The sequence below is a fragment of the Oryza sativa genome, chromosome 5, assembly GCF_034140825.1.
Source record: "Oryza sativa Japonica Group chromosome 5, ASM3414082v1".
Taxonomy (NCBI): domain Eukaryota; kingdom Viridiplantae; phylum Streptophyta; class Magnoliopsida; order Poales; family Poaceae; genus Oryza; species Oryza sativa.
In genome coordinates this window covers 21,527,803-21,579,272 of record NC_089039.1, presented here as the reverse complement: position 1 = coordinate 21,579,272, position 51,470 = coordinate 21,527,803, and the positions used below count along the sequence as shown (strand labels likewise).

The 51,470-nt window shown below is 47.2% G+C and overlaps 3 protein-coding genes and 2 long non-coding RNA genes across 5 annotated transcripts; 4 read left to right on the top strand and 1 right to left on the bottom strand.

Moving 5' to 3' along the window:
- Nucleotides 1-9,228: 9,228 nt before the first annotated feature.
- Nucleotides 9,229-12,313, top strand: LOC4338909 (tubby-like F-box protein 8). Its single transcript, NM_001402561.1, has 5 exons — nt 9,229-9,392; nt 9,801-10,357; nt 10,509-10,596; nt 10,845-10,977; nt 11,068-12,313. The coding sequence occupies exons 2-5, from the start codon at nt 9,992-9,994 to the stop codon at nt 11,816-11,818; spliced, it is 1,338 nt and encodes a 445-aa protein (NP_001389490.1). The 5' UTR covers nt 9,229-9,392; nt 9,801-9,991; the 3' UTR covers nt 11,819-12,313.
- Nucleotides 12,314-15,657: 3,344 nt separating this feature from the next.
- On the top strand, nt 15,658-16,614 carry LOC136356745 (uncharacterized). Its single transcript, XR_010741682.1, has 2 exons — nt 15,658-16,126; nt 16,209-16,614. It is a non-coding gene; the product is annotated as an uncharacterized lncRNA (long non-coding RNA).
- Nucleotides 16,615-18,581: 1,967 nt separating this feature from the next.
- LOC107281146 (uncharacterized) lies at nt 18,582-20,969 on the top strand. The gene is made up of 4 exons (XR_010741681.1): nt 18,582-19,450; nt 19,541-19,726; nt 20,323-20,451; nt 20,571-20,969. It is a non-coding gene; the product is annotated as an uncharacterized lncRNA (long non-coding RNA).
- Nucleotides 20,970-36,869: 15,900 nt separating this feature from the next.
- On the bottom strand, nt 36,870-39,986 carry LOC4338907 (bZIP transcription factor 12-like). The gene is made up of 4 exons (XM_015783909.2): nt 39,176-39,986; nt 38,982-39,053; nt 38,064-38,093; nt 36,870-37,226 (listed from the first exon to the last, which is right to left on the bottom strand). The coding sequence occupies exons 1-4, from the start codon at nt 39,797-39,799 to the stop codon at nt 37,149-37,151; spliced, it is 804 nt and encodes a 267-aa protein (XP_015639395.1). The 5' UTR covers nt 39,800-39,986; the 3' UTR covers nt 36,870-37,148.
- Nucleotides 39,987-40,887: 901 nt separating this feature from the next.
- On the top strand, nt 40,888-44,815 carry LOC4338906 (protein YIP4b). The gene is made up of 3 exons (XM_015783908.3): nt 40,888-41,487; nt 44,113-44,187; nt 44,291-44,815. The coding sequence occupies exons 1-3, from the start codon at nt 40,984-40,986 to the stop codon at nt 44,549-44,551; spliced, it is 840 nt and encodes a 279-aa protein (XP_015639394.1). The 5' UTR covers nt 40,888-40,983; the 3' UTR covers nt 44,552-44,815.
- Nucleotides 44,816-51,470: the final 6,655 nt, after the last annotated feature.

Here is a 51,470-nt window from a genome sequence, read left to right as displayed (position 1 = left end):
TGAAACACGCCCTAATCATGGATACGTCACACCGGTTCAGAAGAGTCCCGGACTCCGGAGAGGGCAAGACGACGCCACGCCCCAGAGAAAATTCCCCCGTTTTCCCGTCTGTTTTGCCGGCCTCGCGACACGTACGCCCGAGAAAAATAAACGGGAGCCACGCCTTTAGCCCGCATCGCGTCCCTGGCCGCGCACGCAACACACGCGGCGGCGTCGCGGGCTCTGCCGACCGGACCCCGGCCTGGGCGCGAGGGCGACAAGCTTTCGTTTTTTTTTATTTATACTCGCCACATCGGACTCGAGCCGAAGCTACTCCAGCCGTGGCTGGCCACGTACGAACTCACGTGTTCTCACTTCTCACACGCGGCGCGTTCGCTCGGTGCACCGTCGCCTCAGGCCGGCTTCGGTAGGTGGACGTAGGCTGTGTTTAGATTAGTCCAAAAGACTGAAAAGTTGTGCGTATAAAAGGTTTAATATGATGAAAATTTAAAAGTTTAGAAAAAAAACTTTAAAACTAAACACACCAGGACATCACAAACGAATTGGCAAACTCCGTAGTCACCGGCTTGGGTAGCGGCTAGCTCCGACCCCGTGACCACCGAGAACTCGCTGGTTTGGTGCTTTCCGGCGAAGACCTCATCGGTAGTCAGTCCGGTACTCCGGCGCGAGTATTCAGGGCCTCGAAGAAAACGAAAACGGCCACGGGCCATTCATCAGAAACGCACGTGTTACTGCTACAGTGCTACTGCTACTAGCGCTTGAAAACCGAACACTGACAGTGCCAGGTTAATTAATTAAAAGGAAGTGTGAACGGTGAGTGGTCACTGTCTCTGTAACCATCCGTTAATGGCGGCTCTTAATTAAGGATAAGAAGCTTTTGGACACAACGCACACGGCGTGGACACGGCGCCGGCGACGCGCGCGCGCGCCTTTCCACCGCCCCTCATCACAAGTCCACGCCGACCTCGGCTGCACAAATTCTGCACCGCGCGCTTTATTTTACTGGCGGCAAAACGGGCATCGATCGATGATGACTCAAAAGCAGCAGGGAACTTTTTGTCGAGAATATTGGCATATAATGATTTAATATATTTCATAAATAAATCATGACGTTATAGTTGTATAATAGCATTAACGCATCATTAGATCTACACATGTAAACTAAACAGTAAAATATGAACAGATCAAATATGCGTAACATGTCGAACACGTACCGAGGTGGCGGAAAGACCGGTTGCTCGGCAGGAACTACTCGCGGTTGCGAGCGTCGACGAAGGCGCGCAGCACGCGAGCGGAGAGGAAGGCGAGCCGTCGTGGACGAACAGGGAGCAGTCGCGCGAAGCGCTTCCCAAAAACCTTATTGCCGCCTTCTCCCGGTGCAGGAACTTATCCGTGTAACTTATCCAGACTCCACGCCGTTTTCACGCACCGGATTTTTCGGAATGTTTCCAACAACAAAACAAATCCGAATTTTCCTGCAGCAACACAAAACTGCAAAAGGAGGCTGCATCTGCGCAAGGGTGAGGAGCCAATTTTTCGGACCATTCGACGCGTACGTCGTGCACGCGCGCCGCCTGCCCTGCCAGGCCAGGCGAGCGCGCGCGTGTGTTCCCCCTCTTCTCTCCACCACACATGCTTCAAGTGGCTAGGAGGGCATCCCCCTTTTAAGGAGGTCCCCCTCTCATAGAATAAGCAAGGTGTTACTAAACTCCCCATGCATGCCATCCCATGAGATGGGCTTTTGTGATTTTCCAAAGAATTAATCTTCGAATGGGCCTTAGCCCATCTATTAATTCCAACAATCCCCCACCAAATCTCAAAATCCTACTGAGATTTGCCTTTTCCAATGTACTGTTTATATACCAGCGGTTCGATGGAGACCGATTAAGGTTGAACATCCACCTAGAACTCCAAGCTACACGTACTCACAACTTGAACAATAGACTACGCCTTGAATTGCAAGTCTTGTGCAAGCAAGTTTCACTCAAAGTCTTATCTGGTAATAGACCGTTTGTAGACTACCCCTCGGGTGGAGCGTATAAGTCATACTCCTAGGTCTTTAGTAAACTTTCTAGAAGATTCACCCAAAATCTTCATAGACTACGACCAACAATCAAGCTTACAAAGGTGAGTTCTTTCAAGAATGCTCTGCAGGACAGTATATTCGCTAATTAAAGCCAACAGAACTCATTAAGGCATAGCCAACCTGCCTTACAGCTCACGAGAGTACATGCATCTTCACTTAGAAAGGGTATAGATTGGTACTCTCCTCTAGTTTACTAATGGTTTGTTCTTCCCAGGTTCTAATTCACGGGATCTCCGATCACATAGACTGAGTTACCACCATAGTATAACTCACATGGGTCTCAAACCCATCTCCTTCGATGCATTATCTATCACATTTCGTGATAGTCCCTTCGTGAAGGGATCTGCCAGGTTTCTAACTGTTTGGATGTAATCCAACGTTATAACTCTGGAGTTTCTCAATTTCCTGACAAACTTCAATCGTCTTTTCACATATCTAGATGATTTCATATTATCCTTAGAACTATTCACTTTGACAATTACTGTTTGATTGTCATGGTTCATAAGGATAGCCGGCACCGGTTTTTCAACAATAGCCAGATACATTAATAGATCACGCAGCCATTCTGCCTCAACAGTAGCAGTATCCAGTGCCGTCAGTTCTGCTTCCATGGTGACCTCGTCAAAATAGTCTCTTTGCAAGACCTCCACGAAACAGCACCACCACCCAGTGTGAAGACATATCCACTAGTGGCTTTGATCTCATCCACATCACAGATCCAATTAGAATCACTATATCCCTCCAGTACCACAGGATACCCAGAATAGTGAAGCCCCAATTCCATAGTACCTTTCAGATAGCACATTACTCGCTCAAGCGCACGCCAGTGATCATCTCCCGGATTAGAGGTAAACCGGCTCAACTTGCTCACAGCAAAGGAGATATCAGGCCTAGTTGCACTAGTCAGGTACATCAGCTAGCCAATGATTTGGGAGTATTCCAGTTAATTCCTAGCAATTCTCTTGTTCTTGCGAAGCAACAAGCTAGGATCATAAGGTGTTGGAGAAGGCTTACTATCAATGTAGCCAAAGCGATTCAAGATCTTCTCCACATAATGGAACTGCAAGAGTGTAATCCCATTCTCACCTCTAATTAACTTAATGTTTAAGATAACATTAGCTACTCCAAAATCCTTCATATCAAAATTTTGAGACAAGAATGATTTAACCTCATTTATCACCTCAAGGTTTGTCCCAAATATCAGTATGTCATCAACATACAAGCACAGAATAACTTCCTCACCCCCACCATAGCGATAGTACACACATTTATCTGCTTCATTGACTGCAAAGCCTGCAGATGTCAATGTTTTGTCAAATTTCTCATGCCATTGCTTAGGAGCTTGTTTCAGACCATACAAAGACTTCAACAATTTGCACACTTTGCCTTCTTAACTTTCAACTACAAACCCATCAGGTTGATCCATATAGATCTCATCATCCAGCTCTCCATTAAGAAAAGTTGTCTTAACGTCCATTTGATTAACGAGAAGACCATGTGAGGCTGCTAGGGAAAGTAGCACACGAATTGTGGTCAATCTAGAAACAGGTGAGTAAGTGTCAAAGAAATCTTCGCCTTCTTTCTGAGTATAGCCCTTAGCAACAAGCCGAGCCTTGTACTTTTCAATAGTACCGTCAGGTCTGAGCTTCTTCTTGAACACCCACTTGCACCCCACAGGTTTACACCCATAGGGTCGCTCTGTCACCTCCCAAGTCCCGTTAGCGATAATGGAATCCATTTCACTACGGACAGCCTCCTTCCAGTAGTCTGCATCAGGAGATGCGTATGCTTATGAAATTGACTTAGGAGTGTCATCCACGAGGTACACAGTGAAATCATCACCAAAAGACTTAGCCGTCCTTTGTCTTTTGCTCCTTCGAGGAGCTTCACTGTCATTCTCCTCAGTGACATGTTCATGTGTATGTTCAGTTTGTTCTGGTGGTGTGATTGAACTGGGAATTATTTCAGAGAGTTGGCTAGAACTACTATGTGTATCCTTCATTGGGAAAAAGCTCTCAAAAAAGGTAGCATCACGAGACTCCATAATTGTACCAACATGCATGTCAAGTACCTCAGATTTAACTATTAAAAATCTATAGGCAATGCTGTGGTGAGCATATCCCAGAAAGACACAGTCCATAGTCTTAGGTCCAAGTTTGCACTTCTTCGTTATTGGTACATTGACTTTCACCAAGCACCCCCATGTGCGCAAGTAAGAAAGTGATGATTTTCTCCCAATCCATATCTCATATGGTGTTTTGTCCTTATTTCTGTTAGGAACTCTGTTTAACACATGATTCGAGGTCAACAATGCCTGCCCCCACCATGCCTTAGGTAGTCCCGCGGTGTCCAACATGGCATTCACCAAGTCGGTCAGTGTGCGGTTCTTCCTTTCAGCAATCCCATTAGACTCGGGAGAATAGGGAGGCGTCCTCTCATGTATAATGCCATGTTCCTCACAGAATAAGTCAAACTCGTTTCAGAAAAACTCTCCATCACGATCAGACCTAAGTCTTTTTATCTTTCTGTCAAGTTGATTTTCAACTTCTGCTTTATAAATTTTAAAATAGTCTAGAGCCTCGTCTTTCGTTTTCAACAAGTACACATAGCAAAATCTAGTAGCATCATCAATCAACGTCATGAAATATCGTTTTCCACCCTTCGTCAACACCCCATTCATTTCACAGACATCTGAGTGTAGGAGTTCTAGAGGTGCCAAGTTTCTCTCCTCGGCAGCCTTGTGAGGCTTGCGAGGTTGCTTTGATTGCACACAACTATGGCACTTAGAACCTTTGACAATGGAAAACTTAGGAATTAAACACATGCTGGAAAGCCGAGACATCAAGCCAAAATTAATATGACATAAACGTGAGTGCCATACATTAGCCTCATCATCCACACTGCCACAAATATGGTTCACAGACTTATTGCAGAAATCAGAAAGGGAAAAGCGGAACATGCCTCCGCACTCATAACCTTTACCAATAAAATATCCATGTTTAGACACAACTACTTTATTAGACTCAAAAACCAACTTAAATCCGTCTCTAGTCAGACGGGAGCCACTAACAAGATTCCTGTCGATAGAAGGGACATGCTGTACGTTCTTCAGCTGCACGATCTTTCCCGAAGTAAACTTCAGATCTACCGTGCCAACACCATGAACAGAAGCATGTGACCCATTCCCCATTAGGACAGTGGAACCCCGTGCAACCTGATAAGAAGAAAACAATGAGATGTCAGCACAAACATGTACATTGGCCCCTGTATCAACCTACCAATTAGTAGACTGATTAACTGAAAAAACAGTAGGTCAATTACCATACCCGCTTCCATCTCTAGTGTTGCCAATGGTCACGTTAGCAGACTTAGAGGTCTGCCCTGCAGGTGCCTTCATCCCCTTGCGTTGTGGACACTTCCTGGCCAGATGGCTAGGTTGATCACACACAAAACAAGTCATCTCATCCTGATTAGGATTGTTGTTGTTCTTCTTCTTCTTCTTCTTGAAGTTGGTGGTCTGCTGAGCTTTGTATTTCCCCTTGCTCTTATTCTGGGCCTTGTGCACAACATTGGCAGTGGACTGCCCACCATCGCTCTTAGACGCGACATCTTTTTCCCAAGCTTTCTCCTCAACATCAAGAGACGCTATCAACCCCTCAACGGAGTATTCCTATCTCTTGTGTTTGAGTGCAGTACCGAAACCTCTCCAAGATGGAGGTAATTTCACAATAATGCACCTAGCCACAAATTTGTTGGGTAAGACACACTTAAGGAGTTCGAGTTCCTCAGCCATGGTTTGTATCTCATGAGCCTGTTCGACTACAGAATGGTTGTCAGCCATCTTGTAGTCATGAAACTGCTCCATGATATACAGATCATTGCTAGCATCAGTAGCACCGAATTTAGTATTCAGTGCATCCCACAACTCTTTAGCGTCGGTCATATGCATATACACCTCCACCAGACGATCGCCAAGCACGCTAAGAATGCATCCCACAAAGAGAGTAGTGGCCTCATCGAATTCTTTCTGCTGATCAGCATTAAGAACGCCTATAGGCTTGCCAGTACTCACCCAGAAGCATTTCATAGCTGTCAGCCACAGAGTGGCCCTGATCTGCCATTTCTTAAAGTGCACACCGGTAAATTTATCCGGCCTCAGTGCATCGGCAAAACCAGCCATAGTAAAATCACAGCGCTTATAATAAGGTTTTTGGATTGTTGAGAATATAGGCATATAATGATTTAATATATTCCATAAATAAATCATGACATTACAAATGTATAATATCATTAACGCATCATTAGATCTACACATGTAAACTAAGCAGTAAAACATGAACAGATCAAATATGTGCAACATGTCAAACACGTACCGAGGTGGCGGAAAGACCGGTTGCTCGGCAGGAACTACTCGCGGTTGCGAGCGTCGACGAAGGCGCGCAACACGCGAATGGAGAGGAAGGCGAGCCGTCGCGGACGAACAGGGAGCAGTCGCGCGAAGCGCTTCCCAAAAACCTTATTGCCGCCTTCTCCCGGTGCAGGAACTTATCCGTGTAACTTATCCGGACTCCACGCCGTTTTCACGCACCGGATTTTTCGGAATGTTTCCAACAACAAAACAAATCCGAATTTTCCTGCAGCAAAACAAAACTGCAAAAGGAGGCTGCATCTGCGCAAGGGTGAGGAGCCAATTTTTCGGACCATTCAACGCGTACGTCATGCACGCGCGCCGCCTGCCCTGCCAGGCGAGGCAAGCGCGTGCGTGTTCCCCCCTTCTCTCCACCACACATGCTTCAAGTGGCTAGAAGGGCATCCTCCCTTTTAAGGAGGTCCCCCTCTCCTAGAATAAGTAAGGTGGTACTAAACTCCATATGCATACCATCCCATGAGGTGGGCTTTTGTGATTTTTCAAAGAATTAATCTTCGAATGGGCCTTAGCCCATCTATTAATTCCAACACCTTTTTCCCCTTCTCGGATAACGGAGAGCATGCCTGCACAGGCACAGGCTGCACTGCACGGAAAAGGACAGATGTGAGAGAAAGTTAACATGTGTTGCTTTGTGCCTAAAGTTGCTGCTGTAAAACTGTTAAGGCTGTGTTTAGATCCAAAGATCCAAACATCAGTCCTTTTCCATCACACATCAACATGTCATACACACACAACTTTTCAGTCACATCATCTCCAATTTCAACCAAAATCCAAACTTTGCGCTGAAATAAACACAACCTAAAAGGGGTAATCTGTGTGGTCCCGTTTTACGTGCCGTTGCAGGCACGGTGAACATGTAAATTACTGCACTATTCATATTTTGTACTCCATCCGTAAAAAAAAAGACAAACCCTGGGTTTCCGTGTCCAACGTTTGACCGTCCGTTTTATTTGAAAAATTTATGAAAAAAAATTAAAAAGACAAGTCACGTATAAAATATTAATCATATTTTATCATCTAACAACTATGAAAATACTAATTATAAAAAAATTCATACAAGACGGACAGTTAAACGTTGATCACGGAAACCCAGGTTTTTTTTGAGACGGAGGGAGTAGGAGAAATATAAAAAAAATACTCTATCTATTCCGTACTACTCCCTCCATCCACAAAACTTACACATATTACTTTTGACACCAAGACCAAGGAGAAATTAAATCACATTGGATACTACAAAATCAAGGAGTGAATGAAAGCATGTAACCAATGAGTATTTAGATGCCTCCTTGGGTTCTAATAAAACATTTAATTTATCTCTTCATTTAAGTCTTGAATACATGAAGAGTACAAATAGAAACAACTTATTTGGAAAAACTCAAATGTGAAATAGGTGTAACTTTTGTTGATGGAGGGAGTATCTATTTAATTAGTATCCATTTAATTATGAGAAAAATATTAGACCACATTAACATATATGTAAAAAATAATATACATATTGATAAGATATAGTCATCCCATATCATGCATGAGAAGAGGAGACCACAATCGAATGCTTTATATCAAGCAAAATTAAGGTTATTATTTTTTTCTTTTATAGCCAAATCTATCTAACCATAGTTAATCAACCTGTGTTAGCAATAGTGGCGTATCCAGACATATTCTATGAGGTCGGCTAACTCTACAGCTTTTTAAAAAACACCCCATAAACCTTGATTTCCATGTATAAATTCAAAATTGTTGAGAAATGGTCCTACTTAAATACAAACTACTAGTAATTGACCCCCACAAGATTAAATTTCTGACTCTGCGCATTGGTTAGCAGAAGTTCATATCGTCGTGTATCAACATATCATGAGATTATTATTAGTAGTTAAGTAGACCGGTCTAGCCATACTATACAGAGACGATAAAGCTATAATGTGCTTAGTATAGCACGAGACTATCAGCTAATAGACAACTCATCAATTGTGCTATAGAAAAAAAATTAAGTGCTATGTGTTCTTTAAAGTTTTCATATTATAGTATTCTTTAACCATTCTTTCCATTTAATAACAACTAACTTTATATTTTTATATTTTTGTTCTAATTTAAACCACCCTATTCTATCCATTTCCAAATCCGATAACTCCACCGCCGCTCCACCTCCAAGTCCAGTTAGTCTACAACTACTTCGCACACTAATTCTCTCTCTCCTTTTCCCCCTCTTCGATAATTGGGGAACCGCTAGATCCAGCAAAGAGGGGTCGGCTCATGCTTTTCACACACTAATTCTCTCGCTCTCTCCTTTTTTTTCCCTCCGACAATTAGGGAATCGCTAGATCCAGCAAGGAGGGGTCGGCTCCTGCTTTCCCGAGTCCCTGCAAACCCGACACCATCGGCCTTTAGGACAACCGTGACAATAGCGTGCATGACGACCGAGGAGGAGAAGATACATGTCGATGTCTAGAGGGTACGGTTGCGCATGCGAAGGTGGAGAGGGGGAATGATGGTGGCTCATGGAGAAAAAACGATGGTAGTGGTGTGTGGAGTGATAACCAGTGGTTGTCGGTAGTTTAAGGAGTTTGCTGTCTGACATAATTCCTAACTAAGTTTGTTGTATTTTTTTTTTTCAAGTACTATCGACATGTGAGCTACAAAATCATCCTAAAGATTGAATAACATAGCTAGTGGTAATGTGAAAAAAATGAGATAAAAGGTGGACTGGTGTCTGGTGGAGTACTCGAGTATCTTCCCCGTTCCTTCCCTTGGCGTAAGAGAACGAGAAATCTCCCATCTCTCAGTCGTCTCCCCCGCTTCCTTGCGCCAAGACGAGTCGCGGCTGAGCAGGAGAGGGGCGCCGATCTCCATCCGGCGAGCAGAGCAGGGGAGGGGATCCTGGTGAGCATCCACATCCTCTTTCTGATGCATCTCTCTCCCACCGGGAGTTCTTTTGTGTGGAATTTCCTTGCGTTTGTTAACCCTAGCTTCTCTTCTAGATCTGGGAAGAAGCTCTTCTCTTAATTTCAGAGCCTTAACCTTAATACAAGTAACAGTTTGTTTTTTGTTCCCCCCCCCCCCCCCCCCCAAATTTGGGGGTTCAACTGAAACCCCATATCCCTAGTTGGATCCGCCCCTGAAAAAGTATAGGCTGTTTACTCTCTCCACAACTCCCTTGTTTGCTAGTATGATATGTTTTTCACAAACTCTGATTTAGTCGTTGCGAGCTATACTTGGAATTGGCCTATTATTCGCTGTTCTTAGCATATATTCGCACGCTTTCTCACCAAGATTCTTTTCTTCTCGCAGGTATAGATTGTTGATTGCTTGTGCGTGAACACAACTAAAGCAGTAATTCTTACCGTGTCAGCGTGATCTGGGACTGTGGCCAATTGTACCATAAGTGGAAACACAGCTGCGAAGATTGTCGGTGGTCTTCGCTGATAATATATTGGGCAGGCTAAGTTTCAAGTTCAGTTTGCTGAATTCAGCGAGCCTAGATGTCGTTTCGCAGCATTGTTCGTGATGTTAGGGATAGTTTTGGTAGCCTGTCGAGGCGAAGCTTTGAGGTCACCCTGGCTGGTCTATCGGGGCTTACCGGCCACCATAGAGGCAAGTCTCAGAGTACGGTTCACGAGCTCTGTGATGCAGATCTCATAATCCAGGAGAGTCGTTGGGCTAGCCTCCCTCCTGAGCTCCTCCGCGATGTGATCCGGAGGCTGGAGGCTAGTGAGAGCACCTGGCCGTCACGCAAGGATGTCGTGTCCTGTGCTGCCGTCTGTAAGGCATGGAGGGAGATGTGTAAAGAGATTGTGCTGAGCCCGGAGTTTTGCGGGAAGCTTACCTTCCCGCTCTCTCTAAAGCAGGTAAAATTTCACATCCTGTAATGAAAGCAGAACTTAAACTGACTGTTGTTAAGAATTATATTTTCGTACCTTAGTGATAGCAACCTGCAAGTGTGGTTGTTGCTTATTCATTTGTTCCTCTCAAATTCATAATCCTTGTTTTGACTTTCAGCCTGGCCCTCGAGATGGAATGATTCAATGTTTCATAAAGCGGGATAAATCTAAATCAACTTATCATCTCTACTTGTGCCTGAGTACTGGTATGTCTTGTGCTTCTTTCACTCATACGACCAGATTTTTTTTCTTAATTTGGTTAACAGTATTGCAAGGCTTTATCTTTTGGTTAAACATCTACTACCATCTAGCACCATTTTTATCCCTCATTTATGTGTGCACATACATGGTTTTTTTTCTCCAAATATTTTTGTTATGGAATGTTTAAACAACTGGCAAATTTGATTTCACCTGAATTGAATAAGTTGGCTCACTACTGATTTTTGTTAATCAGCTGTACTTGCGGATAGTGGCAAGTTCCTCTTGTCCGCTAAAAGGCACCGCAAAACAACCTGCACAGAATATGTTATCTCAATGGATGCAGACAACATTTCAAGATCAAGCAGCACCTATATTGGAAAACTAAGGTAACTGTTTTGTGTGCAGATGGTACACCTTTCCTTTCGCTCCATTTATTTGATGATACAAACCAACCTTGTTGTGTCTTTCATTTTTAGGTCAAACTTCCTTGGCACAAAATTTATAATCTATGACACACAGCCCTCTTATAATGGGGCTGTAATCCCTCCTGTTGGACGGAGCAGCCGAAGATTCAACTCCAAGAAAGTGTCTCCTAAGATGCCGTCTGGTAGTTATAACATAGCTCAGGTGACATATGAGCTTAATGTTCTTGGCACCAGGGGCCCTAGGCGGATGCACTGTGTCATGCACTCCATACCTGCCTCCTCAGTCGAGCCTGGTGGCATTGTCCCTGGCCAGCCCGAGCAGATTGTTCCCCGAGCTTTCGAGGAGTCATTTCGCAGCACCACCTCCTTTTCTAAGTCATCCATCATGGATCGGTCCATGGATTTCAGTAGTTCCCGTGATTTCAGCAGTGCTCGCTTTTCAGACATTGCTGGAGGCACCATAAATGGTGATGAAGAGGGGCAAAATAAGGAGAGGCCACTAGTGCTTCGCAACAAGGCCCCTAGGTGGCATGAGCAGCTCCAATGCTGGTGCCTTAATTTCCGTGGGCGTGTAACCATTGCGTCGGTAAAGAATTTCCAGTTGATTGCTGCACCAGCACAGCCTCCCGCAGGGGCTCCAACTCCGTCACAACCTGCTCCACCAGAGCAGGACAAGATTATTCTACAGTTTGGTAAGGTAGCAAAAGATATGTTCACAATGGATTACCGCTATCCGCTCTCAGCTTTCCAGGCATTTGCAATATGTTTAAGTAGCTTCGACACAAAACTGGCCTGCGAATGAGGGAAACAGTGAGCTCTAATGGAGGCAGAACTGGAAATGCAACAGAGAGCAACTTGAGAAATGTAATGCCCAAGGGCTCTAGATCATGTTTGCATTTTGTTGTGTCGTCTTGGCTGTATTTCTGCTTGTAGCCTGGAACTGGATTTCTCAGCCTGTATGTTTCACCTGGTAGCACCATGATAGGTTTCCTTTGGGACAGCGGTTCATGCATTGCATTTTTCCATTTGTGTGGTGTACATGCGGTTCCGGATTTAAGCTGAAAGGATCCGTTCATGTCTTTGTTAAGCTTTGCATGGATGCCGTGTTCTGGTAAAGAAAAGGGAAAGATTCAGTGCTTCACTTATTTTGTGCCCGGGTGGGTTCAAGGCTGTTCTTTTACAACTATTTGTGCTGTTGTGCATGTGTGCTTGCATTATTCTATAAGATCAGAATCATGCTTGCATCCGGTTGTTCTGGACTTGTCTCACATGATGGAGCCTTCCTAGTTCTTTTTCAGATTACTCTTCCTACTACTTTGTACTACTACTGCTACTACCATTTTAATAAGGTTTGCCACAACCACAATGTATCATCATGGCATCATTTACAAATGTCCCCTTGCTTGCCGCGCGAAATACAGTGTTTGTGACTAATGGGAGAATCATTGCACATGTACCTGTGCTTTCTTCTTTCTTTTTTATCTCCTGAATAAAGCTGGGTGTCTTAGCTCTCTTTAAGCTGAGCTCTTTCCATTGGAGAGGAAGAAGATACATTTCTGTGGTGACAACAATGAGTAGTACAGCTAGGAGGAGCAATTAAAATAGTAAAAGGATGAGTACTTATGGACGGACCCATGATGAGTGTGACTGGATGAGAAGAATGAGTATTTTTCTTGGTGATGGGAGAATGTGATTGAGCTGGAATGCACATCATACTGGAAACCGAAATGAAATCCTCCTTCTTTCTTCCATGGAACATGTTGTTGTGGCATGCTTGGAGAGCACGAGTGAAGGAAAATAATTGAATATATGTGGTGCATGGTGGAGTAATTCTTTGTGCAAATCAGTAGTGCCCCGTTCTCATTGTTCCCATAATGGTGACAGTGTGCATATCTATCTGATGATGATGGTGATGCACTGATGCCTATACTTTGCCTTGTGCAGGGCGAGTGGTCTCGTGATCTCGTCGCTGGGTGGCACGTAATTGGAGAGGCCATCAAATCAGGTGTTTTTAAGGGAGCATTACTCGTAGTCCTATTACTTCTTGATGAAGTTTCTTCAGTACTACTATGTGTTTGCGAGTTAATTTTCCACCAGTTTATTCGACATGAGAAATGATATTGAGCCTGTGTTTAGTTCACACTAAAATTAAAAGTTTGGTTGAAATTGAAACGATATGACGGAAAAGTTGGAAGTTTGTATGTAGAAAAGTTTTGATATGATGGAAAAGTTGGAAGTTTAAAGAATTATTTAAAAACTAAACATGGTGTGACTGCATATTCAGATAGGGAAGCAAAGAATAAAATCTCATCTCTCTGTCTATTCAGTTGAGTGGAGACTGGAGAGTGGCTTGTAGATGCGAGCATAGTAAAGAGCATTACTTCCCTATAATTCAGGTGGAACAATTTCGTTCTTTGTCCCTTCGCTTTTCTTTGCCGGATCGAATCGTTGGACAGCATGATGGGACGACGCGGCGGAATCCCACTATGAGGAGGAGAAGCGTAATGGATTCCCCCATAGTACGAGTAATGATGGTGTAATCCGATCCCTTCTTCTTTCGCATTGTGGCTGCAGTCACGCGCCGTAAGAAGTGTCGCTTGCACAGATCGAATCTGGAATGGAGATATACCGGCGGATTGTGGAAGAGAATAGGATTTCTCCTCCAATGGCTTTACCGAGTCTGGTTTTCAGCGGGTAGAACCTGGGCTCGGTAGCTATATGGATTCTTTTTTCTTTTTTCTTTTGAGATAAATAGCTGATATGGATTCGTGATGACTGATGAGTGAGTGAAGCAGCAATGGACCTGCAAATATTTTAAAAAGAGTAAATTGCACTCCAGGTATAATAATTTGGCAAGTGGATACAATTTAGTACAATAACTTCAAAATTGAGCGTCCAAGTGTAAGGGCAACAACAATGTATATGGCAAAAGTAGTCCATAGAGATGGGACCCACATATATGAACTTTAACTATTGTAACCTTCATAATGTATATGGATAGCAAATAGTATTAGTAGGAGAGAAGAGATAGAGACAAATAATATATTTTATTCTCTATGGGCAGCCCATATACTTATGGGTAGCTTTTGTTATTTCTTTTCTATGGACTAGTTTCACAATGTTGCTAGGTGGCTGAATCAAATATTATATTGCTTATGGACTACTTTTGGAGTACATTGTGGATGCCCTAATAACTTAGCAAGTGAGTGCGTCTGGTACACGAACTTGAGAACTTACTATTTTGGTGCAGTAACTCGGCTATCTATATGTTATTTTGGTCAATAAATGCTAGATGAGTGTACCAACTTGAGAACTTACTATTTTGGTGCAGTAACTCGGCTATCTATATGTTATTTTGGTCAATAAATGCTAGATGAGTTTTTTTTATGATATCAATATGAAAATATGCCATCACATAGCAATACTGTGGATATTCCATTATAATTTTGAATTTAATCTATAATTCAAGAATTATGTTTCTCATCCGATTTACACCATCATCTTGGATTTTTTTTCTTCACCTTTTAAAATCTCAACCGGAATACATATTATTTAGATATTAAAATTTAATTGATTGTTAGTTACTAGAGCGACTAAATTGAAGTATGCTTCTACAAATTCCATGAGTATATTAAAAAATTAATACCTAAAATTTGAATATTTATGGTAAAAAATGATCAAAATAATTAAATGTTGTTACATATATTTTTAAAGTTATTGTACTATAATCACACGCACCTTGCAAGTTGTAGCACCCGTATGCAATTTAGTACAATTTGTTAAGTTTTTACACTAAATCGCACCTATCTATTAATTAGTTGTTGCACTACAACGCTCACTTCTCAAGTTCTTGTACTAAATTGCATCTATCTACCAAATTGATATACCATGGATATAATTTACTCTTTTAGAAGCACTGGAGCTAAAAAAATATGAAGTAAATATCTTCATTTTCACAGACTTTGTTCACTACTCCCTATAGATTGTTTTTTCAAGTACAAGTTTAAACAAAAATCATCAAACTCTACCCACGGATCCAAATACGAGTTTAGTGACACTACCCCTACCCGGTTTTAAATTTGAAGGAAATAGGATATAGAAGTGCCATGATCACACGCTGTAAGCCTGTAATCGCTGGTAGGGGAGCTCTTGGAGACAATATGGGCCGAGCACACGATGACCCAGGTGATTTTACGGCCCATATAGAAACACAGATGGGCTAAAACTTCCGCCCACGTCGAACCAGGCCCGGCCCACATGACCACACCGCGCCGATGCGGCTGCCGCGTGGCCTTGCCTTCTTTGGGAGTCGCGCCATTGGTAGCCTCGAAAGGCAGCAACCGGGAAGAGGGAAGAGAGATGGGAGAGAACGCGAGAGCACGGGCAAAACTAGGGTTTCGGGTTGTCTCGCGGAGGCGGAGAGGCCGCAATCCCTCGTGCTCTCCGATCCTCCGGAGCCCCCGCCGGCCACGGGGAGCTCGCCGATCCGATCAACCGGGGTTCCGGCCTCCGGCCCCGCTTCGGCGGGAGGTTTACTCGTATCCGCTTCCCCTACCGTCTCGTCTTTGCATTTCCGCTCGCTTCGATTTCGCCGTGGCTTGATGCCTCTGATCTCTCTCGTTTTGCTTGGATTTTGCCGTTGGCCCGATGATGATTGCGATTTAGACCCTCGCGAATCGATCGATTGGTTGGTTGGTTGATGGATGGATAGATAGATCGGCTCGGATTTGAGGCTCGCCCTTTGCATCTGCAAGCGGGTTGAGGTCCCGAGAATGGCTAGTACGGCGTTGGCTCCTCGATGATCTGGGCGCTGAAACATGCTGGGGGGGTCGGAGAGGCACTGACATGTGGGCCCGCCCACGCGGCAGGAACATGGTTTACTGCTGCTTCTGCTATACTATAAAACCTGCTCTTTTTCTTTCTTTTTTCTCCTCTTCCTCCTCCTCCTCCTCCTCTCTTGCCACCGCTGCGGCGGGTCGTCGTCGTCGTCGTGCATCATCATCATCGTCCTCTTCTGCCGTACCCTTGAGACATGCTCCAGTGCCAGCGTCGAGGGCCGCCGCATTAGCCTAAGATGGAAAACGAAGTTGTGAAATCTGAGGGCCAATTGGTAATACAGACCTTTCTGTCTTCTCGTTTGGATCTTTCGGTTTTGTTGCTTGCCTCTCTGACTCTCTGTGTCTACTTAATAGCCTGATGTAATGCACGAAATTGGTCCATTGCCGTGTAAACAGCACGCACGTAATGTATCATGGTTGGAGATGTCTGAGTGATTGATCTTCAGAACGGTTCACATCTCTCCACTTGTCTATTGCTAGCAATTGCAAAAATATCTCAACTTATGCTACTACATTGTTTCTGTTTTTTGTGTTAACATGCCTCGTCGAGTTCTAATTTTGATTTACAAATTGGATGCCCGTCTCTTGTGTCATCTTGAAATGCAGAGGTGCATTTATGTCTTAAGCCAGAGGGCATTAGGATCATACTGTTACATACGTTCTGGTTCATCCTTGTCTCATTTTGTATTCCTTATTATTTTTTATCATCTCCCGTATAATGTGATGAATCAAGAGCCTGCAATAGGCATGATCTTGACTACCATCTGGTTCATATTATTTTTTTTCTTACCATGTTGCTTTGGTTGGTAGTAGCATGATGATGCATTGCCCAATGATGAAAACTTACTATGCAGAGATGGCACATGGTTTCCTCCTCCTCCTCGGCTCCTCCTCCCCCCTCTATCTCCCCCCTCATGTGACAGCAGCAGCAGCAGCAGTTGGGAATTGCCATCAAAAGGATTTGTCTGGAATACAGGTACCGCTAAGTTTTAGCGGGAAAATCAGATACCATATATGTTGCCATAAATGAAATGCATAAGTGAGTCTTGAGGGCATAACATTCCTTGCAAATGCACAAGCTGTATGTTTTTTCGATATTTTTAGTCTACTATTGCCCATTTTACCACCTCAACTTCCTGGTCAACCCCAAACTACATGTTCAAGAACTATCAAAGTTATTGCAACTCATCCCATTGCTGAAACCAATCCGGTGAAATGCGTACAAATGGACGTAGTGGACCCGGTGAAATGCTCAATTAGCACAATAAAAATTTGCATGGCTCCTCACATCATACTCAAAACACACCTAGGCAGCAAAGAAACTATTTACGTGGGTACAAATATTGAATGGTCACTGTTTTTTAACTTGCGGACTTGAGCAAGAGTTGAGGGGGTTAATCAAAATGGACTTAGTACTTTCAAAATTTTGTTCCCTGCAAGTTTGAATATGTTGGCTTGATGAGAGGCTTTTCATTTGCACTTCCTTCAGTACATTTTTGCTGTGGTTTGTGTAGGTTTGTTCTGTTAAACTGTTTATTGTGTTTCTACTCTAACCTTTCTGTTTGTTGCTCGGCCAGTATTTTCGTCTCATTTTTAACTGATAGACACCCAGCAGAGCTGACTCTTTAACTCTTCCCAGATGACGGTTCCTAGATACTCTTATTGACTTATTCTAAGTCAGCTTGTGTTTGTGCTCCAAGTGATAAGTTCGACACCTTTTCTAGGCTAGAGCTTCTGAGGGTTTTCATTCTGCAGATTGACTAGTTTATTACTTTATTTACACTGTGATAAGTTCATTTGTTATTTTTTTCATTGCCATGTTATTTATTTTGTTCAAGAAACCAGAGTGTATTGAAGTGGTACCTTTTGGACTTCATGACAGTCGTCCATATCATAAAACCAAATCACTATCCACTTATGAGCCATGATATTTTGAGAAATAACTCATTTGCTTCCTTTCTTAATCCCCTTCATACAATCAATCAAGAACGTGACTTCCCCTCTTTTTTATGACTTTCCTTTTTAAAAAAGGAAAATTCTCACTTGCACGATTTCCCCTCCTTTTCTCTTGGTTGAAGTTTTCCTTGTTCAAGACCACGTAGTCATATATGTTTCCCCACCTTTGCAGAGCATCTGGATTTGATTCTGAATTGGACCAATGTTTTATTTGATTCAGACTAGCAATTTCACCTAAATTTAGTACCTTCTGCAGTAGAATAACAGGTACCATGCTTTGATTTAGTTGATTTAAATGCCCAGTGATGAAACATGATTTACAGAGATGGTGTTTTGCTTCCTGGAAGTGCTGTATGATCTGTATCCATCCATCCGTCCTCTCTCTCTCTCTCTCTCTCTCTCTCTCTCTCTCTCTCCTCTCTCTCTCTCTCTCTCTCTCTCGTACATGTCATCATTTGGAATGGTTCATTCCAATGATTGTGCATGTGTAGCTAGCTAGCTTAACCTTCCATCATCATTCCAGGAATTCATTCAGCCTCACATTTCCTTGCTCACAATTTGAGGCTGTCTCCTGCACCATCAATGGATACTGTGTATGTGAGTTCTGAGGGCATTATTTTTCTTATGGCACGTTTGCCAGTTCGTTTGAGATGAGTCCATCCATGGATGGTCCTTTTTCTGGTGCACCTGTCTCTTATGCATTTCGCTTGTTTCGTTTTCACTGTGGCATGGTGCCTCTGATCTCTCTCGTTTTTGCCTGGATTCGCCATTGGCCCAATGATGATTGTGACTAAGACCCTCGTGAATCGATAAATCGATTGGTTGATGGATGGATGGATAGATAGATCGGCTCGGACTTGAGCTCTAATGGGGTTGCCCTTTGCATCTGCAATGGGTTGAGCTGAAAATGGCTAGTGTGGCGTTGGCTCCTCAATGATCTGGGCGCTGAAGCATGCTCAGGGGTTGGAGAAACACTGACATGTCGGTCCGCGCAATTGGCAGGACCATGGTTTCTGCTGCTGCTTCTGCTTTGGAAAAGTAGCTCTCTTTCTTTCTTTTTCTCTTCTTCTTCTTCGTCCTCCTCCGCTCCTGCCACTGCTGTGGCAGTTGTCGTCGTTGTCGTCGTCATCGATCATCATCATCCAGTTCTGCCGTTCCCTTGAGACATGCTTCAGTGCCAGCATTGAGGGCTGCCGCATTAGCCAGCCTAAGATGAAAAACAAAGTTGTGAAATCAGAGGGCCATTTGGTAATATCGACCTTTCAATCTTTTTGTTTGGATCTTTTAGTTTTGTTGCTTGCCTCTCAGACTCTGTGTCTCCTTAATAGCCTGATGTAACTCCCAGAAATTTACTATCTGACGGAGTTGGTCCATTGCCGTGCAAACAAGTACACACTTAATGTATCATGGCTGCAGATGTAGTGATTGATGTTCAGAACAATTCAAATATCTCCACCTTGTCTATTCCTCGTAGATTCAAAATACCTCAACTTATGCCACTACATTGTTTATCTCTTTTTTGTGTTAACATATCTTGTCGATATTCCTTCTCTCATCTAGTTTACCACCTTTTTTTATTACCTCCTGTATAATACGATGAATCAAGAGCCTGCGATAGCCATGGTCTTGATTACCAGCAGGTTCATATTTCCATATTTTTACAATGTTGCTTTGCTTGGTAGTAGCATATCTAAATGCATTGCCTAATAATAAAAACTTAATATGCATAGATGGCACTTGGTCTTCTCTCCTCCCTCAAAATCCATGCACGAGTAGGGAATTTGTCATCGAAGGATCTGTTTGGAATGCAGGTACTGCATAAGTTTTAGCGGGCAAATCACTGACCATATATGCCATCAATGAAATGCATCAGAGAGACTTGCCATCAATAAAGTTTCCCTGCACATGCACAAGTTGTAAGTTTTTTTGTCAATGTTCTTTTTATTGTACTATTGGCCATTTTACCTGAACATTCGCGGCAACCCAAAACTACAAATATCGCATGTTTAACATCTTTGATCTATCAAAATCATTACAAACTCCCCATTGCCCAAAACCATGCTGGTGAAATGTGTACAAGTGAACATGTTGATGAGTCAGCACTGCTTAGCACATAATTATAAGTTTTGGTATGGCCCCTCCACCTAGGCAGCAAAGAAACTATTTATGTGGGTAATGTTGAATGGCCACGGTTTGTTGAGTTAGCGATTCCTGGACTTGGACAAGTGTTAAGGGGTTAATCAAAATGGACACTTTCTATTTTTTGTTTCCAGCAGGTTTGGGTATGTTGGCTTGACGAGAGACTCATCATTTGCATTCTTTTCTGTTATAATATCACATAATGAGTGCTTCATTTCTTTTAGTACATTTTTGTTGTCGCTTGTGTAGGTTTGTTTTTATTAACTGTTCAATATCATATTGTGTTTCTACTCTCTAGTACCTTTGTGTTGTTGCTTGGCCAGTATTTGCGATTCTGAATTGGATCATTGTTTTATTTGATTGATATTGGCAGTTTCACCAAGGTTTAGCACTACGTAGGTGCCATGCTTTGATTTGAAGCCCAATGATGAAACTTGATATACAGAGATGGTGTTTGGCTTTCTGGGAAGTGCTGTACCCATCTCTCTCTCTCTCTCGCTCTGTGCGTCTCTCTCTCTCTCTCTCTCTCAAATATGGTAACGGAAATGGTTTGAGCATTTTTCCGACCGTTTTCATCCCCAACTCGCACACATCATCATTCCCATGCCTGCATATTTGCAGCTACCAACCTGTGCCCTCAAATATAAGGCTGTGTACTTTACCATCATCCCAGGAAGTGGTTTAGCATCACAGATCCTTCACACAATTTGAGGCTGTCTCCCGCACCATCGATGGATATTTGTATGAGCTCTGAGGGCATTCTTGTTACCATTTTCATGTTTGCTTGAGATGAGTCCATCTGTGGATCGTCCTCCCTGGTATTTATGTAAAAATTCGTAATATGTGATGCTCTCTTTATCTCGTTTATATTTGAGAAGCTTTTGCCGATGATCATGTGGCCATGGTTTAGAGAGATTAGAACTGGCCTACCGTTAATGTGATTTTTATTTTTCGTCAAATGTATAATCTCGCAGAGGACTCCTGAGGAAACTATATATCAAGTCTGTGCGTTCCTTTTCACATTGTTGTGTTTTTACCGTGTTTTTTACCCTGTTTGTACAGCATACTCTGATCACAGCGTTGTGATCAGTTTGAAAAGTAAGATATTTTTTCTTCGGATTATCCATGTATACGGTCCATTGAAAAACATTGAAATTTCTAGTTCATACTTCTCTTTGTCCACCTATTTTTTTTCAACGAAAACAAGCACAGATGGAATGGAGACTATCGATGTGTTTCATAATAGCAACTCAGACAACAGCCTCTCGTTTTAAAAGTCCATAACCCTAAAATGAAAAGGTCAGGCTGAATTGGGAATGGGGGCTGGTCCAATTTCCTGAGGACCTAAAAATATTTTCCAACTCTAGCAACTTTATTTATTTTTCTCTTATATTTTAATGTGTACTCTATGTTGTGTATAGTTTAACTATTTCTCATGCATAGAATAATCATATTCAAACTAACAATACTTAAAACACCACAATTCCAAAGAAAAATAATGGCTTGCTAAGGGTATCGAGCCAGTGGTAATAATGGCTTGCTAAGGAGCCTAAGGAGGCAGTGGAGGATGGGGAGTGGGGAAGTATCAAGCCAGTGGTCGGAAATGGCTGGAAGAGGGCTGGCGGTGCGGTGGTGCTTGTGCTGAAGGGAGGACGTGGAGGGGGCGAGTGGTGGATCCAGAAATCTTTACGAGCCTGGAGAAAATTTAACAATAAATAAAGTACTTCCTCCGTATCATAATGTAAAACTTTTTGGCATTATTTACATTTATATAGATATTAATGAATGTAGACAACATATATATGTTAATGAATCTAGACATATACTCCCTCTATTTTTTAATAAATGACACCGTTGACTTTTTCTCACATGTTTGACCATTCGTCTTATTCAAAAAATTTATGTAATTATAATTTATTTTGTTATGGGTTGTTTTATCACTCATAGTACTTTAAGTGCGATTTATATTTTATACATTTGCATAAAATTTTTAGATTCATTAATATCTATATGAATATGGGCAATGCTAGAAATTCTTATATTATGAAATTGGGCATGATTGCATGTAGTTGTGGAGCCCGGGCAATTTGCCTGGGTCGCTGGGCCTTGGCTTCGCCGCTGGAGGGGGTTGTAGTGGGAATGTCCTCTCGCCACCCAAAAAATAGAAAACGGTGCATAGGGTCTGGCCTAGATCTCATAGGATTGGAGGCCTTCACTCTCGGATAACTCTTGGTATGGGTAAGGCTATATCTTTTCTTAAAAAAACTCTTAACTCTAAATAATTTTTTTTAGAATTACACAATACAACGTTGACATTCATAACGCGCGCACACTCACCCTTATGAACGCACGCTGACAGAGCGTGGGGCTCCTCACCGGGAGACCGCGCAGGCCTCCCTTTGCCGGTTCGGCCGGGGGCCCTGGGTGAGGTTCTAAGCTCTTGGTCTGTGGAAAGTTCGCGAGAGTGAAATCACACAAGACACGGGCGATGTATACAGGTTCGGGCCGCTGAGAAGCGTAATACCCTACTCTTGTGTTTTGGTGGATCTGTGTATGAAGAAGCTACAAAGTGCGAGCCAGCCCCCAATCGTTCTGGGATCCTTTTTTCTCCCCTTTCTCTAAGTGGGCAAGGTCCTCCTTTTATATCTCAAGGGGATACCACATGCACCATCTCTCCCTCTCTTTCTTACTTCACTTCTCTTCATTAATGGACGGAGATTTGTATGGCTGCCGTCCGAATGACCTTCTGATGGGACGGCCCATACCTACCTCCACTTCCGCCGGAAGCAGGCGCGACGTGGGAACATGGCTGTCTGCTGACGACATGACCATTGTCAGACCGGTCACAAATCGGTCATTCTTGTCCACCACGTGTCAGTTTAACAATCTGCATGTTCGCCCTTCTTCATACAATATCTTGCCTGTAATGGTTAGGATGAAGCCTGGCATATATCTGACCGGAACCAACGTGCCATCTCCAGGAGCTAACACGCCGGCTCCGGCTAGGGACGAGTGCTTGGAGGCTCTCGTCCTGACGGGATGGGGCGAGGCGTGCGTCAGACCGCCTGTCGCCACCTAACCCATGATCTGACCGGTCTGTGACTGATCACAGACCGGATAAACGAGCGCGCTGCACTGCGTTACATGCGGCGTGACGCGCTCGTCCAAACCGCAATAAATGTGGTTAGGTGAGCCCTGCTACGCTCACCTACCTCATATACGCGGCGCAAAACCCACAAGGGGTCGGGGCGCCTCGGCCCTCGGGGCCGAGACGGGAGTGGTCCGACCCCTCGGGGAGACAAAGAGAAGGGCGGCCGTATCACCCTCGGGCCCGACCCCCCCCCCCCCCCCGAGGGGGTTAGGCCACGTGGGTGATCGTGTCTGCCTCAAGTCTCTAAGTCATGATACTCCCGGTCCCATGTCACCGACAGTAGCCCCCGGCGTTATGCCAGGGCGATCGCCCTCCTCGAGGGAAGCGGTCGGGCGTGACGCCACTTCCTAAGGCCTGGTGACAGGTGGGGCCGGTCTAAAAATCGGGACAAGCCGGTTCGTTTTTCCTGGAGATATGATGATGGCGCTTCGGTCGGCGAGCGTAATTAACGCGCGCACGAGATGTTCCATCTCGACTGCCACAGCCGCATATCCACCTCATGCACCGCAAACGGGCGAATGGGATTAGTGGAAGCGTGGGCGCGAGAAACGAGGGGGCAAGATAGTGGGCGCGAGAAACGAGGAGCCGGGCACAGCGTTGGCAAGGGTATAAAGTCGCCGAGGAAGAGATTTGCTTCCTTCCTCTCGCTATTATTCCCCTTGTCTTCGCCGCTTGCGCCCTAACCCCTTGTTTCCTGTGCCCTACCTTCGCCACACGCGCTCGCTCTCAAACATCTCTTCTTCCGGCGTCATGGCACGGGGCTCCGCTCCGCTTGACGGTAGCGTGCTGCCGCCTTCCCGCATCGTGAGCGAGAGACAGGCCGGGCTGCCGCGCCGCTTCATGCCGGAATCTGCCACCGGCCGGGAGATAGTCTCGCTGGGCGAGGGATGCCCGGCGCCACGCTACCCGGGGCGGTCCGTCTTCTTCCTCCCTTTTGCTATGGCAGGGCTGGTTCCGCCATTTTCTTCTTTCTTCATGGATGTTCTAGAGTTTTACGATCTCCAGATGGCGCACCTCACCCCCAACGCGGTAATGACATTGGCCATCTTCGCGCACCTGTGCGAGATGTTCATCGGGGTGCGCCCATCCCTTCGGCTGTTCCGGTGGTTCTTCACCGTACAGCCGGTGTCGCCGCCGTCGGTGGTTGGTGGTTGCTACTTCCAGCCGCGGGGGCCGGTGCTGAACCGCTACATTCCCTGCGTCCTCCGCAAGAAGTGGGATGATTGGAAGAGCGACTGGTTCTACACCCCCCTCGCCGACGAAGCGCGCCTCCGACTTCCGAGCCAGCCTCCAGCGCAGGCCTCCAACTGGCGGGCGCCGGTAGATCTGGGAGATGGCTACGACGCCGTCCTCGACCGCCTGGCGGGCCTGCGATCCCAGGGGCTCACAGGGGCCATGGTGTTCGGCGACTATCTTCGTCGCCGGATCGCGCCACTCCAGCGGCGCGCCCGGGGCGCCTGGGAGTACACCGGGTCCGAGGACTGTATGAGGACCCACCAGGGGGTCAGATGGGACTGGGCTCCTGAGGACTTCAAGATAGTGGTCCAACGGGTGCTGAATCTCAGCTCCGTGGAGGCATCCCTCATTCCTCAAGGAGTCCTCCCCCTCTGCAGCGATCCAGACCGCGCCTCCATCCTGACCATCATGCAGGCGGTCGGGGCGTCGGAGGAGCGGGCTCCTCGAGGCCACGATGGCGCGGGCGGGAGCCGCAGAGGGGAACAATCTACCCCGGGAGGGGGTCGTGCTTCTGGGCCCCGCGACGGGGGCCCGGGGAGCGGCCGCCCTGCCGACGCCCGGGGGAAGAGGAAGCAGGAAGGAACCCCTCCCCCATCTCCTCCCTGAGGGGGCGGGGCGGCGCGTGCCAGCAGCAGGCGCCCGGAGGGGGCCACGCCGACGTCGCAGCCCGAGGGGGAGCGGAAGAAGAAACGGCTCCGCAAGACGGGGGGGACAGAACCATCCCGGGGAAACCTTATTTCCCCTCCAAGGTGGTCGTTTAACCGACCCCCTCACAGGTTCGTCCCACGCCCATCGTGGCCGTATTCATTCCCTCAACGCGAGTTTTCACTCATCCATCTTGTTTGTCTTCTGGTCTTTCTTCTGTTTCAGCGAGATCCCGTCGCGTCCCTCCCGCCATTCCAAGTCCGGCCAGTCTGAGGCCGAGGACCCAGCGACCACAGAGGCTCGGAGGCAGGAATCTGACCGGCGAGAAGCCGCGGATCGCCTACGGGAAGCCGAGGAGGCCGCCCAGGTGGCCGTCCGAGCTCGCCAAGCTAAAGAAGCCGCTCGGGAGGAGGCCAGACTTCGCCAGGTCGAGGCGGCGACGACTTCCGAGGCAGCTCGCGACGAGGCCGCGGGCGCATCGCTTGGGCCCACTCCCTCGGGCGACGCTCAGGACAAGCCAGGTCCGGGGGACATCCCTGAGTCCGGCACGTCCATCGGCGGGCCGAGCCGCGCGGCATCCTCACCGAGGCGGCTCTTCCCCACGCCTTCCGTTGCTCCACTGAGCGCAGAACCCCTTCTGCAGGCCTTGGCCGTCGCAAACACCACGGTGTTGGACGGGTTAAGTGCCCAGGTGGAGGCCCTGCAAGCAGAGCGGGCGGAGCTTGACGCCGCATGGGCGCGTGTCGAAGAGGGGCGACGCTCGGTGGAGGCCATGGTGGAGGTGGGCCGCAAGGCACACCGCCGGCACGTGTCAGAGCTCGAAGCCCGTCGGAAGGTGCTGGGGGAGATCGCCAAGGAGGTGGAGGAGGAGCGGGAGGCTGCCCTCATCGCCACCACCATGATGAACGAGGCGCAGGACACCCTCCGCCTTCAATACGGGAGCTGGGAGGCGGAGCTAGGGAAAAAGCTCGACGCCGCCCGGGGGGTCCTTGACGCTGCCGCTGCCCGAGAACGGCGGGCGGCGGAGACCGAGGTGGCATCCCGGCGGCGTGAAGAAGCCCTTGAGGCCCGTGCCATGGCGCTGGAAGAGCGCGCCGGCGTCGTGGAGAGGGACCTGGCGGACCGCGAGGCCGCCGTTGCCATCCGGGAGGTAACGCTGGCGGCGCACGAGGCCGCCTGCGCCGAGGAGGAGTGCGCACTCCGCCTCCGCGAGGACGCGCTCACCGAGCGGGAGCGAGCTCTTGAGGAGGCCGAGGCCGCGGCGCAACGGCTGGCGGAGAGCGCGTCCCTCCGTGAGGCTGTGCTAGAGGAACAAGCGCGCCGCAATTTGGAAGGTGCCCGCGCCGAGAAGGCCGCACTGAACCAGCGGGCCGCTGAACTCGAGGCGCAGGCTAAGGAGCTGGACGCGAGGGCGCGCAGCGGCGGGGCGGCCACGGGCGAAAGCGACTTAGCCTCCCGCCTCGCAGCTGCCGAACACACCATCGCCGATCTGCAGGGCGCGCTAGACTCGTCCGCCGGGGAGGTCGAGGCCCTCCGTTTGGCAGGCGAGGTAGGGCCCGGCATGCTTCGGGACGCCGTCTCCCGTCTAGATCACGCCGGCCGGCAGGCAGGCCTTTGGGGCGGGCGGACTGTGAAGTACGCCGCCAACCAGGGGGGCCTCGCTCAGCGCCTCTCAGAGATGGCCGGGACTCTCCAACGGCTCCCCGAGGAGCTCGAGAGGACGATTAAGTCATCCTCGAGGGACCTCGCTCGAGGAGCGGTGGAGCTCGTACTGGCGAGTTACCAAGCCAGGGATCCCGACTTCTCCCCATGGACGGCGCTGGACGAGTTCCCTCCCGGGACCGAGGACGGCGCGCGCGCGCAGGTCCGGGACGCCGCCGACCATATCGTCCACAGCTTCGAGGGTTCGGCCCCTCGGCTCGCGTTCGCCCTCAACTCCGACGAGGAGGGCGATGACGGCGGTGTGGGCGACAGTGGCGACGAGGCTGGCGACCCGGGTGCATCGGAGTGAGCCCCCAGGCCCCCGCCAATCTTTAAATAGTTTCTTCTTTTCTTCTTCCGAGGCCTTCGGGCCCCCTTCTTGTATAGACTAATTTAATCTGCAATCAAATAAAGAGGAATTTTTTTGTGTCAATTCTATTTGTTGTGTGTATGAGACGAGGATGTCTGTGCCGCGGTCCTTTTGTGTCTTGGCTTGAACAAGGGCTCGTGCCCAGGTCCTAGTCCTCAAATGGCTCGGGTCGGGGCTAGTGCCTGGGGAGATCCACATGTCGAGACTGGCCAGGCCGGGAGCGTGGTGACCGAGGGTTATGGGTGACCCGATTGTGGGTTTTTGCCGATTCCCCCCCGGAGTTCACCACGCCCCGGGGCACGGCTCGGTTCTGGGCCCCGTTTGGCGATTTTAGCCGACCCGAGCCCCCGAGGGCAGGATTGAACACGAGTGACCTATTTCAAGTCAAGATCCTTCAAAAGGAAACAACAGCACAGATACAGCCTTTAGGAAATCGAAAATGCTTTTATTGAAATACAGATATAAGAGAAAAAAGAATATGCATATGTGGTAGCCCCCGGCCAACCCTGCACGCCCGAGGGGGGTGCGGGGTTGGCCCGAGCCCGAAACCTGACACCCGATCCCCCTTTAGGGGTAGAAGCGACGAAGGTGTTCGATGTTCCACGGGTTAGGCAGCTCTGTGCCGTCGCCCGTGGCCAGCCGAACGGAGCCCGGCCGGGGGACACCGATCACTCGATACGGACCCTCCCACATTGGTGAGAGTTTGCTCAATCCAGCACGCGTTTGGACGCGGCGTAGGACGAGGTCGTCGACGCAGAGTGATCGGGCCCGGACGTGGCGCTGATGGTAGCGCCGCAGGCTCTGCTGGTAGCGCGCGGCTCGGAGGGCCGCGCGCCGCCTTCGCTCTTCCAAGTAGTCGAGGTCATCTCTGCGAAGCTGATCTTGATCAGCCTCGCAGTACATGGTGGCCCGAGGGGACCTCAGGGTGAGCTCGGATGGGAGAACCGCTTCCGCGCCGTAGACGAGGAAGAAAGGCGTTTCCCCGGTTGCTCGGCTTGGCGTGGTTCGGTTCGCCCAGAGCACCGCTGGCAACTCCTCGATCCACGAATCGCCGTGCTTCTTGAGGATGTTGAAGGTCTTGGTTTTAAGGCCTCTGACGATTTCCGCATTTGCGCGCTCCACTTGGCCGTTGCTTCTGGGGTGGGCAGGTGAGGCGAAGCAGAGCTTGATGCCCATGTCTTCGCAGTAATCGCTGAAAAGTTCACTAGTGAATTGGGTGCCGTTATCCGTAATAATACGGTTAGGCACTCCAAACCGGGCTGTGATGCCCTTAATGAATTTAAGTGCGGAGTGCTTATCGATCTTGACGACCGGATAAGCCTCGGGCCACTTAGTGAACTTGTCGATCGCGACATACAGATACTCAAACCCGCCCGGGGCCCGCCTAAACGGTCCCAGGATATCGAGCCCCCAGACAGCAAATGGCCATGAAAGTGGTATGATCTGCAGGGCCTGGGCCGGCTGATGGATTTGCTTGGCGTGGAATTGACACGCTCTGCATCGCCGGACCAGGTCGACCGCATCATTGAGAGCTGTCGGCCAATAGAAACCTTGTCGAAAGGCTTTGCCAACCAAGGTGCGTGAGGCGGAGTGGGATCCGCATTCGCCTTGATGGATATCGGCAAGAAGCTCGACGCCTTGTTCCCGAGGAATGCACTTCAGGAGGATTCCGTTAGCCACGCGCCGATAGAGGGTCCCTTCTACCAGCACGTAGCGTTTGGAGATGCGCTGGACGCGTTCACTCCCTTCGCGGTCCTCGGGTAGAGTCTTATCTGTGAGGTATGCTTGGATCTCAGCGATCCAAGCAATCAATCTAAGGGAGCTGGGAGCGCTCCCCTCGGGTCCCGAGGCCTGGACTCCGACGGGCATCGGGGGCCTGTCATGCGTGTCCGTCTCCCCTAAGGGGTCGGGTCGCGCCGACGGCTGGGCAAGCCTTTCTTCAAAGGCGCCCGGTGGGGTCTGGGCTCGCGAGGAAGCGAGCCGTGAGAGTTCGTCGGCAACCGTGTTATCCCGTCTGGGCACGTGCCGAAGCTCTATCCCGTCAAAATGACGCTCCATACGCCGTACTTGGCGCACGTAAGCGTCCATCTGCGGGTCAAAGCACCGGTACTCCTTACAGACTTGGTTAACGACCAGCTAGGAGTCGCCTAACACCAGGAGGCGGCGGATCCCCAGTCCAGCTGCCACCCTGAGTCCCGCAAGGAGTCCCTCGTACTCTGCCATATTATTGGTCGCTCGAAAGTCAAGGCGAACCAAATATCTGAGGACGTCTCCGCTCGGCGAGGTCAACGTGACCCCCGCACCGGCGCCCTGAAGAGACAGGGAACCGTCGAACTGCATCACCCAGTGGGCGGTGTGAGGCAGCTGCGAGGGGCCCGAGCTGGCTTCGGGGACTGAGACGGGCTCGGGAGCCGGGGTCCACTCTGCCACAAAGTCGGCGAGGGTCTGGCTCTTGATAGCGTGGCGTGGTTGAAAGTGTAAATCGAACTCAGAAAGTTCGATTGCCCATTTCACCACCCGTCCAGTACCATCTCGATTATGCAAGATTTGGCCGAGGGGGTAAGACGTAACCACCATAACCCGATGCGCCTGGAAATAATGGCGCAGTTTCCTCGAGGCCATCAGAATAGCGTAAAGCATTTTCTGGGCCTGAGGGTATCGGGTCTTGGCATCCCGGAGGGCCTCACTAACAAAGTAGACGGGCCGCTGCACCTTTCGGTGGGGCCGATCCTCTTCGCTAGGGGCCACGTCCCTGGGGCACTCTTCGTCCAAGCGGCCTCGCGGGGCGCACTTGTCTTCTGTGCCGACGACCTCGGGGTCGGAGGATGACAGGGGCGGTCTTCCCACAGTGGCCTCGGGGCCGTCCTGGGGGTCGGGGGCTCCTGGCGTCGTTCGACAAGCGGGCAAAGGGCCAACTCCGGTCGTCAGGGGCCTTAGGCCACCGTTCGGCTCGGGGGCCTCTTCTCCCTGCTCTCTCCCGGGTCGAGTCGGCACAGGGTTAGCCTCGGGGTCAGAGGGCGATAGGTGCGGCCTTCCCGCAGTGGCCCTCGGGCCATCCTGGGTGTCGGGGACACCTGGCACCGTCTGACAAGCGGGCAGAGGGCCTGCTCCGGTCGTCGGGGGCCTTGGGCCACCGTTCGGCTCGGGGGCCTCTCCTCCCTGCTCTCTCCCGGGCCAAGCCAGCACAGGGTGGGGGTGCGCGGAATGAGGATTGTCCTCATCGCGCTCCACAACCAACGCCGCACTAACCACTTGCGGGGTCGCCGCTAAATAGAGTAGCAAGGGTTCATTTGGCTCCGGGGCGACCAGAACTGGGGGAGAGCTGAGATACGCTTTCAACTGAGTGAGGGCACGTTCAGCTTCCTCCGTCCAAGTAAACGGCCCGGAGCGTTTGAGGAGCTTAAATAAGGGTAGCGCCTTCTCTCCCAGCCTCGATATGAACCGACTTAGGGCGGCCATGCAACCGGTGACGCATTGCACATCCCTAAGCTTGCTGGGGGGGGGCATCCGCTCTATAGCTCGTATATTCTCGGGGTTGGCCTCAATGCCTCGGGCAGAGACCAAAAACCCGAGAAGCTTGCCCGCAGGTACACCGAACACGCACTTATCGGGGTTCAGTTTTATGCGGGCGGAGCGGAGACTCTCAAAAGTTTCCGCTAGATCCGAGAGTAAGGTCTCTTGGTTGCGCGTCTTTACAATCAAGTCATCGACATAAGCCTCAACATTACGTCCTATTTGGCTACCCAAAGAAATTCGAGTAGTACATTGAAAAGTAGGACCTGCATTCTTTAACCCGAAGGGCATTGTCGTATAACAATAAGTTCCTATGGGGGTAATGAATGCAGTTTTTTCCTCATCCTCCCTAGCCATGCGAATCTGATGGTAACTAGAGTATGCATCTAGAAAACACAAAAGGTCGCACCCCGCTGTGGAGTCGACAATCTGATCTATGCGAGGCAGGGGGTAAGGGTCCTTAGGACATGCCTTGTTAAGGTCGGTGTAGTCGATGCACATCCGAAGCTTGCCGTTCGCCTTGGGAACGACCACCGGATTCGCCAGCCACTCCGGATGGATGACCTCGCGGATGAATCCGGCCTCCAGAAGTCGCGCCACCTCCTCGCGGATGAAGGCTTGACGTTCCGGGGCCTGGCGCCGCACTTTCTGCCGGACCGGCCTTGCGCCCGGCCGCACGGCGAGACGGTGCTCAATCACCTCCCTGGGGACCCCGGGCATATCCGCCGGTCTCCATGCGAAGACGTCAGCGTTTGCCCGCAGGAAAGAGACGAGCGCGTCTTCCTATTTGCCGTCCAGAAGACCACCGATCCGTGTGGTCTTGGACGGGCCGTCGCCCAGGGCAACCTCCTTGACCGGGACCTCGTCGCATGTGACTATCCGCTGCCTCGGGGCGGCGGGGGCGGAGGTGCCAAGCCTCTCGTCGCCACCCTCGGGCTTGGACGCGGCGGCGAGGTGGTCCGCGCGCTGCTCCATACAAGCAAGCGCGACTTTGAGGTCGCCATGGACAGAGATGGGGCCACCGGGGCCCGACATCTTCATCTGGAGGTAGGCGTAGTGGACTGCCGCCATGAACTTCACCAACGCGGGCCTCCCTAGGACCGCGTTGTAGGGCAGACTGAGGTCCGCCACATCAAAGTTCACCCGCTCCGTGCGGAAGTTGGCGGATCCACCGAAGGTGACCGGGAGGTCGATATGACCTAGCGGCCAAGTGTGACCCGGCGTCACACCGATAATCGGCTGGGACGGCCGGAGCACCATCCCCGGGGCCTTGATAGCGTCAAAGGCTGCGGGGGAAAGGATGTTGAGGGCTGCTCCCCCATCAATGAGGACACGCCCCAGCTTCACGTTGCAAACAGTGGGAGAAACCACCATTGCGATCTGTCCTCCCCGGGCAACGTACGGTGGGTGGTCGGTCTGGTCGAAGGTGAGGGCAACCTCCGACCACCGCGCCCGGCGCGTCGCCTCATGAGTAGGGGCCGCGGCCAGAAGCTCTCGCTTCATGGCCTTGAGGCTCCGGCGAGAAACGTGAGCACACGCTCCCCCATCGACAGTGGCAATGGTGGCCCCAGGCTCTTGGAAACCTAGGTCATCATCGCCGTCATCGATGTCCTCGGCGGGGGCCTTCTGTTTGGCCTCACTTCGCCGATTGCCGTAAGGAACCGCCGGGGACTTGCCCTCTCGGCGCTCCTGCCTCCTCTCCTCCTCCCACTTCCTCGTCCGCTCAGCCAAACTTTTGACTGCGCGGCAGTCCGCGAGGTCGTGAAGGGAAGTGTTGTGGACGATGCACCACTTGCCGGTTGGGCGCTCCCTGCTAGGAGCACCGGCCTCCTTTTTTTTGTCGCCCGCAGGCCTCCCCTTTCGGGTGGCCCGCGAAGCGCCCTTGACGGCGAGGACATGACCCTCGTCGTCGGTATGGGCTGACCTCTTCTTCCTCCTCCTGTCACGCCGCCCTGTCTGAGCAGCGGATCCGGGGGCGGCCGAAGCTGCCACACCGGAACCGGAGGGGTTCCAGGTCCATGCCTCCTCCTTACGAGCCACTCGGTCCGCGAGCTGAAAAAGCTCCGCGGTAGTCTGGGGCTCTTTGGAGGCGATCTTTTCGAGCATGCGGTTGTGCCGCACACCCCCCCTGAACGCGTAGATCACCGCGTGTGCAGGGATGCATGGTATGGTGTTGCGGACTTGACAGAACCGCTGAATGTATGAGCGAAGTGACTCATCATCCCTTCGCTGGACTGCATGTAAGTCCGCTTCTTCACCTGGGCGCGGATATGTGCCTTGAAAGTTCATGGTGAACTGTTGGCACAAATCCTCCCAAGAGTGGACGGACGCGGGTGGCAAGTTCATTAGCCAACCCCGCGCCTGTCCCTTCAGGGCCATGGGAAAGAAATTCGCCATGACCCTGTCGTCACCCCCGGCGGCCTCGATCCCGGTCGTGTAGACCTGGAGAAACTCGGCGGGGTTGACGCTCCCGTCATATTTTTCGGCGATGGTGGGCCGGAACCTTGGGGGCCAACGGACGTTCCGAAGGCTCGCCACAAAGGCTCTACAGCCGACACCACCAACCGGGGGCACGGAGGGCTGATCCCCGCGTCCGTGTTGATGTGACACTCCGGACGAGGTGGCGCCCTCCGTTGCGTGGGCAGCACGTCGGCCATTACGCCGGCGCTCGATATCGATGCGGGCATCTGGCCCCCCACGCAGATCTTCCTGGGTCGGAGGCGCTGACGAAGGAGTGGCGGCCGAATGGCGAGCAACAGCCGCCGCTCGCCGCGCCCTTCGCCTTGACGATACGGAGCCGGTGGTAGCAGCGCCAGAGGTCTTGGTGGCGGAGGACCGCCCACCAGCACCTAGGCGCTGCCGTGCCGTCATGACCAAGTTGGCCACGTCGTCCAGCCAACATTGGGCTGGAGACTCCGGGTCAGGGACAATGGGCGGGTGACGTAGGAGCGCGCCCGCAGCTTGGAGCGCGCCCTGGGGCGTGCTGCCGTCGCCGTAGACGAGGAGGCGACGCTCCCCATCTCGCCGCCCTTCCCCATCACCCGTGGATGTCGAAGTCGCGGATCCTTCAACCCTCTCGAGCGCCTCTTCTCGCCTAGGACTTTGGCGTGGAGGGGGCGGTGGAGTACGAGCTCGACGGCGTGGGTTCGGCTCCCCGTCGTCACCGCTAACACTCGGAGAGAGGTTGTGTGCCTTTGCTTGTTCGGCCATCGGGCTGAACAGGAAAAGCTTGGCGCACACGAAAGAGTGCGAGAGCTCAGAAGATCACTCACAGAGCCCCCTACCTGGCGCGCCAGATGACGGAGTGTGGGGCTCCTCACCGGGAGACCGCGCAGGCCCCCCTTTGCCGGTTCGGCCGGGGGCCCTGGGTGAGGTTCTAAGCTCTTGGTCTGTGGAAAGTTCGCGAGAGTGAAATCACACAAGACACGGGCGATGTATACAGGTTCGGGCCGCTGAGAAGCGTAATACCCTACTCCTGTGTTTTGGTGGATCTGTGTATGAAGAAGCTACAAAGTGCGAGCCAGCCCCCAATCGTTCTGGGATCCTTTTTTCTCCCCTTTCTCTAAGTGGGCAAGGTCCTCCTTTTATATCTCAAGGGGATACCACATGCACCATCTCTCCCTCTCTTTCTTACTTCACTTCTCTTCATTAATGGACAGAGATTTGTATGGCTGCCGTCCGAATGACCTTCTGATGGGACGGCCCATACCTACCTCCACTTCCGCCGGAAGCAGGCGCGACGTGGGAACATGGCTGTCTGCTGACGACATGACCATTGTCAGACCGGTCACAAATCGGTCATTCTTGTCCACCACGTGTCAGTTTAACAATCTGCATGTTCGCCCTTCTTCATACAATATCTTGCCTGTAATGGTTAGGATGAAGCCTGGCATATATCTGACCGGAACCAACGTGCCATCTCCAGGAGCTAACACGCCGGCTCCGGCTAGGGACGAGTGCTTGGAGGCTCTTGTCCTGACGGGATGGGGCGAGGCGTGCGTCAGACCGCCTGTCGCCACCTAACCCATGATCTGACCGGTCTGTGACTGATCACAGACCGGATAAACGAGCGCGCTGCACTGCGTTACATGCGGCGTGACGCGCTCGTCCAAACCGCAATAAATGTGGTTAGGTGAGCCCTGCTACGCTCACCTACCTCATATACGCGGCGCAAAACCCACAAGGGGTCGGGGCGCCTCGGCCCTCGGGGCCAAGACGGGAGTGGTCCGACCCCTCGGGGAGACAAAGAGAAGGGCGGCCATATCACCCTCGGGCCCGACCCCTCGGGGAGACAAAGAGAAGGGCGGCCATATCACCCTCGGGCCCGACCCCCCCCCCCCCCCCGAGGGGGTTAGGCCACGTGGGTGATCGTGTCTGCCTCAAGTCTCTAAGTCATGATACTCCCGGTCCCATGTCACCGACACACGCACACAAATTCTACCCCTATGAGCATCTTTGAAGACTGGACCAGTAAATCCTTGAGATTGACGAAGTCACCACAAGCGCCTCGCTGTCGACTCTTAACTCCAAAATTGTTTTTTTTGGGGGGGGTGCGTTTAGGGTTTTGCTGGAGTTGCTCTAATTCATATATATTTTGTAGAGCAGTTTACCACCAACAAGCAAGTGTAATTTTTAATTTAGATTCTGAATTGTAACTGAAATTTTAGGTAGAATTTTATACTCCCTCCGTTCCATATTATAAGTAGTTTTAATTTTTTTTTCTAGTTAAACTTTTTTAGGTTTTACTACGTTTATAAAAAAATCTAGCACATCTACCACACCAAATTAGTTTCATTAGATATAACATTGAATAAATTTTAATTGTATAGAAAATGTTATTATATTTTTTTATAAACTAGGTTAAATTTAGAAAGGTTGGACTAAGAGAAAAGTCAAAACACTTATGATATGAAACATAAGGAGTACATATTTCTTTCGCTATCATTAAAAAAAACAGAGAGGAACACCTTTTGTCCTAAAATATAATCACTTCTGAAAATTTTTTACCAGGATTAGGAGAGAGAGATGAAATTAAATACATGATAGTTGTGATTGATTAGTTGAGATGAAATAGGTAAAGAAATTAAACAAGAAATATTTATGATCGGTATATACGAAGAAGTAACTATATTGTAGAGTAAATTTTGAATACTACAAGTAGTTATATTACGAGAGAGTAGACAACAAAATGACAAAATTAACTTAAATTATTCTTAAAATGAAGTTGTAAAATTTAAAATTTGCAAATGAATTGGAATATAATAGTCCCTCTTTTCAATTTGACCATCATATTTGCAAATGGTGTCGAGACCAAGGCAAAAAAAAACATTCCTTTTGAAATTAAACCTCATCGATAAGATGCTCTACATACATGTGGGTATGCAAATGTGCAATTGAATGCATACAAGACATGCGACGATGTCATTTATGCACGGATAAACGAATAGACATACTATAATTGCATTTACTCTGCACACATAAACAAACAAAACGTAACAATTTTATTTATTTATGCACGAATAAACAAATAGATATCAGTTAGATGATGATTAATTTGAAAAGACCTCAACAAATTTAGAGGATGATCAAATGGGATGGAGTATATATCCAAGAGTGCCAATTAGGCCCGCAGGCGAATTGTACTGGTAAATATCAGCGTACTCCCTCCGTCCCAAATATAACAGGAGTATGTCTCAAATATAATAACTTTTAGGACTCAGGATTTATCCCAAAATATAACAACTTCTCCACCAACATTTTCTTTCTAACCAATCACAACTCTCCACCATTCCCCTTTTTCACTTCTTAGCCAATCACAACCTTTTTCTATTTATTTTAACCTACTTACCAATTACAACCCTTTACCATTCACTTTTTCGACCTATCTCTACTTCTCAACCAATCACAACCTCTCGCTATTTAATTTTGCCTATTTTTTAATAAACGTGACCAATTCTAAAACTTTTTATATTTCTATACCATTTTTCCATGCTCATGCTGTCCCTTTTAATAACCGATACTGTCGTACTCATGCTGTCCTTTTCCAGTTCTGATGAAAATTTCCGTTACGCAACTTTCTAAATGGAAAGATGCTCTCTACTGTTTTGACAATGGACGAGACGATCGAGCCCAATGAAGTGATATGCCCGGATGCCCCACATCTAAGCAGCTCAAATCAAATCAGCTAATAAACAGCACTGCTTTTTTTCCTTTTATATTTGAAGAAATGAAGAATAAATCGAAGGCTTTTTCATCAGTGGAAACACAAGAGAAACACACTCAAAACACAGGTGGCTCAGATCTGTAACATTAATCTACCTTTCATGTAAACCGGCTTATTCTTGTTTGTACACACAGTTAGCCGCATGAGCCTGATGACAAATAAATAACAGATCGCAGACCAATTCTGAATGGCGTGACATTTTGATCACGCACAGCTACACCTTCTGATGGCATTTGAGATTTCATGTCACCTGAAAGCCTTGACTATTCTACCAAGTCGCCTGAAACATCAGCTAGGGGAAACAGAAAACGGGAGAATCTCTGTAGCTGTAAGAGAGTAACAACAGAAATTGGGTTACTTCTACCATTCCATTGAGTTGGTTCTTCGTAGATCTTGTGTTTTTTTCCTTATGACAACTGCAACGGCTTGTTCCTTGATCTGCATAAACACGTGCCATTTCTGAGAAATAAAGTAAAAAAAATGGCATGTTTTGCTTACTACATACTTATGCAGCAAATAACAAACAACAAATTTAGCAAAATAAATTTAAAAACAACACAGAAATTAGATTGGGAGAAAATATGGACTTTTATCGTGTATACATTTGCTATATGAACACCTCAATGTACTAGATTTGGGCTGCAAACATTGTTATATAGAAGATGTGATACCATTTTCATTATGTCATATGCATGCAGCAAGCGCCATCCACCCCCAATGGTAGGGACAAAATGATAACTTATTGTACTATACCTGGGTGGATCAACTTGACAAGCAGTGTTGTCGTGAGAAATAGTTGTCAGGATTGCTGGACGGACCACTTCTAAATAACAAAAAACTATTTGAATCATGTATTACCAAACATGAAATAAAGAATCCCAAGCAAGCTGACATAGTGTGCAGATAAACTTGATTAATCAGTGCATTAATTATTTAGTTCACCAAACACCGATGGAGACATTAAGCTTGTTAGCTCCTGTAAGAAAAACCAGATCAAAATGGCCAAGGAAGCATGTAATTTGACATAACGACTGCCTTCATTTTAAAAAGCTTAAAAGTTCTGCAATACGCTTTCCAAAAGATTGTATTAAATGTCCAATAAACCACACTACGACTTTAAACATGGAAACATATATGCAACTCAATTAAATGTCTCAGCTCTCAAGCAGAATGAAACTTTTAAGGACATATTATGATACTGTACCATACAGATGTTAAATCAAGTTTCAAAGTAAAAAAGATACAGAAGCAATTATGTTAGACAATCAAACTTACCTCCTTAAGCCTCTTTTGATTTTTCTCCTCCTGCAATTCAACAGAGATGGTAAAATTAGATAAACTTGGTAGAAGTCCATATAGCCGAACAAGAGATAGAACATAATCAAGGTACAGGGCAAAATTGTTCTCTTTTTAGCAATTTGCTGTCTGTCTAATTTGTTGAAAAGAATAGTGCACAACTTTTAAGGGGTAATCCTGGTCTGGACACTGCAAGGAGCAAAATGCTCATACTAGAGAATGAAGTAATGGGGAAAATGTATCTACCTCAAGAACATGACAACAATATACGTCATATATACCTGTTTACATATGACACTACGCACTGGGAAATACATAAGACAGTAGACTACCAAGAGTTCATTGGTGGTCACATGTTTTAACTTCATAATTATTTGTATAAGAAAAGAAACAGATGAAAGTCTTGAAATGAACTAAGGCCAACAAAAATAATATTTTTATTCATTCAACAAAATAAGGGGAAAATGGCAGGGATATGAACTACCTTATTTTACTTATGTGAAAGATTTGACATATTTGGTACTGAAATATTAATACTAAAATACATTTTCTGTTTGATTAGTGAATTTCCATGGATCAAGCATTGCCTTACATGCTGTAAAAACACTAACATTATATAGCGACCATCCTAAGATGCATGACAACTTTATATTTTGAACACACCAACATCCTGAATTGCTGACAGTTCAAATGTCAGTGTCCCTTTTATCCCAATATGCCCTGGTGCTTTACTGAAATAATGTAATGTACTAAGCAGTTATCTAACATGGGAAAAATTACTACCAGAAAGAGTTCAGGCATAATAAAGCGGCAAATGAGTATAATTGGTTGATGTATCCATGCTCCATTTCAACATTTCACAGATAACATTTCCAAAAACGCAAAAGTAAACAGTACCTGTTCTCTTAACAGCTGTGCATGTTCTTCCTCAAGCTCCGCGACCTGAGCCTCCAGCTCTGCGATATACGCCTGCATTGAGAACAAAATGGAAAGCATCATGTTCTGAACTCATGACTGTGCAAAGCCAAACAGCCCCAAACCCACTTGATGAATGCATCAAATTCTCTCCCCACTGAAGAATCCAGCCCAACCTGTTTCCTCTCCCTGGACCTCGCCGCAGATTCGCGGTTCTTGATCATTCGCTTCTGCCGCTGCATCGCTGCGCGGTCAGCTGGATCCATCAGCGTCCGCTTCCTCCCCCTCCCGCCGCCGCCGCCGCCTCTTCCTCCTCCTGCTGTACCCACACCCTCCGTTACATTAGGGAACCCCACAACCATATTCCCCTCCACGGCCGTTGCCCTAGGGTCATCCTCCCTAGCCAGGAAATCCTCCAGCGTCATCTCAGGCCCGCCACCCCTACCCGCAGCGCCGGCCGCGGGAGCTGGAGCGGGAGCAGATAGCCCTCCCGAGGACGAGATCTCCTTCCACACCTCCTCCGCCGTCCGCCGCGCGGCGACCTCCGCCACGGGGGCCCCCGCCGCCTCCCCCGCCGGGGGCGGGGCCGGGGCCGAGCCGGCGGCCCCAGGCGGCGGCGCGGCCTCGCCGTATATGTTGCGGAGGATGTCGTCCATGTTCATGGATCCGATGCCGCTGCTGGTGCTCCTGAACCGCGCGAGATCGGCGGCCCCGCCGGCCGCGGCCGCCGCCGGGGGCGGGGGCGGGGGCGACGACGACGACGACGCCGCCGCCGCCGCCATCACCCTCGACGACGCCATCCGCCCGCCGGCCCCCGAGCCTCGGCGACCTCGCGCCGCGCGGCAGCTTGCTGGCTGTACGGCGGCTCTCGCCGTGGTGGGGGGGGGGGGGGGTGGTTGGTTGGTTGGAGCCGGAATGGAAAGAGGGAGAGAGTGCTCGACACGAGGGCGAAGGCAAGCGAGCGACGCGACGCGTGTGACGTGACGTGAGGGAGGGAGGGAGGGAGACCGCGAGTGTGAGTGACTGCGCTGTGCGCGGCGTGCGTGTGCTTTTGTGTTTTTGCGAGGCCCCCCGCGCGCGGCCGCGGATTATCGGCGCGGCTGAGGTCCTTTACAAGGGTAGGGGTGAAAACGGTTGAAATCGGTATCATACTTGCCATTTAAACTAGTATCTCCCTCTCAAAATACTTATCGTTTTATTATGTTTTTACTTATAACTTTTAATCATTTATCTTATTTAAAAAATTATAGAATTATTATTTATTTTGTTTTTGACTTGATTTATTATCAAAAGCAATTTAAGTATGATTTATCTTTTTTTATATTTACATAAATTTTTCAAATAAGACGAATGGTCAAACGTTACAAGAAAAATACTATTTTGGGTTGAAGGTAGTACTCAGTATCGATATTAATACGATGTAGATAGAAATTAGAAAAAAAACAAAATTTATAAATAACAAAAAAAACAGTATGATAAAAAAAACGGTACTTCTTATACGGAAACGACATCGGTCGATAACCGTTTTCGTCCCTAATCGTGACTATCACATGTGGTAACTTAATTTTTAAAGTCACCTTATATCTCATAGTAATCATAAGGTTTTCGCGGTAACAGCGATAACAATTAAATTGTGGGGGGTGACGATAACTTCACCCTCAAACAGTTCAGTAAACTCTTGAGTGAGCCGTTTCACCTCGTGCTTCCGGGCGTGGCGTCGTGTACCCGTGTGTCGCGGTTTCACGCACGGTGATGTCGTACACGGAGGCACGGAGCCCCCCGCATCGTGTCGCCCGTGAGCCGCGGATCCATTCCACGCCCCACTAGCGAAAAACACGATCGGGTCGGGTCGCACAAAAACACGACCGCGCGCACCACCACCATTTCTGCGATTCGCGCACACGTCTCCACCCTCTCTCCCCGCCGCCGTCGCGACTCGCGATCGCACGGTAAAATCGCCGCCGGTGGGCACACCGCCGCCGCGATGTCGCACGGCGACACCATCCCGCTCCACTCCTCGTCCGCGCAGTCGGACATGGACGAGATCGAGAGCCTCATCCACGCGGCGCCGCCCTCCGCGGCCGCGGTGCTCCCCGCGCGGCCGCCGTCGCCTCCGCGGGCCTCGATCCCCGTCTCCAGCTCGCCCCCCCTGCTGCCTCCTCCGGTGGCCGGGTCCAAGCCGCAGCTCCCCCCGTTCTCCTCCTCCTCCTCCGTGGCGTCGTCGTCGTCTCCGCCGCTCCCCTCCTCCGTCTCGGTCGCCATCGCCGGCGACGGGTTCGGCCCCCCGCCCAACACGCTCACCGAGCCCGTGTTGGACACCGTCAAGCGCGACCTCGCTCGCATCGTCAGCAACCTCAAGCTCGTCGTCTTCCCAAACCCTTTCCGTGAGGACCCCGGGAAGGCGCTGCGCGACTGGGATCTCTGGGGCCCTTTCTTCTTCATCGTCTTCCTCGGCCTCACCCTCTCCTGGTCAGCCTCCGTCAAGAAGGTACCACGGCATCTGGGCATTTGATTTTCTGCCTTCTTATGTGAAGTCCGATCTCTTTCCATGATCGATTAGATTTAGTTGATTCCCCAACCCTTTAATGTCAAAACCTAAAATGCTATGTAAAACTGTAGAGCACTTGAATCACCAAAATCACATTGATTAGATGAAAATACATCGACTATCCATTGAATTTTTTTAGATAATGGAATCCATTCTGGATTTTGCTTCAAAGAAGATATAGCCAGTTATTACAGATGTTGCAGGACAAACGACTGTGAATTACAAAATCATAGCTTGACTAACCGTTGAATGATCCAATAAATGTTAGGATCTGCTAGAAATTTGTCGACAGATTTTTGCAAAACAAATTGTCGTTTTCTCGTTCGTTAGATTACTTAGATATGACGTTGTGATTCGTGCATTTGTTTGCTCTCTTGTATATGTACAGTAATTAAACTCCTCACGTTTCACACGGCAATCATTAAAGCTCTACCTCCATCTCAGTGATATGTACTCTGGACTTCTATGTGATATACTCCGTATGTACTCTGGACTTCTGGAGCATTGTATTCTCTACTTAAACCGACGAGTTGATTATTCGCTGCCTAACAAGCCAATACTTGAGCAACTAGACGACTATATATGCACCGAGAATCAGAGATAACACCAAAAGAGAAAATTACGGTATAATTTTGGTGTAACTACAAAAGTTACAATGTAGTTACATTATAAACATTGTAACTATAGTGTAGTTACAATGTAACTTTGAGTAGATTTATTTGTAATTTTTATTTTCAATTTTCAAATGGAAAATAAATTAGGTTATGTTTTCCAGTAAGCTTGTTTGACATAGTAATTTGCAAGTTAATGGTTTTTATGATTAATAATATTTTTTTTGTTAATCCTACCATCTGAAAATTGATTGATTTTGGTAAAGGATAATAACAGTACACAGTTGCTTAGATAATCATTTAATCGGGCTGCACAATTCAAAACCAGCACGTGCATAGAGACCTGCTGATCCTGGCCGTTGTCCATGTATCCTGCGGCGGGAAAAAAACTGACAGTTTTTAGCTCCAATTTCTGTTGAAAGATGTGTAGATAGTCCCATAAATGTTATTTCCATGTGTTAGTAATTACTTGGAGAAATTGGAGCATCCTCCTAGAATTTTTTATGCCTAATTTCCCTAATGCACATGCTTCTTCCAAGGCATCTCATATGGAATTCTGGATACAGTTATCTCTGTATATATCTCTCTCTTAAGTATTTGGTCCGTCATGAAGTTTAAGAAATGGGTAAATGTTGTACTTATTTATCAGATTCATGTATAATGGTTATGGCTGTGTCGATTTCTACTAAAATTGTTAATGGAAGGCTAGCTTGCTCTCTCACTGTTTTGCACCATTGTAGCTGCAACAGACTATGACACATCTTAAATTAAATATGTCAAACAAGGCATATCATGCTAAATCTTGCAGACAAGATAAATTCCAGCATCTTTAGTTTAATGTTGAAAAGCTGGATCAGTTTGTATAGTAGAGCTAAGTAGTCATCTTCACTATGAGATCAAGAGCTAAACTTGACTATGTAAGTCCTGAGGTGTAACTCAAATCTAGTTTGCCTAGTCAAATTTGATGAATACAGAGTTTATATCCGGGACATTATGTGCTATTAATAGTCATACTCTGACAATTCCTGATCTATAAACATCTCCTCCATTCATGCATGCATGAATGTAATACAATGTCTACACTGAAACTATTCGTAGTCTGAAGAATTGTGCATTTGAGTTGTATTCCTGGAAAGATGCCTAGCCTGCCTAGGTGTGCATCTAACCTGCTTAGACAGCACTGGTGCCTACCAAGCTGATTTGGCAAAAACTGCAGCAACAGGATATTTCCTAGTGCTTTAGTGCCACCTAGGACCATCTTTAGAGCACTGGAAGAAAGTATTGGGGACCAGTCTATAATTAATGAATCTCTGGACTCCTATTTTCACATAGCATTTCCAACCTTGTGCATCAATAAGAAGTATCATCTTTTTTTTTCTGTGGATATTTGTCTGATTCATGAGTATATTTTTGGTTTTGCCAGATTATAATGTTTACCAGGTTCTTATGTAAGGTGTGTGTTGACAAACAGTATGAGAGGATTGGCTATTGAAAATTTCTGGATGTAGCAATAAGGACCACTGTTAGTAACTTGAGCATTTGAATGCTCTTGCAAATTTTCATGGGTAACAAAGAGAAAACTCCCCTATTAGGATAAAGTAGTGTCCTATTTCTACAGCACTCTGTAGTTTTAGATATTCTTATTAGATTTTTAATACATTTCCTGTTGTAAAATTATGGATGCAACAATAAGAACCATATTTAGTAAATCGTGCATTTGAATGCTTGTACAACGTTCCATCAGTAACACAGAGAAAGCACACTCATTAGAAGGAAGCTATTTCAATTTACTCTACAATTTGTAGTTTGTAAATGTTCCTATCAGAGATTTAACATATTTGCCAGTATTCCAGGGATATTCAATAGTTCAATTTCCTGAGGGTGCTGTTCTACTTCTTTGGCATGACATGATATATCACTTGCTGATTCTGATGATTTGCTTTGTCTTTTGTAGTCTGAAGTGTTTGCTGTTGCTTTTGCTGTACTAGCTGCTGGTGCTATAATTCTCACATTGAATGTGCTGCTCCTGGTATTTTTACTCTCTCATATCATATGCTTGCTTGGGAATTCTCAAATCCCTTCAGAACCAACGGATTTTCTTTTCTTGCCAATAACTAAACACTCCATTGTAGGGTGGGCGCATCAACTTCTTTCAGAGCCTGAGTCTTCTTGGATACTGCCTGTTCCCTTTGGATGTCGGAGCTTTGATTTGCATGCTGAAGGATAATGTACTACTGAAGATCATTGCAGTAGTGGTTACATTGGCCTGGAGCTCCTGGGCAGCATATCCATTCATGAGTGCTGCTGTTAACCCAAGGAGAAAGGCGTTGGCACTATATCCTGTCTTCCTTATGTACGTCTCTGTTGGGTTCCTCATCATCGCAATAGATTAAGGGCGGAATAGTCGCTATGCTACTAATCCTGAGTTTTGTTTCCCGTTTGAGCATCATAATTCATACAGAATTAGTTACACGTTCCTGTTGTCGTTGTTGCTGACTTTTAGTTCAGCTATGATTTTTTTTTCCTTTTCTATAAGCAGAAGTCGTAAGGCTGTAGGGTACTACTCCAGTAGAATGCAGTAGAATATATATAGTACATATATTGTAAAGGCACATTCATCTTTTTGCACAATCTAAAATAATTTGTAGACTGCTGAATTGGCTTGTGCGCGGTGCTCTGGTTCTACCATCTATCATCTATGCCATGTTGCCACGGCTCTGCTATCCTGTATTACTTGACTGCTAGCTGGTGGTAACTAACTGACCTGAAAGCAACAGTACTTCCTGCCTACGCAGTACATGACTGTTTCCTGGAATTTTTGGTTGATGCAACTGGATGATTGCGTATTGGGTCAATGATCCAAGTACGGTAAATCCGGTTTCTGCCGTGCTGAAACAGCCGTGCAAATCGCCACAGGCTACAATTGATGAAACAATTGGGAATGAATTGATTGGTCGCATATGAGTTGCTCCATTATTTCTGGTCCATTGAGCAATTGATGTGCACTTCTCATCGTCTCCACTCTGCAGACAGTGTGACTGACCAATCTGAACTTGCTGATGACTTCTGACTTGCTTTAAGACGTAGTACTACTAGCATAAACTTCTGACTTGGTGTATGTATACAGTATCACGCACTACTGATCCCAAGTGAAAGTGATCTATAGTTTAATACAGTATACATTGCAACGCGTCAAATGGATCATGTACAGTACACGATCATGACAATACTTCAACCTGAGAGATTTAGACCTATTCATTCGCCGTCACGGCTAACCAAAATCTCTCCGTTCAAGGTCAATGTAATCTATTACGTGCTCCTCCGTCCACTGCTAGCAGCCGACACAATACGCGTCCTGATCAAGCCCGTCACTACGGTTGCTTCCGCCATCCTTTGAATTCCAATGAAAATCAAATATATACAAGAAACACGAATTGAGCGGAATTCGTGATGTTTTTACACGGTTATGGCTTCAACTTCTGTAATCGGACGGGGTCGAGTTTCAGAGAGTTGTTGCCAAGACAAATATACTAAACTTAGGCTGCATTCAGCAAAAGTAGAAAGAGAGGAAAATTCTCTCATTTTCCACATTCACATTTCTTAAACGGTTAAACGGTATGTTTCTTTTATAAAAGTTATATTAATCTATTTTCAAGGTTGTGATAATTAATACTCAATTATCACCTCATTTTACATATCTTATTAATTTTATTCTTTTTCTCATCTCAAACAGGCCCTTAGCTCTCTCCTTCTCAATCAATACACTCCCTCCGTTTTACATATCTTATTAATCACTAGCACTTTTTTTTCACTATATTATCATTTTTTAAATCCTCTATTCTCAAGATATTTAATTGTATTGGGTGCATACATTATATTTATTAGGGTGATCTAAACTATGAGGGAGTATTTAAAAAATAATTATTTTTTGGTTTTTAGGTTAAGGATGGTTAAGTCTATATTTTTGAATGGAGGAAGTATAAGATAACCTTCTTGCTTTTTTTCCTTGAAAAAAACACGCCTTAGCCAAGGCAAATACTGAAGATAATACAAGAGTCCAAGCAAAAGCTAAAACGAGGCAAGACACACGACAAGGACGAGTCGTCTCCTTCCTGCCACCTTCCAAGTCTTTCCTTGGCACCTCCTCACCCTCGGCCTGTTCGTTCGATCGATCGATCTCTCCCGCTACGCGGCGGAATCCTATATTTAAGCTTCTGGCTGGCCGCGCCATCCACGGCTCGGTGGTGATCCTCCTCGAGGGGCTATTTGTGGTCGCCGTGGTTCGTCGTCGTCGTCTCTCTCTCTCTCTCTCTCTCTCTCTCGATCTATCTCCTGTATCGGGCATGTTCGTGGAGGTTGATGTCATGGCCGGCGCGACGGAGCTGGACATGGAGGCGGCGGAGCAGCTCATCCAGCTGAGCGGTTGCTGCAGCGGCGACGGCGGCGGGGGCGAGTCGGAGAGCAGGAGCACGGACAGCGTGAGCAAGAATAATCGCTGCGGCAAGAAGGCGGCGACCGGCCGCAAGGCGGCGGCTGCGGCCGTGGAGAGCTGCAGCAGGAAGAGAGCCGCGGCTGCCGGCGACATCGACGAGGTGGTTATCGGTGGGGAGGCGAGGCGGAGGCCCAGGTTCCGGTCGCTGGCGGCGGTGTACAGGGAGACGAGGAGACCGAACGACCACGTCGTCGTCGTCGTCGCCGGGGCGGCCGAGGAGGATGGCGAGAGGACGACGACGACGACGACGACGAAGAGGGCGGCGAACGACGCGGCGGTGGCCGGCAAGGGAAGGTGATCGATCGAGCGGCACAAGTAGTACGTGACAAGCATGTCGCTCGAGCTAAGGATCAAGAAATGGTAGCTCATGATGCGCATCATTGAGTCGATTGTTAGAGGTATGCAAGATTCAAGATTGTAGATTTCTAGTTGCAGTAGATCATAGCAATCGGTTTTTGTAAAAATGGATGATTGGATGCTATACTCGAGATCGATTTATCTGTTTCTTGCGACGACGAGATGTTCGTGATCTTAGATCTGGTTTCCATATGCAAGGCACAAGCGAAAACGAACTAACAGTGTTCATGCTTGCAGATGCGGTTACACTGAATTTAATCGAAACCTCGATCGTGGTTTACAATTAGCTAGCTAGATCGATGCTCGCTCCAGGTTTTGATCTGCAGAAGAACACAAGTTCACAACATTGGGGGAAAGAGAGGCCTAAGCTACGCAGACACGACTTTCCCGGTTGAACGTAAATACACGCGCATACGTTAAGGCAGCTCTAGCTTCCGTATTATTCGGTGAATGTTGTTCATCGGCCTAGATGTTTCTAATCTAATCAAAGGACAAAATTTTAGCTTAGAATTGAAAAAGCCAAAAGTTGGAATATGGCCAGGAAAACATAACTTGATGTTAGGCACACTGTTACTTGGAAACCCGCACAACATTATATTCCATACCCTTAGTGAATTTCGAGGTGAACTCCAAACTAAAAGGACAATATATCGACTTAGTGAATTTCGAGGTGAACTCCAAACTAAAAGTACAGTATATCGCGAAGTGAGAGTAATTTAACTGGTTAGTTTTCTTGTGGTGAAATAGCTTATACGGGATAAATCCTAGATTTGATATGGGTGCTTACATTTATAGCTAATTATTCTTTCAGTGCTAGGCGACGTCCACGTCACGAGATTACATTTATAGCTAATTATTCTTTCAGTGCTAGGCGACGTTCACATCGCGAGACACTCATGGTGACATCGCCAATGTCAAGATATGTCGTCTTAGATTTTTGGAGGTGCTCATATGGGTAGTGTATACAAAGGATCTTCGAAGTTGCTCATATGGGTAATGCAAACAATTAAAATTATCTTCACTTGTATCTAGAAATAATTTGATTGAGTTCAAGAGTAATCAATATTGTTACCTAGTAATTTCGTACCAAGTTTTTAAGTCAGAGAAGACGAAACTTATTATATATATATTTCCTTTAGATAGAATTGGACCATATGCCTTCCTTATAAATTAAGCACATGCATTTTGCTAATCGAGAAATAATTTGATTGAGTGTAAGGAGTGATCAACACTGTTACCTGATAATTTCATACCAAGTTTAAGCCAGAGAAGACACAACTTATTATAAGCAAGATGCCAACAAAACTGTAGCAAGGAAGCAACATACATATTATAGATCTAGGCCCCTAGAAATAGGTAATACAGCTATGGCAAGGTTAGTAAGGCGGTATGGCGAGGTATAACGACCCACCACAACCTTACCGCCATAGCGACAAGGCATATGGCATGGCAATACCTTACGTGCAATGAAATAATAGAAAGAATAAGAAATATGGAATGTAAATATGCTAATAGGGTACTCTATTTATCCCAGTCTAGCCCAACAGTATCCCATTTAAGCACTTATCTAGCCTGGGACCACTACTTCCCTCTCTTGACCTAGTAGGGAGCAATTTAACCCTACCCAACAACTTCCTTCCCAGTTCCAGCAACCACCACCTGACCTCCATCCAGATCTCTATCCCCCATTGTGCAGCACTGCTGCATGCTCCTCGTATCTATCTTTCTCTTCCTCCTATGCATGATGCAGCAAGCAAACCATCCTCCTATCATCTCTCCCTTCTTGCAGGCTTGCAACCGATGGCCTCCTCTCCTCCACCTTTTCTCTCTCATATGGCACAACAACAGCAATCCCTCTACTCCCCATCAGCACAAGAAGGGATAGGGCGACGTCAAGGAGGACCAACAACAAGACAACAAACCTTTTCCCTCTGCTCTTACCCTCTCTCCTTCAGTTCATGCCATAAGGCGGAGGATGCCTTGCCCTTCCGGGAACGCCACGATGCTATAACGACACCAGAGCATCGCTATAGCCTTAATAACCATAAAGCTACGTCCTATTTACCCTTATATATATTGTCTTATGGACACACCGAATACGAAATGTACAACGAAAGCCATAGTTTAAGCTATACAACTATGTCGGTTTGAAATGATCCTATTATTGTGGTCGACGGCTAGCTCTTAAGATTCCTCCAAATTTCGACTCAACGTAGCTTATGTTGGCTTATCGGGATTTTGATGCCTTATTCTCATAGGAGGAATTGTATATATACTTGTTTGATTGTCACCTTGTCAAGTAATTTTGGGAGACACCTCGTGGTATATCGTCGAACAATCATGACACCACATGTTATTAGTAGATGAGAGTAAACCAACACTTCTTTCATCTCAAAATAAGTAAACTTTTGTATATATGGCCTATTTGGTTTGAAGCCAAAATTTTCATACCAATTTTTTTTGGCAAATTCATTAGTATCAAATGGATGTTTTGTATTGTGACTATTTTTTACACACACTAGTTCAAATTGTATACCACCAAGTTTGATAGTGCTAAAACCTTAGCAACTTTTGTCACTACCATTATTTTGATAACACAAAAATTGATCCAAACAAAATAAGCCCATAAATCTAACATACAAAAGTTAAGCTTATTTGGTTTGGAGGAAATTTAACCCATAGAAATAGAGAAAAAAAATGAAGGAGCCCCTATATAATAAATTTCACGGTAGCGCTATTCTGAGCGCTAGAGCGCGGAATATTATTCCGAGCACCGCACATCGCGTCCAGAGTCCGCAAAATCTGGTGTTCGGTTGCCCACGTTCGATTTGTGTAGATTAGTTCTATTTGAATTCAGGGTAAATCAATTACAGATCTATAAAATCAGTGGTCTATTGAAAATAATCGTTGTAATTGGTTTATCTATGTTTCCAATCGAGGTAGTTACGATATGGTGTGCAACAAACTAAGACCAAATCTTGTACTAATCGAATTACTGTCGATGTAAATGAAAATTGATGGTGCATGTGCCTGTAGTAATTGGATTAACGACAACCATGCTTGGTGAAACCTTGTAGTAATCGAGTTACTGTCGACATAAATGAAAATTGATGGTACATGTGCTTGTAGTAGTTGGATTAAGAACAACATTGGTTGATCAAATCTTGTAGTATTCATATTACTATCGATGTAAATGAAAATTGATGGTGCATTAACTTATAGTAATTGCATTATTGCTAGCCTTGGTTGATGATTTCTTATAGTGAGTGCATCAAGCAAGGAAAAAAAAGGAAAAATAAATAAGGAGGGAGTTACTGGGGCCTAATTAGTTTACCCCAAATAATACGTGAATAATTTTTTTACTTATATATTGAATCACTGCATCCTAAATCACGGGACAAAAAAAATAAAGATTTTACATGCACATCATAGTAAAAGCACAAGAATAAAAATTTTACACACACACAACAATACACGCCATCCCCAGTTCCTCATGATGGCTTAATGGAGTTTTTGTCCTACTAGAGAGAGCAAGAAGACAAAGCAGCAGAGATGGAGGCTGGAGCCGAGGCAGCACCAAGTCTGGCCGCTGCGACCTCAGTAGGAGTTGGATCCGGCGACGAAGCCAAAGATGGAGGTCGCCGTTGTTTTTGATGAAACAAATCACAGTTTCTTGCCGATGTTACCAAATCGATTGACCATCACGAACATGATATCCGCCATGTAAGGGAGAATAGAGAAGCACACCAAGATGAGTGCTCAACCCAATCGAAGTCAGACTGCATAGAATCAAGAAGGATAAAGAATTTAATTAATCATAGATTGTATACAATACTTGCAAGAAAATCAAGAATTTCATTAGGAATTGCTGAGAGAACTCATCGTCCCCACGACTTCCACCTCGTTCGCCATGCGCCAGACGTCTCTTCAGCATCGATCTGAAGCAGATGCTGCGGCAGCGAGGCCTGAAGCAGTGCCTTCACCTCAAGCGCCGCCATCAACCGGCTGCCACCGCCATCAACCGCCACGATGTCGTCGTCGTCCTCCATGGTGCGTCGCCGATCTGTGGGCTGGGATGGTGGATCGATTCAGATCCGGAAAAAAAAGGAAAAAATGAAGTGGGGGTGAGAGTGGTTGGTTGGGTACGGGAAAAATAGAATATATACCAGAAGTAGAGAAGTTTTTATTGGAGTAAATCATTTACTCCGATAATGGTGGGAGCACGAAGCGGAACGTGGGGTGGGATCGAAAGGGAAGTTGTTTTTATTATCGAAGTAAATCGTTTACTCCGATAACGGTAGGAGTGGGATGACGGGACGTGGGGTGGGATCGTAACCAGAGAAGTTGTTTTTCTCGAAGTAAATCGTTTACTCCGATAACGGTGGGAGCGGGATGATGGAACGTGGGGTGAGGTGGGCCTGGTTGATACACGTTTGGCGCTTGGAATATGGGAGCGCTCCCAA

Bases quoted from the DNA above. Each gene is read 5' to 3' on its own strand.
- LOC4338909 (NM_001402561.1), top strand. From the start codon at position 9,992: ATGTCGTTTCGCAGCATTGTTCGTGATGTTAGGGATAGTTTTGGTAGC. The intron at 10,358-10,508 runs GTAAAATTTCAC...TTTGACTTTCAG, and splicing joins TCCCGCTCTCTCTAAAGCAG to CCTGGCCCTCGAGATGGAAT. The intron at 10,597-10,844 runs GTATGTCTTGTG...TTTGTTAATCAG, and splicing joins CTACTTGTGCCTGAGTACTG to CTGTACTTGCGGATAGTGGC.
- LOC4338907 (XM_015783909.2), bottom strand. From the start codon at position 39,799: ATGGCGTCGTCGAGGGTGATGGCGGCGGCGGCGGCGTCGTCGTCGTCG. The intron at 39,054-39,175 runs GTTGGGCTGGAT...TTCTCAATGCAG, and splicing joins GGTCCAGGGAGAGGAAACAG to GCGTATATCGCAGAGCTGGA. The intron at 37,227-38,063 runs GTAAGTTTGATT...GTGTTTATGCAG, and splicing joins ATCAAAAGAGGCTTAAGGAG to ATCAAGGAACAAGCCGTTGC.
- LOC4338906 (XM_015783908.3), top strand. From the start codon at position 40,984: ATGTCGCACGGCGACACCATCCCGCTCCACTCCTCGTCCGCGCAGTCG. The intron at 41,488-44,112 runs GTACCACGGCAT...TGTCTTTTGTAG, and splicing joins GGTCAGCCTCCGTCAAGAAG to TCTGAAGTGTTTGCTGTTGC. The intron at 44,188-44,290 runs GTATTTTTACTC...ACTCCATTGTAG, and splicing joins CATTGAATGTGCTGCTCCTG to GGTGGGCGCATCAACTTCTT.